The sequence below is a fragment of the Dipodomys spectabilis genome, unplaced genomic scaffold (genome assembly GCF_019054845.1).
Source record: "Dipodomys spectabilis isolate Male_0828 unplaced genomic scaffold, ASM1905484v1 ptg000141l, whole genome shotgun sequence".
In the NCBI taxonomy this organism is placed as follows: Eukaryota; Metazoa; Chordata; class Mammalia; order Rodentia; family Heteromyidae; genus Dipodomys; species Dipodomys spectabilis.
In genome coordinates this window covers 277,629-349,717 of record NW_024870818.1, presented here as the reverse complement: position 1 = coordinate 349,717, position 72,089 = coordinate 277,629, and the positions used below count along the sequence as shown (strand labels likewise).

Genomic DNA, 72,089 nt, shown 5'->3' with positions numbered 1-72,089 from the left:
CAGGCCCAGAGTTCAGGCCCCACGACCGGACCCAAAAAAAAAAAAAAAAGAATGAAAAAGCTGGAAGTGGCACTGTGGCTCAAGAGGTAGAGTGCTAGCCTTGAGCAAAAAAAAAAAAAAAAAAACTCAGAGGGACAGCGCCCAGGCCCTGAGTTTAAGCCCAGGACTGGCAAAAAATAAAATAAAATAAAATAAAAATAAAAAATAAATGCCCCAGTAGTACAATCACTAACTACAATTCATTTCCCTGTTTTCAGTAGTGCAACAGATTAGAACTCTTCTTTTCCCACTATAGCATTATAATGCTACAGTAAGACAAAAATCACTTGTTCATTTGAATGCAGCTCTGATTATATGCCAGTCTGGTTGCAAAAGCCCATTCATATGGGAGAAGAATAAAAGGCCACTAGTTCTTCGGAAGGAGCATGAAAGGTTCGGTGTTTACCAGATGAAATGAAGGGGAAGATAAGGGAATAATTTGCTCCTGGGAAAGGATGATGACTTCTGGAGTCTTTCATAAGAAAAGTCATTTGCAGGATTATTGGTGGAGAGTTAAGAAGTTAAAATGGAAAGCCTCTTAAAATGGCAATGTGGTCAGACTACCTAGAGAGTTCTTAACGTGTAAATTCTCAGAAAAGGGTGGTACTTAAAGAAGAGATAGACTGACTTCTTGAAGCAATGAAACAAGAAGTAGGTGACAAAGAGTTGTAATTGCCTGTGCCTTTGGAGGAAAAGCATGAAGAAAACCAGTCATCCTCCAGCTTCAGAATAGAGATACAAAATCAAGAAATTCCCAAAAAGGAAACAATCTTCTCTGTAGATTACTGAAAGGCTGAAACACACTAATAGTTAAAATGCTGATTAATACAAAGTTGCTCATTTTATCTAGTTTCAAATGATACTTTTGGCAAAATCAATACATGTAGTAATGTAAGCATTAGACATGGCAGAAGTAATGTCTGTGCTTGGATCCTCATAATAAAATGTAACCTTTCTGTGTTTAAACCACACAGAATGCAAAGTTCTCTGGAATATTTGGGTCACCCTAAAACTAACAGATTGAAATCCTAACTCCCAAAATACTTTATGAATAAATAGTACTATGAAGTGGGGCTTCTGGGACCCTCATAAGAGCGGGTCATGACTTCTCATGACTCATTAACAAAGGATGTGAAGGGAGTCCTCATGAATCATATTCGGCTTTGTAAGAAAGGACAGAAGACAGGCTACTTTCCCTCACTATTGTGTGAGGTTACAACAAGAAATCAGACGCCTGTAAATGATGAAGAGGGTCCTCATCAAGAATCCAACTACACCAAAATCTTTATTTCCAATTTCCTGTGTTGTTTAGGTGTGTGTTGCTTATGTTATTCATACTATAGTATTCTGCAGCCCAAATTGTCTAAGCCATTGAAATTATATTGTCAGTCCATAGAAGGGAAAGTTTTCTGTAACACACTTGCTGATGTCACGTGAAACAAAAACTCTGGTCCAAACCATAATAATAATAATAATAATAATAAAAGTTTGGGCCAGATGCTAGTTCATGCCTATAATCCTAGCAACTCAGGAGGCTGAGATCTGAGAACTGTGGTTTAAAGCCATCGCAGGCAGGACAGTCCATGAGGCTCTTATCTCTAATTAACCACAAAAAATTCTGGAAGTGAAGCTGTGACTCAAGTGGTAGAGGGCCAGCCTTGAGCAAAACTAGTTTAGGAACAGTGACCAGGCCCTGTGTTTGAACCCTAGGATCAGCACACACACACACACACACACACACACACACACACACACACACACACACACACACAAATCTATACAAGAGGTTTATTCATAATTACCCACACTGGAAAGAACCCAAATATTCCACATTCAGGGAATAAACTAACCATGGTCTGTCTATAAAATGGAACAGTTTCAAGGAAAAAATAAACTATTGAGACATGAAACAATGTGAGATGAATTCCATATGCATAAGCAAAAGAGGATAGATGAAAATCTACATAATGAATAACTCCATGTATATGGCATTCTGGAATTGTAGAATTAAAGTGCCAAACAGTGCCAAACAATGGTTTGTCATAGTTGCCCTAAGTCAGAAGTATGGGAAGGACTGACTACAACAAAGTAGTAAAAGGATATTGTGAGGGTGATAGAATTATTCTCGTCTATTCATTGGGTTGGTGAACTTCTTGAGTGTATTCGTCAGCAAGTTGTTTATCAAGCATTTTGTCATAGCAACAAAAAAGGGATTAACACAAAGAAACTCTAGTGGAGAGCCTGATCCTTGACTCCTCTAACTTCTGATGACTGTTGGCATCTCTTGGTTTATAAAAGCATTACCCTAATCACATTCTTTTCTTCTTTCTGGGTGAAATCTCCTTTGTCTCCCACTTATAATAGTGCCTGTGGTTGTATTTGGATCATTTGTGAATAATCCAAAATAATCATATTTTAATATCTTTTAATTTCATCTCACCTAAAATTATTTGCTTTATAAGCTAATATGCACTAACTCCAAGGGCTTTGATACAGATATTTGGGGAAAGGGAAGCCATCATTCAACCTACCATGTCAAATAGGATGTGTGGTCTGCACAGGAAACTCTAACTTACTGATATTGTTTAATTTTCTAAAGTCAGTGATTAACATATAGATGTTTGTATTTTGAGTATCAGAAAATTTAAAAAATAGAGTACTTATTGTAGAATGAGTAGCTTGCAGAAAGAGAAAAAAATACAAGGCAAATCTGGGCTGTGGTGTAAAGACCCAAATGCCTGGAATATTAGGTGTATTGAAGTGTATTGTGAAAAAAATGGGTTATAGCCAAATGATGAAGCACCTAAATCTCCTTATAGAGAGATTTGGCATTTTTTACAAGTTTTGGGGAGCCAGCAAATTTTTTTGTGTAGTGAGAATTTAACTAGTATATTTAATACTTGTTTAAGGATGCATAGATGAGGTAGTATTTATATTAGGTCATGAATAATATAAGCACCTTATGTTAGATCATTTGATCTTTGTAGTAACTCTAAGGAATAGGCTTTGTTATTATAACTATGTCACAAAGGAGGAAACTGAGTCACAAATGGTATTCCCATGGCCAGGTCTTTCCAGAGGTTTTATTTTAACCATTTGTTGTACTACAGGAGAAAAACCAGTGTGAAAATGGAAATCAAGAATTCAGGCAAGAAGTGGTGCTGTGGCTCAAGTGGTAGAACACTAGCCTTGAGCTGAAGAGCTCAGGTACAGCACCCAGGCCCAGAGTTCAAGCCCCACTACTGACAAAAAAAAAAAAAAAAAAGAATTCAGGCAAGAAAGTTAAAAGAGAAAAATAAATGATAATGATGAAGAACAGAAAGCTAGGAGGAATATTCTGGAGAGTACAGAAGTGGTAGACTAGAGACCAATATTCCAAAAGGAAACACAGATGCCTCCATGTGCTCCCTTCACAAACACAGTATAAAGTCTGATGTCACCACACAAAACAGATCCACTGATAGCTCAGCTTCTTTTAGATTCCCATCCTTTTGGGCAAAATATCCATCATTCAAATCACCTCACAGGCCAAAAGATAAATGTCAAAATTACACTCAAATAGTACAGCTCTGTTTCCCCCCCACAAACACATATTTTTTCTTTAAACAACACATCCATTTTATATAGTCTCTATGACACTTCTGAGAGTTAGAGACGTTTTTTTACTATTGCAATAAAGTAGGGTAATAAACATATATTTTTGAATTTTGCAGTATTATATATGATACCTGAGATTAGACTCGTGTCCCTTTTTTCATAAAAGTGGACCATTTTCTTTTGAGCCATTCCAAAGATACTGTTTTATATCACTATAGTTGCAGATGATTATTCTTTATTATTGCAGTCAAAAAGTGGGAAACCAGACATACAATTCTATACCCTTTCCACAATGCAAACGTGCAACAATAGCAGTCCAGTTCCCCAAAACACTGTGTTTCTGTTCCAACTGGCTGCTAATTACTAACTCACAGTGAGAGCGTCACCCTGCTCTCCTTTCAGCACGCTGTTGGCAATAATCTCTCAACACATAAGCACCGTTCCCTTTCATCACATTATTTAATCAATAAAGTAATGTCCTCGCACCAGCCAGGCGCAGAGCCATCTTGTCACAAGTGCTAAATAAATGAAACAAACACCAATCCTGCTCTACAACCTCTCCATTAATAAACATGAATGGGGATGTCTTTAATACAAAATCCATTCACTCCGACGATTAAAACTGCACAGACAAGCACATTCAAGAAAGTCAAAGAAGAATTTTTTATGGTGGAGAGATTAAACAGAATTCCACTAGGCCAGGGCCACCCTTGAGTGGGTGAGGGTATACCGGCCCTTCCACACTTCCTCAGTTCTCTGTTCCCAAAAGTAATATCGCTTCATCCACTTGCAGGCCCTGCAGGAAGCGACTGTACCATGACAGTGTCTGCCTCCTTGACGAAAAGAAGGGCTCTTTCTCCTGCTCAGTCTATGCAAGAATATCAGGTGAGCTTTAGGATGACCCATTTCTATCTCTCTTTGCCAAGAGCTCTGTGCTATGGTAGTATTGGAGCTTCCAGTTATAAAATTTGGGTTGCAGCTCATCTTCTCCCGCCTCATTGTTATAAAGCTAGAGAAGAAAAAGGCAAGTTTTGTGTTACACTCTCCCATAACTATAAATTACATGGGCTGGTCAAGGAAAGGAGTAATGCATTTACTGTGTATCTCTACAGTCTAACAGATTCTGGCACCTTCTAGGTTTCTGAGGGAAGTTAAGGGGATAGATTGCCTCTTCATCCAGCATCAAGACTCACCATCTTAAGAAGCTAACACTGATTAAGCAGTGACCATGCACTCTTCTGATAGGAAGTCATTTAATCCTCTCCTTCTACAGATAAAGTAACTAAGGCCTGAAGAAGTGAAAGTCAGTTACGCAGAATTTCCAGAGGGATGACAGCAAAGATATCCTCCTTTGTGTCTTTTAAGACTTTTGTTTCCAATTCAAGTCTTGGAAGTTTCAAGGTTTGTTTTTTGTTTTGTCGATTTTTTTTTTAATTTGGGGGAGATGGACTGAAGGAGAGGTATATGACTTTTTTTTTCTGGGCTGTGTTGGGTAAATCAATTCTCAGCAACAGCAGCTGCAGCAACATTGCTATCAGAATTTTAAGTGTAAACCAGGAAGTCCCAGACCCCTTGGCATTCCATGCCAGCAACCATGTATTTGCAATAAAAATCATTCAGTAAACATTCTACTTTCTCTGAAAAATAAAGAATCTCACCCCATTAATAATACTTCCATGGGTGGCTTCCTCTATCCAACTCCTCCTCCCTCAAAGCTCAACTCCGGGTGAGACATTCCCAAGTGCAGGAGAATTTCTCTTCCTGGGTCATACACAACACCATCGCATGAAGGGCTCCTGTATTAAAAAAATATGTATCAAGAATTATGAAAGGAAGCTATAGTGTATCACCCTTTGAAGTGCAATATTTTAAATCATAAAGTACTCAGCCATTTTCACTATTCCTTCTCCTTTACGTCTTGGTTATAGGCCACATTATCTTCCTTCTAAGACCCTTTACCTTCATCTCTCCTTTCCTCTGAATACTGACCAATGCCTAAAAGAGCTTTGTCACCTTCTGAGATATCTAATTCTTGTTACTTAGTGATGGGCACCAGTCTTCCCAATATCCAGATGCCTTTGGGGGCATGGTCACTTAAAACAAAAACAAAAATCCTCTTTTGATTTGGGGTAGCCATTTTAAAACATGGCCACCTTATAGGCATAATGTTTTATTTATACTGCACAATTTCTATATTGTTAGAAGATGAACAGAGCATTATCAATACAATGCAAACCCTCAGCACTGTAGATGATAACCGCTATACTACCGTGAAACAAGGTCTAACAATGGGCTTGGAGGAAGTAAATATTCTTTCCCTAAAGAAAACACAAATAGTTCTTTCTAAACTATTTGATAAGTTAGTGTCACCTGGGATGAACATCACTCTTAGTTCTAATCACCAAATATTTGCCAAGTTAATTAATAATTACTGTTCCTTCCCAAAGGAAACAAAAGAAGACAGAAAACCTCAGGTACAGTAAGATTACTTTATTTTCTCTTTAAGAGCAAAAACTTTAATAATTGCCCTGAGTCTGTTTTAGCAGAAATTAGGCACTTGGTTTTCATTAGCAAAGGCATTCAGAGATATTTCTCCTAATGAAAATCTAAAACCAGGCCTTTAAAAGGGCTTAGTGATAGTGATGATTCTTTAGTACTTCAGCCCTACGGGACATGTTGATCATTCATTTTATAGGTCAAGCACAAGTGCATTTATTAATGTATGCTCTGATCTAACCCACATTGCAGGATTCACTTCACAGTGGCTGATCAATGATACCAAAATTAATGGATTCATCAGCACTGCCTGTGGAGACACCCTCGTCATTTATATTGCATTTCGTCCAAATAGTAATTGGGCATGTAATCTGTGCAGTCTCTAAGTGGACTCCCGAAAAGGAGCCTACATCAGAAGGAAGTATGGAGATTTTTTTTATTATCTTGAAGACTTTGGTTCATCGGTTACTCCTGTACAGAATCTTGACAAGGATTTCTCCCATGCTCAAATCCCTTCTGTCCTTACAAACCTTTCAGTCAAAGGTTATCATCTGTATCATGCCTTTCTTTTCTTTGACCATAAAATTTTCTGTTACTACTCTATTGATCCAGTGCTCTGAAGTCTTCAACAGTCTGCTAGCTGCCAAATGTCACCACCTGCAGTAGAATGGGTAGCATCTGGTATCACTGACCAAGAGCTTCTACCTGAAACTATGCCAAGTGCTAGACCAAAGGCATTGCCATTCCCAGATATTCTTCTTATCTTTCTGATAAGAATTTATAAGTTTTTATTGGATTTATTTTTTTTTTGCAACTCTGGGATTTGAACTCAGAGCCTGGTGCTTGCTGGGCTAGCTTGCTCAGTTGTTACTGTATCACTTGAGACACTCCTCCAGCCTTGCTTTTTGGTAGTTATTTTGCAGATAGAGTCCTATGGAATTTTCTTCCTAGGCTGGCTGTGCACCACAATCTTTCAGATCTCAACCTCTTGACGATGAGCCCCCAGTGCCCAGCTTTTCTGTTGGGTCTCTTTCTCCTGGCTTGATAAATCTTCCTCTGAGATCTTCCCTCTCTTCTCAGCTTTTTTACCCTCAGTGTTGGCAATCTACTTCTTCTAGTAGCTTCTATAATCCTATCTATGAATATATTTCAAATGTAAACTCTACCAAAGATGAAAACAGAAAAGAATACCATAACATAGTATAAATTATTACTCCAAGTCCATTAACACCACCAAATACAAAACAACTAAATTCTCTACATGAAACAACTTTGTGAAGATAAAAATAGATTGATTATAATCTTTCAATTAGAATAAGCAAAAACAAACAAAATCACCCACAAGTACTTAAAAGAAGGACACCTAATACATAGACATGGGAAGATTGAAAATAGAGGAAATAAAAAAGGTATCTGCCTCCCCCCACACCAGAAAAAAACTTGTTTTCAAATAAAGCAGACAAAATGCAAGTTAGTGAAAAAGCTATTTTGAAATAAAGAAGCCCATTATCTTGCAAAGCATCCAAACTTACTATAAGACATAATTGCTGATTTGAATATATCTAGTAACATAAGCTCAAGAAAAATAAAAACAGAGCATGATGTGGTGGTACCTATCTGCTATCCTAATACTGTAGCAGCTGAGGCCAAAGTAACTGAGGCTAATCAAGGCCTCAACATGAGAGACAGTCTGAGAGAGAGAAAGAGTGTGTGTGTGTGAGAGAGAGAGAGAGACAGGAAGAGAGAGATAGACAGAACAAAAATCAATTGATTGGCAAAATAAATAATTGTATAATGCCGCAATCATAGTGAGAGATGTGAATGCGCTTTTAGTTAGTAAAGAGTCAAAGACAAAATACCTCACTATGTTGCATCAAATTTTGAAAATAAAATTGCACCTACCAATTAAAGAATATACATTTTTCTTCATAGGCCCATGGAAAGATTTGCAGAAGTTGATCATCTACCTACTAGAACATAAAGAAAATTTCAAGAAGATTGTAAATTCAAGACCAGTCTAGACTACATATGACTCTGGGACCAGCCTGTGCTACATAGAGAGAAGCTGCTTCAAAAGAAAGAGGAAAAACAACTGCCCCAAATTATGCAATCCTTAAGCCAGAAGTCAAAAATTATCAGAGAAATCCTGATTTTTAGACCAAAATTATCAGCCATGACCCATGGACGTTCCCAGGACCACCAGTTATCCATTCTTTACAAGATAACATTTAGCCAAAATTTATTTTAACACAATGTGGAATATTAAAAACAAAAGTACACATCTTCCCCTAAGATAATCATATTTAACATTACAGGTTGCATTTTTAAAAATCAAAGTTGGCATATTTCTGCTGGTATGATTTGATAGATTAAGTTAGACAAGGGCTTAGATCTTTAACTACACCAAACCTTGTTTGTGAGTTTTGGCACTCTGCATTTTAGGTGTGTTATGAAGATGACAATGTGCCAGTCATCCAAGCTGTCAAATGCTTGCTAAAAGCTGTTCAGAGCCAAACTCATTTGCACTCAGATGAACACCTCTAGAGAAGTAATCACTAAAATACCTACAGTTTCATGTGCCACTCATAGCTAGTAAAACAAATTTTACAAACACAAAATAATTATTTTCCAAACTGCTCAACTAATTCCATAAAATAATTCAAGATAAAGAACCATAGGAGTTATTCATGTTATAATTATAGTGCTACAAACATTACTATTAAAGCATTGGCTTTGGACATGTATTCAATTACATGGTTTCAAACTTACTTCTCAAACAACTTAATATGATTTTGAAACTCAGTATTTTAAAATATGTCCTCCTTTTGGCAGAAAAACAAACCACTATCACATACTTCTACTGAAAGTTTAATAAATGTTGAAATATATCAAAGATGTGTATCAAAATGGGGTGGGGTTTTTTTGAGTGAAGTTTTTGTTTTGTTTTGTTTTCAGGTCCTGGGGCTTGAACTCAGGGCCTGGGCATTGTCCCCAAGCTTTTATTATCAAGGTTGGCATTCCTCCACTTGAGCCAGACTTCTACTTCCAGCTTTTTGGTGGTTAATTGGGAATAAAAGTCTCTGGGACTTTCCTGCCCAGGCTGGCTTCAAGGCAATTCTCGGATCTCAACCTTCTGAGAAGCTAAGCTTACAGGCATGAGCCACTTGCACCTAGCTTCAAAATGACTGAGTACCTGAGCCTGGAGAGTATATTCTAACCAGAGAATAACCCAGTGATGATCATTTATGCAGTAATCCTCACTAGGGATTTGTGAGGCTATTTGTATTATATTTTGGTTATATTTTTATTTTTATGAGTGAATATATGCTATGGTGTTATTTTGAAATTTGAGGATCTGTGATGATCTTAGAGAGCATAAATAGCCTAAGCTAATTCAACATGGCAACATACATCTCACACACACACACACACACACGCACACACACACACACACCTTGGACAGAAATAAAGGACCTTACAGGATAAAAGTATCTTTTTCTTCAGTACTTGATATTGAAATTGGGTCTTTGCTCTTGCTAGATAAGCTTTCTACCACTTGACCCATATCCTCAGTCCTTTTGCTTTTGGTTTTTCAGATAGAGTCTCATATTATTGTATAGGATGGACACAGATCATAATTCTTCTACCTATACCTCTCAAGTATCTGGGATTACAGGCACTTACCAACTCATCAAGCCCTTTTAAATTTTTAATTAATTCATTAACCTTTGCCACTTTTTAATATATTCATCAGTGCATACAAAACTGTACAGAGGAAGTCAACAATCAAAAAATGGCAGCTAAAACAACATTTTATATTTAACATTCATTCAAAAAACACAATGTGCCACTCACTGGCTCTGAAAGCATCTGAATAAAAGTAATACATGCTTAGTCCATTTGTATTTTATTACCCAGAGAAAAACACCTGTCTCTTTCTCAGAGTATGTATGTTAGAATATGAGGAGTTCATTCTCATTGAGGACCTCATTGTGGTTTTAGTATTTCGAAAATTTTTGCCTGCCTATAAAAAAATCAATAAATAAATTGTAACCTAACATGGCCACATCGCCTGATAATTTAAAGGATCTCCAAAGTGTATATGCAAGATAAAGAGTGCATATGGACTTACAGAAAAAGGGACAACTGATCTAGGAGCCAATGCTGTTAGTAAAGGTGCATATGGACCAGCTAACAACTGGTAACCTTGATGTGGAGAACGTATGCCTCGGAGCACAGTTTTCTCGGTAAGGTTTTCACCTTATTGATTAGGCATGAGAAGGTAGAGATTGCTGCCACATTCCACTTCTTTAGCCTGAACATGGGCGCTAGGGAGTGCTTGTGGAAAAAGCAGCACATTGGGACAGATGTGGTTTTTTTTTTTTAATCTCAGTCATGGAGGTTAGGTTGAAGACCAAGGGGAAAATGCGTTTACTCTGGGATAGGGGTTTTATTGGCAGAGTGAACAGTGTTATAAGAAGCAGAATAGTAACAGGCGGATGGAAAACGAGAAGGCACAGAAGACACAGAGAAAAAGCAATAGAAAGAACAGATGACCTGACAGGCTGCATTTCAAGGACAGCTAAGTTTTTGAGAAGATAGAAGTTTGGTGCAATTGGCTGGTTTTGAGAGTCCACTTGGAATCTCATGGCAAAATGGGGCATCTCCTGCTTAGGCTCAGGTATCAGATATTCTCATAAGCCTGATCTGAGTCATGCTATTCCCAGCACAGACCTACTGTCTTGGCCTCATATAGGCCACATGACATTTTCCTACCACACAAACAAGGGAATAGACCTTTTAGGCACTCAACACACTCAACGCAAAGGAAAGGCCTCAGCCAGGGAACTGTTCCCAACATTTTATTTCTTTTGATCTTTCATTCAATTGTACACATACTTCATCTTTACAAAAGAATTTTTTATGCACGTCTTATAAGTTTGAAAGAAAAATTGTGTTTTATACCCAAGTGTAAGGTCCACCCTGGGAAGGCTGGGCAGACTCCTCCCTCCTCTTGGCTAAGTCTCCAGCCAGTAACTGTGTCATCTAGGTAACTGGCACCTCCCCCCTTCATCCCCACCCCCACCCCACCCTTATGCCTTCCATCCAACTGGGGGAGGGTCCCATGCCCTGCATTGGCATCCAGTGTGGCCACACCTCCTCCCCCTACACCTGGTTACTTAATTAAACCTACCCATTTAATTTAGCTTACACTAGGCAAGCCTTACTTTGAATGAATTGCAAAACTGTAAATATGACTATCAAGATGAAACTATACAAATCAATAATCAATCATAAGTCAATAGGAAAAATTTCAATTGTTCTACAGCTTCAAAGTTTTTCTTGAAACTTTTACTAACACTTACAGATGTATAGGAAAATAAAGAATAATAAAACATTTATGTAGGGTATTTTAAAGCACTTAAAATATTAGAAAGTTAGTGTTCTTTTTTAAATATTTATCAAAAGTTATTTGAATAGTGGTTGCATTTTTCTTCTTGTCATATAGAATTCATCAATGAAAAAATGTCTTTTCATGCCTTGGTGAATTCCTATATCACAAAATACCTCTGAAAGTTTCTGCAATGTGAAATTATTCATGAATGTAACTTACTCTGGGACATTTCTATCTTTGTAGCTACAACTCCTTTTTTCTATTTATGATGCTAAGTACCCCTGAATAAAGTCCTTCTAGCCTCTTAATATATAGTAGCATGAGTATTCAATGGATAGTGATTTCCTCTATAACCCTATCTACATTCATTTTGAGCTGCATCTCTAACCTTATCATTTTTCATTTCATTGCCTCACTTTCTTCTTTATGGATCAGTTCCTTCTTCCAATCATCTATTTCTGTGAAGTGTAATATGGACTTATCACTAAGAAACAAGGAAACAACACAATTGCACACTCTCCTGTCTGTGCATGAACAGAATAACAGATGTACAGACTAGTCTCTGATAGATTTGAAAGATGACACGTTATTGGTCACTGGTTATGAGGTACATATATTATACTTATGACAAAGAGGTAGAGGTAAAGTTTTTATTTTGTTTAGTTACTCAGTCAATATATTGGGTAACTGAAATTTGAATCATGTCATCAGTTAGCTGATACCAGCTAAATCATAGCAACTGAAATCTAGCTCTATCAGACCGCAATGAAAAGACTTTATTTGGAAAGCAGATATGATAGAACTTTTGGAGAAATGGGATGGAGGGAGTAAAAATGTCTTCTCTTTCAGAAAACATATCATATATGAAATTTTACACTTGTTATTGACATAGATTACTCAATACTGCCTGCCTCTCCTGGATAAATAACTTCCATGAAGGCAAACACCACCACACTTATCTTGATTTGCTATTGTACAATTGAAGCCTCACTTTTCTAAATAGTATTTCTTTATGTCTCACAGCAACCTTAGGAGATACATATTACTAAACTCATTTTGCAGACAAGAAATCCAAAGCTGAGAGAAGTCATTTATCCTTGCTTCAAACAATACATGACAGATCAAGATTCAAGTTCTTACGTTCTGATTTCAAACCAGAACTCTTTTGTTGAGCCATCAAATTTATCATAACAGAGTCTAGTCTATAAAGCATAGGCTATAAAGCCTTGCCCTATGCAGCCTAGCACAATGGTTTTATTAATGTGATAAAAATATAAATGAGCTGGGTGCCGGTGGCTCACGCTTGTAATCCTAGCTACTCAGAGGGCTGAGATCTGAGGATCAAAGTTCAAAGTCAGCCCGGGCAGGAAAGTCTGTGAGACTCTTATCTCCAATAAACCACTTGAAAACCAGAAGTGGCACTGTGGCTTAAGCAGTGGAGCACTAGCCCTGAGCTGAAGAGCTCAGGGACAACACCCAAGGTCACAACTGACAAATATATATATATATATATATATATATATATACATATATATATACATATATATATATGTGTATATATATATATATATATATATATAAAAGGAAGAATGAAACAAATTTGATATGTTTAAAACTATTGTCCACATAAATATCTTGTTTCCATTTAAGCTTTAGGACACTTTTTTTTCTGGCTACTACTTTATCCAATAAAATACTTTACCCCAGTTTCATGGAGATGGTTGGCCATGTCAATGACCAACTCCACCTCTAAACTGGCATTGATTGCTGACCTACCCCAAGCCTAGGTATTCCTGCAAATCTGTAGGTGAATGTTGACTCTCTTCTTATGAGATTTGCATGCCACTCATCACTCAGACCTTTGTGCACAGGTCTACCAGTCTTGGCACCACTGAAAGTGGTACACAATCTCGACAAGTTTGTTTATGAATTATTGAAGACTTTTGTTGCTATAGCAATAAGGTAAGAAATATCAAATTAATCTGTTCCAGTCTTCTATTTCAAGTAGGTACTAAACTCAAAAAAACAAAACAAAACCAAACAAAAAATGCAAAGCCTGATAACTACAATGATTAAAGCTAAAAACATACCCTACACTTGAGGGAAATTCCTAATATCTCCATGAAGAAGGACCAATTAAAAGGAAATTTTTAATGTTTTTTTTTATTGTGAAGATACTGTACAGAGGGGTTACAGTTACATGAGCAAGGTAATGAGTACATTTCTTATCAAGCATTGTGGCCTCCTCCTTTGTTTTTCCCCTACCATCCCTTCCCTCCCACCTCCTCAACTACATCCTCCTCTCTCTCTCCACCCTCCCCCCACCTCTGCCTAAATAGTAAAGTTCATTTTTCAACATACCATCTTGTACATCTCATTGTTGCAATGGGTCCACCTGTATCCCTATTTAAACAATTTGTTTTTTCCCTTTCCCTCCACAAATCATAGCAACATCAAATACAGTGAAAACAGGGGCTATACCGTGGGGGAGGGACATACAAAGCAACAAAAAATCACATGGTACCTTATAAATACATTAGAAACAATAGCAAGAAAGAAAAAAACACTTGTGTCCTTATCTTGGGGTTCATTTTGCTTAACATCATCTTATCTGGCCTTTTCTGCTTGTCTTATATTTATACATATACTAGTTATTGCAAATAAGGGAAACCATGGGACCTATGTTTCTTTGGGCCTGGCCTACTTCACTTAATATAATGCCCCTCAGTAGATGAATGGATCAAGAAAAAAAAAAAATATATATATATATATATAATGGAATTCTATGCCTCTATCAGAAAGAATGACATTGCCCCATTTGTTAGGAAATGGAAAGACTTGGAAATTTTAAATTTCTCAAGCTGTCATCTATGAACCAGATTCTTAAGGAAAGGCACCTGGAAGAAAAGACCACTACACATCACTGACCATACCCTACTTAACATATCTGGGTGCACTTATCAGAAATCCACCTCCAAAAGAATTATTTTCTAATCTATTACCACCTTTCTCATCCTTCCAAACTTACAAACCTTTTTTTTATACATAGTATCTAGTCAACACTTTCTTAGAAAGCTTTAGCACCAATAATCAAAAGGACAAGGGAAATTTCGGGCAAATGTGTTAATCCCAATTGAAATAATGAAGGCTGTTTTGACATTTAAAATAGTCTAGCCGAATACAAAGTCATTGATATGTTATTATCCTATTAATCAAAAAAGACACTTAGAAGACAACAGCCAACCATCTCAATTATTGGACATTTTCACCTTCTACTTTTCCACATTTTGATATGATGTATGTTTTTACAAGTGTATATTTTCTTGAAAACTAAAAATATGTTTAAACATTATAACTTGGTTGGTCATCTTCAAAGGATGTGCCACCAGACTCTAAATCATTATATATATATATATATATATATATATATATATATATACTATAGCCTAAAGTATCTTTACAAATATCTGTATAGTACTGTCCTCTAAAGCAACTAAAAAATGTGATTATTCTTACCATCGTGAGCTGAGCATAAAACTACAGTCATAACATCAATTATTTTATAGTCATTTTATAACAATCAAAATTAAAACTCTCAACAAGAGTAAACAAATTTATAATACTTTGGAATGAAAACAAAAGAAGACACTTTCTTCTAAGGAGGAGATTTCTCCTATTTATATTGTCTATAAGATATATTTTAAAATTAATTTTAGAGTTGTTCTAAATCTGTTTGGGGAATAGTAATCAAGAAGCCTGTCAAAAACAGAAGGTTCCTTTATATTTTCCAATAAGAAATATGTGCTCTCAATATTAGCTGATAAATACATGTATTATATAAACCTAAATGAGTATGATGATTGTTCACTTAGTAAGATTGAGAGGATTTACTATGCTCATATTACAGAACCCAGTGTATTCCTAGAGAATGAGCATGTATTTTGCTCAGAGTTCTTAAAAATCTTTGTGATTAAATAGACACATGACTCTACACTGTTTGTGGTTTTCTCAGGAGTGTGCCTATACTAGACTCATCCCTCACACACACTCTCTCTCTCTCTCTCTCTCTCTCTCTCTCTCTCTATATATATATATATATATATATATATGTATGTATGTATATATATAAAATCTCCAGCCAACCCCCAAACTTTTGTATCCTTTACCTTTCCCAAACTCATGTCATTCTTCAGGAGTTGGTTCTCTGGTATAGGATGAGGATATTCATTCTAACACCACTTAGAATTTTCCTTTAAAAGTAAAAGAGTTGTTTGTTCCTTCATTCAATTCAGCACTAAAAACAATCCTGCCTTCAAAATGTTTGTGTTGGTTATATGTACAAAGATGACAGATGAACAGCTTTATCTTCAAGGAAAAACTTTCTCCCTTCCACTGGAATGCAGTAAAGGGATTTTTGCTTTTAAAGATCTAAATTCTTAAGTATGGACAGAAGAAGAGAGAAAGCAATTTCAACACTATGGAAGAGGGAAAGCAGATGGAATTGTGGCAAACCATTCAGAGGAGTAGAAAGAGATGGGTCCTAAATTGGCAAAAGGGACGCTAGTGTATTTGTAAAACCTCCCACAGATTCAGTTGTCAGAAGTTCCAAGTATTTTCAGAAATGGGGGCCTAGTATAAGAAAGTAGTAAGAGCAGTGTCAGAAACAGGGACCAGATCTCCTCCTTTCTTTGTATCATCAGTCAGAACATTGGCAGTTTGTTCTCTGAAGATTTACATTAGTCTGATACTCTCTCAAACATACCAAGATTCCCAGACAGCTTGAAGAAACTTTATAACATGAATAACTGAGACCAGAAAAACAGGAAAAACACTTGGACCAGAAAGTAAAGGCCATAGGGGAAAAAACAATAATTCTAGAGAGACAAGAGCAATTAATAAGACAATATGAGAAAGAACATTGAAAGGATAAAGGAATAATTTTAAATAAAAGATTATGGTGAAATAAACTTTAGAAACTATTTAGAAAATCTTACAAAGGGGGAGAAAAATGAAAGAGAGAAAGAAAGGAGAGTGCTTTGTGTTTGAAGACTATTTTCATTAATAAGTGATGGTACATGTTTTAAAGTGTAAATTGCACTACAAGGCTTACAAAATAACAATTAACAATTGTTCCATGCACTTTTTCCTACCCCTTCTTAGTGATTTCATCAGCAATCATTTTGTTTATAAAAACTATTTTTTAGAACATTCCTAGATATAATAAAAACTGTGCATGACAAGCCTACAGCCAGCATTATACTTAATGGTGAAAAACTAAAGCCATTTCCTCTAAATTCAGGAACGAGACAAAGATGTCCACTGTCTCCACTCCTCTTCAATTTAGTATTAGAATGCCTAGCTACAGCAATAAGACAAGATGCAAACATAAAAGGGATCCAAATAGGGAAAGACGAAGTAAAATTCTCCCTCTTTGCAGATGACATGATCTTGTATTTAAGGAATCCCATGGACTCCACTGCCAAGTCACTCGAGCTGATCCAAAACTTTGGCAAAGTAGCAAGGTATAAAATTAACCATCAAAAATCAATGGCTTTCATCTATGCCAATAACGAGAAGTGCGTGGGCTGAAATCAGGAAAACAAGTCCTTTTGTAATAGCCCCACAAAAAATAAAATACCTAAAAGTTAACATAACTAAAGAAGTGAAGGACCTCTATGATGAAAACTTTAAAATTCTGTAAAAGGAAATTAAAGCAGAACTAAAGAAGTAGAAAAACCTCCCATACTCCTGGATTGAGAGGAATAACATCATGAAAATGGCAATACTGCCAAAGGCTATCTACAAATTCAATGCGATATCAATCAATATCCCAACCTCATTCTTCAAGGAAATAGAAGACACAATCCAAAAATTCATATGCAACAATAAAAGACCACAAATAGCAAAAACAATCCTTAGCAGAAAGAACAGTGCTGGAGGAATATCAATGCCAAATTTCAAACTCTACTACAAAGCCATAGTAATCAAAACAGCTTGGTACTGGCACAAGAACAGACCTGAGGACCAATGGAATAGAACTGAAGACCCAGAAATGGACCCACAGACCTATTGCCACCTAATCTTCAACAAGAGGGCTAAAAAATAGAATGGAAGAAAAACAGCCTCTTCAGTAAATGGTGCTGGCAAAATTGGCTAATCACCTGTAGAAAACTAAAGCTAGATCCTTATTTATCACCCTGCACCAAAATCAACTTCAAATGGATCAAAGACCTTAAAGTCAAAACAGATACCCTGAAAACATTACAGGAAGGAATAGGAGAAACTCTGGGGCTTCTTGGCACAGGCTAAAATTTTCTTAACAAAAACCCAGAAATACAACAAATCAAAGAAAGGTTGGACAAATGGGATTTCATGAAGTTGCAGAGCTTCTGCATGGCAAAGGACATAACTAGCAAGATCAATAGAAAGCCCATGGATTAGGAGACTATCTTCACTAGCCATATAACAGACAAAGGCCTTATATCTAAAATATACTTAGCACTCAAAAAATTAAACCCTCCAACAACAAATCCTCAAAGAAACAACCACCTGATTAATAAGTGGGCTAAATACTTAAAGAGAGACTTCTCTGAATGGCCAATAGACACATGAAGAAATGCTCAACTTCTCAAGCCATACAAGAAATGTAAATCAAAACAACATTGAGATTCCACCTCACCCTAATTAGAGTGGTTACAATCAAGAAATCTAATTACAAAAGACGCTGGAGGGGATGTGGCCAAAAGGGAACCCTACTGCATTGTTGGTGGGAGGGTAAACTTGTTCAACCACTTTGGAAAGCAGTCTGGAGGTTCCTCAAAAGACTCTACTTAGAGCTCCCCTATGACCTAGCAATCCCACTTTTGGGCACTTACCCAAATGACCGCAAACAAGGGTACTAAAGCTACCAACACAACTATGTTTATTGCACCATTATTCACCATAGCTAAGATATGGAACCAACCCAGATGCCCCTCAGTAGATGAATGGATCAAGAAAATGTGATGATATGTATGTGTGTGTGTGTGTGTATGTGTATGTATGTATGTATGTATGTATGTATGTATGTATTAGAATTCTATGCCTCCATCAGAAAGAATGACACCTCCCCATTTGTTAGGAAATGGAAAGACGTGGAAAAAATTATATTAAGTGAAGTAAGCCAGACCCAAAGAAACATAGGTCCCATGGTTTCCTTATTTTCAATAACTAGTATATGTCTAGAATAATCTTACCAGATAAGCAAAAAAGGTCAAAAGCTAAGTACATATGACCATATAAGATGATGCTAAGGGAAATGAACCCCAAGATAGGGACACAGAGGTTTTTTTCTTTGAGGCTGTTGTTTTCAATATACTATATGATTTTTTTTGTTTCTTTTGTATGCTTTTCCCCCATGCTATAACCACCCCCACCCCCTCTCCCCCCACCCCATTGTCACTGTATTTGATTCTGGTGCCCTGCATCTTGTATATACATTTATTTAATTTGGGGAAGGGAAACAAGGATACAGGTTGACCCACTGTAGCAATGAGATGTAGAAGACACTATGTTGAAAGCAAACTTTATAACTTGGGGCAAGAGGGGGAGGGAGGAGTTGGGGAGGTTGGGAGGGAAGGGATAGTAGGGGAAAAACAAAGGAGGGGGTAACAATGCTGGATAGGAAATGTACTCATTACCTTACTCATGTAACTGTAACCCTCTGTATAGTATGTTTACAATAAAAACTATTTTGTTAGACATTTAACTGACTATACATTTAAGCAAAGTTTATGTTATGTTTAGATACATCATTTGGAGTATTATTTGATTACTCCTCTTATGAAGTTGAGCACCTTACTTTTTTATGTTCCCGCTTTTCCTTCTCCATGATTCCAATATAGTAATCTTTATTTTTAGTTTCAATTAATACTCATATCTTTGTAAATATCACTCACAACTGAAATGTCCATTGTGCTATGATTATATTTTCTTTCTTATTTTTTCACCTAAGATAGTTATTGCCATCTTTTTTGTTGAGGTCAGTTTATACACTGTAATATACACTTGTTCTCATGAGTGTAAGATTTGTGAAATTTTGTGAATTGACAGAACCACACAGCTATCACCACAAAGCCAGTTTTTTGGAAATTTTCCATCCTCTCCCAGAGCTCCCTTGTGCCTGTGTGAAGTCAATCCTGCTTTCATGCCTAGCCCCAGGCAATCTCATCTGTTTTCTGTCTCTATAAATGTGCCTTTTCTGCAAAGTTCATATCAATGAAATCATGCAATATGTAGTCTTCTGTGTCTGGATTCTTTCACTTAGCATAATATTTTGAGATTCATCATGTCATAGTGTGTATCTGTAGTTTGTTCCTTTTTACTGATGAAAAATGCTCTATTTTATGAATATACAACACTTTGTTAATCCATTTGTTCATTGCTAGATGTTTGTTGTGATGTTTTCCACCTTCTATAAACATTACTGCTCTGAAGATAAGTGTGCAAGTGTTTATGTAGACATAAGTTTATATAGACATGAGTTTTCATTTCCTTTGTGAAGATATGTAACTGTGGATTATCTAAGTTGTGTCAGTCCATTTATGTTTAACTTTTCTAATAAGCTGCTACCTCATTTTCTAAAGTACTTGTCTCACTTTATAGTCACACAAACAAGCTGAGAGTTCCAGTTGCTCCACATTTTTGCCTACATTTGACATTGTCAGTTTGTCAATCTGAAACCATTTGTCATGGTTCATTTTTTGCCATGACAACAGAATGCTGCAGAATGAATAATGTAAAAGCAATAGAATTTTACTTTGCTCACAGTTGCATAAGTTAGAAAGTCTAAGAACTTCATGCCAGTCCCTAGTGAGGGTCTTCTGGCTTCATTGTAACATGGTCATAGAGCAAGGAGAAAGAAAAAAAAATGGATCCAAACTTCCCTTTGCTATAGCTAAACAATTCCTATGATAACTACCTCATAACCCAAGATAATGGCATTAATATATTCACAAGGACAAAGGCATAAGACAAATAGAGTCTTTAGTCCTTAATTTACTCTTTTGCTTTTGGCCAGGCACCAGTGGCTCATACCTGCAATCCTAGCTATTCAGAAGGCTGAAATCTGATGACTGTGATTCAAAGCCAGCCTAGAAAGTCTGTGAAACTCATATCTCCACTTAATCACCAAAAGAGTTGAAAGTAGGGGCTCAAGTGGTAGAGTACTAGCCTTAGGAAAAAAGCTTAGGGACAGTGTCATGGCCCAGATTTCAAGCCCTAGGACTAACAGAGAGAAAGAGAAAGAGAGAGAGAGAGAGAGAGAGAGAGAGAGAGAGAGAGAGAGAGAGAGAGAGAGGGAGGGAGGGAGGGAGGGAGGGAGGGAGGGAGGGAGGGAGAGAGGGAGAGAGAGGAAGCATTAAAGATTGAAGCCAGGGCCTAGCAAAGGCCAAGTACTTCCTCTATGAGTGTGTTCTACCTCTGGCCCATAAAATAAGACAAAGATGGGGCTGGGAAGGTGGCTCAGTGGTAGAGCGCTTGTCTTGCATGCATGAGGCCCTGGGTTCAATTTCCTCAGCACCACATATGCAGAAAAAAGAAAAAAGCCGGAAGTGGCGCTGTGGCTCAAGTGATAGAGAGCTAGCCTTGAGCTGAAGAGCTGAGGGACAGCGCCAAAAGTTCAGGCCCCATGACTGGACCCAAAAAGTGACCTTTTCAACAATTTCAACATGTCTGAGCTGAGGTTTTGCTTATCCAGGTTACTACAACCCCATTACTGGATTCTGGAATTCTCATAAAAGTGCACCATGTTTCTTATATCACTGTTAAAGTATTTCTCTGAGAGAAGAAAGCCTGAATTTTCCTCTTGAAGAAACTCAAATCTTCGTTTAAATGTTTCAAAGTAACAAAAAGTAAAAGAACATAGACTACTTTTAAGATATTGCATAAATAACCACTTTAGTAATGTAAGAAAAGCAGAAAATAGAAAGTAATGATCTTTGAGGTTTTTTTTGTTTTTTGGGTTTTTTTTTTCAGGTAAGGGGTAGGTTTATTCATCCTTCAGGCTGGCACCAGGCCATTTTGGTCCTCCACATGGTGGGGAAAGGCCAGGGAAAGAGAGAGCTGGGAAAGAGAGAGAAAGAGAGAGAGCTGGGGAAAAGAGCTAAGAGACAGCTAGAAAAGAGAGAAAATAGCTAGAAAAGAGAAGAGCTAGAAAAGAGCAGAGAGGGCATCTGGACCTGGGCTAGGCCTTATATAGGGTATGGGCAGAGAAAGGTGTGGCCACATCAAATTCAGATGTGACCAATCTTTGAGTTTTTTAAGACATGGACTAGAAAATAAAAAGAGAAATCAGATCAAGCCATGATAGTTATTTTGAGTACCCCTCAGACCAGAGGTTCCTGAAACTGGTGGAAATATTTGTTGTGTTACTATGATTACAAATCATCACTCTTGATTCCTCCTTTTTTTTTTTTAATGAGTTGTGGGGCTTGAACTCTGAGCATGGGCCCTGTTCCTGAGCTCTTCATCTCAAAGCTAGGGCTCTACCACTTGAGCCACAGCACCACTTCCGGTTTTCTGAGTGGCTTATTGGAGATCAGAGTCTCACGGACTTGTCTACACAGGCTGGCTTTGAACCCTGATCCTCAGATCTCAGCCCCCTGAGTAGCTAGGATTACAGTCATGAGCCACCAGTGGCCTGCCATGATTCCTCCTTCATAGAGAACTGGAAGGAGAGTAACTCTGGGATGGGTGTTATTGAGGCCAAATTGGGGAACTGGCTGTGTTTGCCTTGGTAGTGCCATCACTGAGTGAGTAGAACCGAGGATTTAGGGAGATTGCAGTGACAAGCATGGGAACTGAAAGGCATGGGTTAACTATACACTCTTTCTGAGTATGGGTGGGGCCATGAGCCTGTGGAGTCCTGTTACCCCATTTTCTACTATGCTCCAGCAAGACTCCTTCATCTTATTCATGGTTATATCCCTGGGCAGAGCCAGAGCCCGGCAGAAAACAGATAAGGCTATAATGCAATTACTGTCCTTTAATAAATCTAATAAAAAGAGATTGTGACAAATATAGAGGTGATATTCATGTGTGTATTCTACGCTCAATTCTATGCTAATAAATTTGACAATCTCAATGACAAGGAAGAAATTGAAAATCTATAAAGAAAATTTTAAGTTATCACAAAATAACTTTCCCCAAAAGACTACAGAATCAGATAATAGGTAACTAGATTCATATTATGGATAAAATATTTCAATCTTTGGAACCTCCATAACTTCCACACAGCACAAACTATTCTACAATATAACAAAAGAAGGAAATCTTCCATGTGTACTAAGTATTAGTCTAGGGAATAAGAATCTTAGAGTTTCCTAAATTTTATGTCCTTTTTCCAAACCCAGTTCTCTCATAGATAAAATGAGAATAAAGTACAAATTTAATCCAATTGTTATGAAATTTAAATGGGGTAATATGTGTAAATCTCATTCTAGTAGAGTTCCAGAGACCCACAATATATACACAGCAAGATTATTTTTTAAGCTAGAATAATAATGATATTTTCAAAGTTGTTAAATATGCCAGATGCCAGTGGCTGACACCTGTAATCCTGGCTACTCAGTGGGGTTAAATCTGAAGATTGTGATTTGAAGCTAGCCTGGGCAGAAAAGTTCACATACTTTTAATTCCAATAATCTGCAAAATGTCAGACTGGAGGCATTATTCACATAGTAGGGTGACAGCTGAGAAAGTGAGCTGAATATTAGTCCCTGTTTCAAAACTTCCTACCAGAAAAATAAACTGTTAAATGTAACTCTGAAATTGATTATGTATCATTTTAACAAAAATGACATAAAATCTAGAAAACATATGTGATCAAATTCAGTACTCTATCGAAAGGCATATATGCAATGACAATTTAGTATTAGCACCTCTGCCAGTACAATGAGTCCAGTCATATCAGTCACCAAATCAGAAAAATCATGCCATATTTAAAGTATCTTGCTCCTAATATTCACTTGTTAGTGGGCAGGGGAATAAGATATCCCCTTATATTGTCAGAGGAAAATACAGAACTGGAAAATAGTTAAAGCAAACAATAAAAAAATATGTTTTGTCAACATTTACAATATTATAAAAGGGACCTCAATATAAAACTCAGCACAATTCTACAAACAACATAGTTGAGTGAATTTATAATAGTGGATAGGAAATTTCTAAGAGAAATATAAATGGTGAGGAAGAAAAAGAAATTTTGGTGGTTTGTTTTTATGTCCCTGAGTTATTCTCAGGTCATATAAAAACATAACAGGAAGAAAAACAGGTTTCAAAATAGGAACACCAATGCATTTAACAGTCTAAAGTTTTAGAAGACAAACACATTCAAATTTAAAATGCAAGTGACACACTTAAACTTTCTGTTAAATACAACAAAAGATTGATATTTCCCTATACAAATACTAGTAATAAAAAAGTTTCAATAACAAATAAAAATGCTCATAACATAATAGGGTATCAGATAAAAACTAGTTCCACATTAAGATATACTATGTATATCTACACAAATGAGTATACATAAGATGTACTCTGTATATTAGTCTATGTATCTGCATGCCTAACACATGAATAATATATATAGGCATACCCATCAGCCATATACAAAGGTAAATATTTCAATATAACAGGAGTTATCTCTGAATTATGATATTTGACTAAATCTTTTTCATGACTTCCAACTTTTCTATAACGAATACAGATTATGCTTAAAATGATAAAAAAAATACAAACTATTATATGTCATATCAAAGGGAAAAGGCACTTTCCTCTCCTTTTTCACACTCAATATGTAACACTTCTATAATCAGATATATAGAGTTTTCTCTCTACACACCAAGCAAAGCAGACACCAACTAGGCATCCTATAATTCAACTTAGCTCTAACACTGTCCAACTGAACACAGCATCAGATCCCACCGTTTAAGGGATTAGACCCACAAGATTACTTCCAACTTCGAACCCCAGTGGCAAGCCTCAAGTTGTGATTTGGGCTTCAGGCCAACCAACTATAATCAGTGCCCATGCTTTTCTCCCTGGATCTGATAATTTGCTAGAATATCTTAATAGAACTCCCCTTATTTATACTTGCTAGTTTATTATAAAGAAGATTACAAAGGGTACAGATGAGTAGGAAGACGAGGAGATGGTAGGACAAATACAGAGGAGAGCTCAGGGTCTCCTTGCATTGTCTGGTGTTGCACTTGCTCATCTCCCAAGGGTCAGCCACCAGAGCACATAAAAGCTGATTATTCAAGAATGTTTGCTTTTCATGTTGTTTTGTTTTGGTTGTTATGTTGTTTTGTAGTGCTCAGGATGATGTACCCTTAGGTCACTTGTGCTTCCAACCAAAGTGGATTTTAACATTATTCTTCTACTCACAAAGAGAAGTGAATAACCTAAACATCTTCCACTTTGCTACAGTGGTTTCCAGGAGAATGTCTTGGAAATTAATTATTTTAGGTGCCTAAACCCTAACTAACCTATTAGAACACTACGGACCTTAACAGAAGCTGTCATGGTTTAGCGTAAATAGCAGCAAAAGGCAATGTCCATGAACCAGGTCCATGACAAGCTTTTGATAAATAATCATGAGAAATCAGAATAGGATTGTCTTATTACAACATATATATAGATATACATACATATATGTTGTATATGTATATCTATATATATGTTGTATATGTATATATATATTTGTATATAATATTTGTATGATTGTATAGAAATATATTTATATAATATTTATATGTGTATATATAAATATATATCCATATATTATATATATTTATATAAAGAAGCCAGAAGATAGAGGCTGCAACATACACACACACACACACACACACACACACAAAGAAGCCAGAAGATAAGAGGCTGCAGATTCAACTCAGCAGTACAGCACATGCCTAGCAAAAGCAAGGTGTAGGTTCAATCCCCAGCATTACCAAAGTCTATAAATAAATAAGCTAGATTCTGGTCAAATAGGGACAAGTAGAATAATAATTTTAATTTGCTGATTATTTATTCTGTGTCAGGCACTATGCTAAATTCTATGCATACATAATCTCTTTAACCCTTAAAATACACCAGGGTAATTAAGGAATATTATTCGCACTTATATTAAGATAAATGAGACACAAGAGCAATTAGGAAATTTGTCCTAGATCACACAAACAATTAATAAACTAGGATTTGAATTGCCTATGTACCTCTAAAGCCAATGCCTTGTTCTAGTACATTCTTCTCAAGTCTAGAGATTCAGAATCATTAAGACCTTATTGAGAAAACCTGGAAAATGCCTCATTCGTTCTTTATAGTTCCTCAATGGTCCATTAACTAAATGCTCGTGCTATCCACCTGTTTTCTAGCTGATGATTAGCAGCATCCCATTCAGAATTAGCATTCTAGTTTGAGTATTACTCATAGAATCTCTCTATATACAAGAATCTGTTCTGTGTGCAAGCAGAAACTGAGGAAAGCCATGTCTCTATCTTGACTCTAACAGAAGAAACACAGCAGCAATACAAAAACCATTTTTCTCATCCCCATTGAAACTGACCAAAAATTCCAGTGATGAGTGTGAGATCATGTCCTTTAAGCTTTCAATTATCTTCTCTGATTTCCAATGTCTAATCATTATCTTGAAAAAATAATTTCAGTGGACCTGATCTCCTGAAAGTTTGAGAGCATTTCAAAACAAATGTCTTCATGCCATCTTTGGAAATTACTAGATTTCACTCTTAAGAAACTCAGCAGAGGGGCATCCCTCAAAATGATAATTAAGGAGAAAAAAAAACTCTGCCCAATTTGTAGTGAACTTTATAAGATTCCTATCACTGTGACAAAATATGTGATATAATCAGCGCAACAGAAAAAATATTAGGTTTTTCTCACAGTATTAGAGTTGGCTGATTTCAACCAGTATTTTGTTGCATCTTAGACTATAGTAAGGCACATCAAGAAAGGAGTTTAGGGAAGAGGAAGACATTTCATCTTGGACAGTAAGTAAAACAGAAAGAAGCTGTGTTCCAAATATCGGTACTTCCCAGAAGACAGAACATCATGGTATGGAGCACTAGTAGAGCACATGTGCTTAGTTCATGGCAGCCAGAAAACAGAGTGCAACGGATATAGAGTCCCAATATTCTCCTTCAGGGAACTTTCAATGATCCTCCTAAATCTTCTACCACCTCTCAATTGCACCAAACTCAGAACAAAGCCTTAGAAAAAAGGGGCCGTTAGGGGAGATTACTAAAATTAATACAAAGTAGAGGACATAGAAGTAAAATAAAAGTTGGAAAATTTAAAAGTAACATGACATTTTAAAACAAAGAAAAAAGAATTTTAATTATTTGTAAATTAGCAATTAACTATTAGAGTATATGTAGATTCAGGAACTCTTCTTGCCAGACACCATAACTCATGACTATAACTGTAGATACTCAGTAGGCTGAGATCTGAGGATCACAGTTCAAAGCCAACCTGGGCAAGGAAATCCATGAGACTGTTATCTCCAATTAACCACCAGAAAACTGGAAGTGGCACTGTGGCTCAAAGTGGTAGAGCACTGGCCTTGAGCTGAAGAGCTCAGGGACAGTGCTCAGGCCCCGAGTAAGCCCCACAACTGACCAAAAAAAAAAAAAAAAAAAAAGAATCTCTTCTTGTGAATGACTTAAGTAAAACCTAAGCCTACTGAAGACAAAAATCTAATTGTAAATCATGAATATTATATAATTTCCTTTTCTGTAAGAAATAGGTCCTAAGAAAATTATTCATAAATAGAAAATTGCCACAAGTTTAAACTTTGGTCTGTGCAGTGTCAATTAATTCATATGTCAAACATAGGTCAATTATTTTATTACCAACAACAGAAAAAAAATCTATTGCGGGGCTGGGAAGGTAGCTTAGCGGTAGAGTGCATGCCTTGCAAGCATGAGGCCCTGGGTTCGATTCCTCAGCACCACATAAACAGAAAAAGCTGGAAGTGACACTGTGGCTCCAGTGGTAGAGCGCTAGCCTTGAGCTGAAGAGCTAAGGGACAGCACCCAGACCCAGAGTTCAGGCCCCGACAGGCAAAAAAAGAAAAAAAACTATTGGATACAAAAGAGAATTTTTTGGTCTTTCTAACAGGAATACTATTGTTTTTCTTCCTTTAAAATAAGCTTATTACAGATTTTCTTATATAGCTCACTTATACACAAAAAAACCAACACAAAATCCACAAAGGATCAGCTTAAATAGAAAACACATTTTTCTTCCTAACATTGCCTAAAGCAATAACACAGGTCAGAACATGACATGTGTGTGTATATATGTGTGTGTACTACACACATGAATGCACATGTGCACTCATGTATTTATGAACAACTCATGTTACCTCCTTTTTCTTGGAGGATTTTGCTTTTGTAGAAATTAAATACAATCCGAGAACTAATTCTGCTAGACATATGCACTAAACACAAGAAATGGTTGATATTAGCTTGAAATCTTACAAACACTTAGAAATTGCAGAGTAATAATGAGCCAGGTATTGTGTCATGTGCTTATAGTCCCAGTTCTAAAGTTGGGGTTGGGAAGAAGAGATTGAAGGATGAAAGTTTGAGGTCAGCCTAGGCAAAAGTGAGAGAGAGCTTATCTCAAAAACAAGCCAGGTTTCCCATGTAATTGTAACCCCTATGTATTTTCACAATATTAAAAAAAAAGCCAGGCATGGTGGTGCAAGACTGTAATTCTAATTATAAAAGAAACGAAAATAGGAGAATTGAAGCTCAAGAATGATCCAGGAAGAAGTATGAGACTCTATCTGAAAAGTAAACTAAACCCAAAATAACTTGGGTACCTTAAATAATGAGATGCTTACTTAGCACAAAGCTCATGATCGCCAATACAATACAATGGCTATCAGAAAAATAATTTTAAAAATGTAAAACTTACTGTGCAATATTACCTTAAATTTTCTTCTATTTATGTATTCACATTAGGCTAGAATAAATATCAATATTTCACTATAAATATGATCTAAATGAAAAATTGTTGAAATTAAGACCTAAGCCTTTTGCTAAGCAGAAGCTCCTCATTTACTTTTATCCCTTAGCATACTAGACACAAAGAAAAGGAAAGAAAATTGAAAAAAATATTTGAGCTGGGCACTAGTGGTTCATACCTGTAATCCTAGAGACTCAGGAGGCTAAGCACTGAAGATCATAGTTTGAAGTCAGCACAGGCAGGAAAGGCCATGAGAATCTCATCTCCAACAAACTACTCAGAAAAATCTGTGTCACTGTGGCTCAACCGATAAAGCCAGAGTGTTAGCCCTGAGCAAAAGAAACTCAAGGACTATGCCCAAGCCCTGAGTTCAAGGCCCAGGACAAGCACTAAGCAATAGGGAAAAAAAAAAATCTGAAGTTTATCTTTCTTACTAATCACTTCCTTCTAGAAAATGTAAATATATATTTTCCTAAATTTGATCTCAAAATATTTTTGTACCATAGGAAGCTGGAAATACAACTTTATTAAACAACTAATAGGAATTGATTGGTAATCTATGTAACAGATTAATACCAAGAACTCAGCATACAACACCAACCCTACTAACTACACACATGGAGGTCACAATGTTATCAGGGAAGCAAGGTCGGCATAGCTCCAGTAATTAGTGAACAATGTAAGACTAAATGTGCTGTTATATAAAACAAACTATAGGTAAGGTAGAAGTTCAGAAGAAAAGAGGCATTAATCATTGTGGGCCAAAATTACTAGAGGAACTGCAGAGGCTCACCTGTTAACTTTTGCACGGTCATAAATAGCCTTGGATCTTGTTATTATACCATTTGTGACTCAGTGGTTCTGGGACAAACCTGAGGCCATTCTAAGCAATTCTCACGTGATGCACAAGTTCTTTTGCTGCACACCACACTTTGAACAGTGAAGATAAGATCAAGGGAAGGGTTTAAACACAAAAAGTAGCAGGCAAAGAGACACGCCTATTGGTGCACTTAGAAGCCATGTGAACACTTAGAAAAAGTAGTTCCATGGTAAAATAAATACACCTACATTTTCCATGAGTTTCTTGCCAATGAGATGACAAGTCCCCAGATCCTGCTTTCTCTAACATTGTCACCTGGATTATTAATACTACACTAGACCAAAAGAGTCCTTTTATATCCATGTGAAATACACCAATCATTTTTTTCCAGTAGACTGCAAGATAGGAAAAGCTCTGTTGAAATGAAAATTTTCTTATGTTGGGAACTGAATTAAAATGAGTAATGTTCATTTTCTAATAAGGGCTTTGCAATCTAGTTGACTTCTTTTCTATTTATTATTTTACAAATTGCTCCAAAAATTATTTAAAACTTTAATGTTTTAAATTCTGGTATGTCATTCCTAAACAATCAAAGGACATTTTCAACTCTGGCCACAATATCCTGGTTAAATAACCACTCTCTAAAGAACTATTCACATCTGGGACATTTCAGGCATTCCTAGACAAGCATTTAGCTTGGCTAACCTAAGTACTATTAAGAATTGTAAAATTTTTTAAGATTTTACTTTTACTTCAAAATAAAGAAATTTATAATTGTCTGAGGCAGTGTTTGAAAGTGTTTTTAGTTAAACTTATGGTGACAGAGTGAAAGATTGGATCCTGCTGCTTGAAGAAGAGTCAAGGACAAACTTTAAAATCAATCCATCTTCCTGGTATTCATAAAAGAAAAAAACACACACAGATGATTGTGAAATTCTATTATGGCCAGGGGAAAGAAAGTTATTAACCCTGGATGAGATATTTTGGGGTGGCTCGTGGTTTTCGACTTTTTTTTCTCTTCCTACAAGGTTTCACATAGGCAGTAACGGAAACAGCTTTTTCAAATTGCCTTTATGAAACTCACAGTCATTATTTCCGGATAGACATAGGCAGATGGGATTTTTGGTTCCGGAAATGATCAATGAGGAGGTTGAGCTCACTGCTAAGCAGTGCCTGCAAAAAGTTCAATATTCAGAAATCAGTCCTGTTCTAAAACTGGTAACCTGCTCCACTCCAGTCTTCCTCGTGAACATCACAGGATAAACTACTGGGCTGAATTCTTGGCAGGTGCCCCTTTATGGTGGTGAGCTGCCTTTTCAAGCAACAAGATAATTTCTCGGCTCCAGTAACTTGCCCAGGCTTTATCTTTAACATTTACACCTTGGCTTCATTTCTTAAGTCTAAAATCTACACTATAGGACTCTCTTAAGACTAGATCTAAGCTCAACAACTGAACTGAAACAAGACTGATCCAGTTGGAGGCCAGCAAAAAGGGAAGTAAATAGGTTGGCCTAGAAGGTAGAGAATTGAAGAAACAAAATAAAGGTTGAATTGGAATCCAGAAATATAAGCTACAAAAAACTTCTTATTTCATATAAGAAATATAAATATAATACATAGGTCAGCTAGTAAATAGAAAAAAGATTTCATATGCCAGCAGTGCCTACTCTATAAATTGTGTAACATTCAAAAGTGTCACTAAAATATTTTCACTTGACTCCATCTTGGGATTCTATTACATTCTATTTTGACATTTATGAAGTATTATTCCTATAATTTGTCATTAATAAAACCTTCCTAAGTCGTTCATAATTAGGTGTGGTGTTCTAAGTTCACAACAACCATAGTGCCAAAGAGTGGCAAACAACATTTAAAAACAAAGTTTTATGTAGCTGACATTTCTCTACCTAAATTCATGACTCTAACAACAACAAAACACCCAAGTGCTAGTTGTTCATGTCTGTTATCCTAGCTACTCAGGAATCTGAGATCTGAGGATCATAGTTCAAAGCCAGTTTGTGCAGAAAAGTCTGTCAGATTCTTTTGTTGTTGTTGTTCTGGTCGGTTGTGGAGCTTGAACTCTGGACCTGGGCGCTGTCCTTGAGCTCTTCAGCTCAAGGCTAGCACTCTACCACTTGAGCCACAACATCATTTCTGGGTTTCTGGTGGTTAATTGGAGATAAGAGTCTCACCTACGTTCCTGCCAGGGCTGGCTTTGAACCTTGATCCTCAGATCTCAGCCTCCTGAGTAGCTAGGATTACAGGCGTGAGCCACAAACACCCAGCTATGTGAGACTCATCTTCAATTAACTACCAAGAAGCTGCAAGTGCAGATATGGCTCAAGTAGTAGAGTGGAAAAGCTAAGAGACAACCCAGGCTCCAAGTGTCCATACTGGCACAAAAAATTTTAAAAGAAGGAAAAGGAGAAGGAAGAAGGAAGGAGAAGAAAGAAGAAGGAAGGAGGAGGAGGAGAGTCACACCTCTACTTCTGGACTTTTTTTCTGATGAATTGGACATTTCAACATTTCTGTCTGTCTGGCATGGAACCATGATCCTCATTTCTGTCTGTCTGGCATGGAACCATGATCCTCAAATCTTAGCCCCCTGAGTAGCTATGATTACAGGTGTGAACTACTGGCACCCAACTTAGTTTTTAATTTTTTTAGTAAAAAGATTACAGACTTACTAATATTATCTAGCCCAAGGAAAGGAAGTATACTCAAAGCATAAATAATGAAGCAGAAAAGTCAAGGGCTGGCATTACAACAGAGCCATCTGCAGACACTGTAACTGAATGGTTGGTTGCTTGGGTTTCAAGGCACTCAGCATCAACACATGTTGATTCCAATGGTCTGCAATCTATTTGCCTAATTCTACTTCTTTCTGTTTGGGATTCAGCATGCTCATCATTGTTTCTAGCCCTTCCTGGTTCTGCACACACGGCAAATTCTTAGTTCCTATCTTCAAGGGAGAAGAGGATTTGGCTCCTAAAGTTAAATGCCCACTTCCAATCCAATCATTTCTTCCTGTGCAAGATCACCCATCTGTACTCCATTACTAGACAGCACAAAGCAGTTATTCTGTTGACATTTAGGATGGATACTAGTAAGACTTTTGGAAAAAAAAAATTCTCTCCCAGTCCTCTACCTTGTGGGAGTTGGAACTCTGTAAACAAAATGCAAATATGATCATATATTTTGTTGTGGTGTTTGCTTGACACAGCCATTCATCCAGTAGCCAGTACCATTGTAATATCAGGAGGCCATGGCTTGAAGAGAAGATCCTTAGTCACTCCCTATATTTAATTTTTGTAATTATCATCTCCAAGTTCATTATTTATGTAATATACTTGTCTTAGTTGGGCTCATGAAAAAGTTTTTAGCCATATTTATCTCATGCTATTGTAAAACACAACGGAGAGGGGAATGTTGACTCCGTATCCATTAATTTGTTGTGATATTTACATGCATAAGCCACAGCACCTACAAAGAATTGCTTTATTCCCCTCCCTAGGCCTACCTGGTATTGCCTCAACAAATCCCCCAACTCCACAATACCGGAATGTAAGGAATGTGTGACTTCAGTTGCAAATTCAGTAAAGATCCGCTATTGTGTAATGTCCCTTTCTCCTCACGTGACCTTGGGGCGGCGGGGGGTCGCGGGGGGGGGGACGGCCACCCCCGCCACTCCCACACATCTTTCTAACCCTAGTGACTCCAGACTCCCCCAGCTAGTGCAGTCAGGTGCCAGGGGCGGAAGGGAGCTCGCCCAGGCCCCGTCGGCCCCGCCTCTCCTCCGGAAGCAGCCAATCAGCAGCAGCCTCTTGCGCGCGCGTCCTAACCGGCCAAGATGGCGGCGTCCGTTGGCGCCTAGTCCCGTCTGTACTGTTGCTACTTCATTTCTGCTCTTGCAAAAATATGATCCGAACGGCCGGTGGAGGGTGGACATCGGAAGGATGAGTCGGCGGCGGAAATATGGGGACAGCCCCTCCCTCAAGAACGCGCCTCGCCCAACGGTGGCGGCCGAAGACGGCAGCTGGGTGGCCGAGCCCCGGCGGCGGCGCCTGCGATCGTCCCGGGGCTCGGGGCTCAGCCCGGCGGGAGCGGCGTCGCCCGGGTGTGCGGTGGCCGCCGCCGCCGCTCGCTGCGGCCCGGGCCCGGCCGAGGGTGAGGCGAGGGCCGCGGGTGCCCGGGCCCGGCGCGGCCGCCCCACAGCACGGCCGTGCCCCGCCGAGTCGGGGGGGGGGGGGCGGGAGGGCGGGGCCTGCGCGACCCCGGGGCCCAGCGTGACCCCCCACGGCCTCGGCGTGACCCCACGCCGCCCCCCCCATCGTGAGCACGGCGGGGCCAGGCTTCCGCTCGTGGCTCCCGGGGGGTGACTTGCGTGGGGGAGCGCGGGGGGTTCGGGGCGGCGGCCCCCCTCACCGGTGACCCCCCCCCCCCTCACCGGTGACCCCCCACACACACACCCGAAGGTGGCCCGGGGCTCCGCCGTTCCCGTTGGCTTCTCGTGCCCCGGCCTGCTGCGGAATGGGGCTGGGGTGAAGGTGAAGCTGGGACTTGTGTCCTCTCGGTGTGGTCCCGCCCCGTCCCGAGAAACCGGAAGTGCCCGGGCGTCCCGTTCTCAGAGTGGGGACACTTAGGGCCCTTTTCATCCTCCGGGGTGTGTGGTGGTCCACTTAAATGCAGTAAGAACAGAACTCGCGGGGGGGGGGGGGGGGGGGGGAGCCTTTGCCTAGCGTGTGGCTCTGGTGACATGCCTTTAATCTACACCCATAAAGGGAACTTGGGTTTGCTCACGTACGTGGGTGTGTATACACCCACACAGACACACCTGCATATCCATGTGTATCTATACATTTAACATGATTCTAGACAAAAACTAAAACAGGAAAAGGATCACGAGTTCCTTTTGGAAGCAGTGTAGGTTGGATAGGGTTCGTGAAAGGGGGCTAAAAGATCTTAAGATACATTTTATTTCTGAAATGTTATCCATAAGTGATAAGTGGTTAGGTTGTATCATACATTAATCGGGCTACCAAATTACATATGCTTTCTATTTACAGTGTTAAAGGTTAAGGCAGATTTTAAGGTAAAATAACTGTTGTTAATTTTCTTGAGGAGTAAACGTTGGCCTATAAGAGGTAATCTAGTTTAAGCTCTTAGGTGACTAACGTTAAAGTATTATATAGTCATGTTTTAAAATGCAGTAATTGTTATTTTAATCATTTTATATAGAAAGATATGAAACGCCAGGGAGAGTGCTGAAAGTGGATATATTACCTTGTACCTTCAATTCTCCAACGGATCCAGATGGACAGAACGATATCTTTTGGGATCAGAATTCTCCATTGACAAAACAGTTAGGTAATTTGTTATCCATAGTTTTATGTGCATACATTTTTGATACCTGATTAAGATTTAACTATAAGATTTCAGATGAGTAACTTCAGCAACTTTTATACAGGATACTTTTTGACTGTTATTTTATCTCTGATAATGCATGCGATGTCAGTGCGTAGTTATATGAGTGCCACTAATTAAAATCATTTTCTAAAAAGTGACATAATTTAAATTTGGGGGGGCTCTGGAATTTATAGAAATGTCTTTTGTTTCTTTAGGTAAAGGAAGAAGAAAACAGATTTACATCACAGATACTGATGAGATATCACATATTGTTAATCGTATTGCTCCTCAGGTAAATGTCACTAGTTTTATAGTTTATTTTAAAACAGTAAAAAAAAGTTGTGTGAACTACTTGTCTGTTTATTTATATAAAAAATATGTTTTGCTTTGAATAATTCTCTTTTTCCAATACAGGGCAACAAAGCTGACTTACCTTTTCTGTTTCTGAAGAGCATGTTTTGAGAAAAGGGACTTTATATAAAACTGGCACTTGCGTAATCCCTCAATACCCATGTGCAATTGGTTCTAGAACCCCCATGGATATTAAAACCTGAAGATACTGAAACACCCTATGTGAAACTATAGTTTTTGTAGTAACCTATGCATATCCTCCCATACTCTTTATTATTTTGCAGCTTTGGGAATCAAACCCAGGGTATCACACATGCTAAGTCAAGAGCTCTACCATTAAGCTATATATCCTAGCCCTGCCCATATGCTTCAAGACAGCTTTATATTGCTTATACATGGTGCAACGTAAATAGTTACTATGTTGTACTGTTTAGAGAATACTAACCAGGAAAGTTTGTACATGTTGTGTGCAGATTTGAACGATTCTGAGTATTTTCAGTCTGTGGTAGGTTGAATCCTTGGATATGGAACATGCAGATACAGAGTATCAGATTCATGTATTTTCCTACGTTTTAGATTTTTTTTTTTACAGTCGTGATTTTTGATAGAGCTTAAAGCTTATTTTTGTCTTTAATGTTATACATGTAAGCATTGTTAACATAGTATTTTTGTTATTAATAACAGTAACAATACTTTGGTCATGCTTTTGTTATTAGTGTGTACTTACTATGTATAGTACAACATTTCCTTATTGAAAATGCTCTTAATACTCTCTAACTTACAGAATCACCAAGAAATGCATTAAATTGGTAAAAGCCCTAAATATAGACATCGTCTTCAGAACTTCTTCTGTTGAGAGACTCTAGGCAAATCACTTAACTCTTAAACCTCAGTTCATTCAGCCATAAACTATTACCTTATTGTTTTCATTGTATTATTATATAGATTAAAAATATAATGTAAGATTAATTATGACAGTTTATTTGCTGTAATACAACCATCTTCAAAACATTTTTTTCATTTCATTTCTCATTTTTTATTTCATTTCTTGAATTTAAGATAGCAGTATAAGTTTGTCATTTAATACAAAGGAATCTAGTAACTAATATTTATCATACAAAACCTGTTATTCTTACAAAGCATGAAATTGTGCTAAGCTTTTCTTTCTTTTTTTTTTTTTTCCTTATTTAGAAATACATTACATCTGAAATACATCTAAAAATACAGTACATCTGATTTTTGCTTAAGTATCTTCTCTGAAGAAATTGTGGCGATTTCCTTTACATGTTCTTAGGATAGTTACTATCTGGTGACCATAAACAGGATGGCACTGGTTATGAGACATTACAATATCCAGTAGAGAAGACAGGAATGAAATGTTTCTTAGCTATAAAATATACAAGAATTACAACTTGCACAGCCAAAACAACTCTCTTGCTGCTAGCTTTACATCCCATTCTTGACATGTCATAAACATTCATTTTATGTACATTTCATTAGTTAAGTAGCATTTGTGATATACTACTTACTCCGTAAGTTAACAGTAGATCTTCATTAATTGTGGGTTTCATATGAAAGAAGCATAATAAAATGTGTTTGGGCAGGCCAACCTAAATAGTGATAAAAAAAAAAAAGAAAAGGTAGATAGTTAAGTAAATTGTTAGATCCTTTACCTACAAAGAATAGCTCACATGAAAAAATGGCAACAGTACCCAAGTCAATGACTTCTGTACAATTTTAAAAGGAAAATAAATGAAATTAGTTGTTTGTAAATAGTACCTTCAGCTGAGCATTTTTGCATCATGTAAATCTTTGACAGTATATGTATTTGTTATTTGGTGGTACTGAGTTTGAACTCAGCCTCATACTTGCTAGCCATGCCTCTCTATTAGCCACTCTGTTACTCTGTTTCTACTTGCATTAGCTACTTTTTTTTTCCTTTTTTTTTTGTCGGTTGTGGGGCTCGAACTCTGGGCCTAGGCACTTTCCCTGGGCTCTTCAGCTCAAGGCGAGGCTAGCGCTCTACCTCTTGAGCCACAGCACCACTTCTGGTTTTCTAGTGGTTTATTGGAGATCAGAGTCTCAAGGACTTTTCTGCCCAGACTGGCTTTGAACAGCCATCCTCAGATCTCAGCCTCCTGAGTAGCTACTGGCACCTGGCTATATTGGCTACCTTTCATATAGAGTCTTGGTTTTTCTTGAATTTTTGTCTGTTTTTAATGCTCTTGCTGGCCAAGACCATGATCTTCCCATTTGTGCTTCCTGGCATAACAAGGTCTCACCACCACACTTACCAATAATACTTTTCCTGTATCTGGAATGACAGGCCTAGGCCTTTGTGCTTAGACATTGCTTGAAATAGAGTCCTTTTTATTTATTTATTTATTTATTTTGCCTGAGGTAGCTTTGAACATTAATTCTCTAGATCTTTGCCTCTTAAGTAGCTAGAATTACAGGCATGAGCCTGTAGTGCCCAGGCCTACAAGCTTTTTGGAAAGTTTGTCATGTTCTCACAACGACAAATATTTGTGTTGTTTATTTTTAGGTAAGTGCTATCTTTAAATCCTTATTCAGTTCCCCCTTCAAAGATGGGATTTAAAAAAAAATCTGTACATCTATTTTAGATAGTCAATACCACTGCAGTAACAATTTTATGGATTGTTACTTTTTTTAGATGATATATATCTCTTTTCTCCCCACATAGTATACACTTTAGATGAACTGAAATAATATGTTTAGATAGTTTAAACAGCACCTAGATAGTAGTTTGAAATCAGTCTGTTACGTAGTTACTGATAAATTAAAACACAAGCCATATACAAAAATACATAGGACTCTTGTGTCATAATTTAATTTTCTGAAATTGAATGGATTTAAAATTACTTAAAAGTGAAAAGACTCCATTCAATAGTTAATGTTTTTTTTAATTCCAGATTGTTGTTGAAACACAAAATACTGAGTCCAAAATAGAAATTACTGATTTTATTGAATATATTGAGAAACCAAAGTCAAGTATTTTCAAGTGAAAATTAAGGAAACAGCTTCTTGATTCATAGAGGATTTTGAAGTATCCAATTAATAGGGTTCTTTTCACCATCTAGTAGATAAATACAAAAGGGCATTTTCTTTGTGTCCAGCATAGTATTAGAGGTGTTCTTAAACTTTATTGTGACAATTGAAGAAAGTAATTTTTCTTTAGTAAATTCCTCAATACACAAATAGTATTAAATACACATTTCATGAGTAATTTATTTTTATTTTTTTCTTGCAGTCCTGAAATTGAACTGTGGGTCTAGGCTCTATCCCTTAGCTTCTTTTTGCTCAAGGCTTGTGCTTTACTACTTAACCCACAGAGCCACTTGTTTATTTCTGAGTAGTTTATTGGATGTAAGAGTCTCATGGACTTTCCTGCCCTAGCTGGCTACTAACTGTAATCCTCATATCTCAGCCTCCTGAGTAGCTAGGATTTTAAGTGTGAACCACTGGCACTGGGGTGAATAATTTAGTTTTAAAACCTTCATTTTGAATATTTTGTATTGCCTGAAACTTAAATGGCTCGTATAACCACTTATCAGTGTTTTTTAGTCTCTCATTGGTTTTGAGTATATTGACTAGCATCATCAGAATTTATTGCTTTAGAAAAATAATTCACAGTAGGTTTAATTTTCTTATTTTGCTTTCGAATCCTGGTGCTTTTTTCTTCTCTCTTCGAAAGGATGAAAAACCAATAACAGACTCCATGCTGGGTGTGTGGATTGGTGAAACTGCTATTCCTTGTACTCCTTGTGTAGCAAAAGAAAAATCAAGAGGAAAAATCAGCTGCACAAAGTGAGTTTAGACCTTTCACCTTTTGTGAGTTTCACTAAAGCCAATAATTTAATAACAATGTTTTGATTTTGTGAATACATCAAAATAGTAAAATTTTCTTGGCTTTGCCATGTGAACTTTTGGAGTTAGAATAATGGTGTTAAAATTTTGGGAGTTCTAACAGGACCAAAATATATTAAATAACAACTGAATATTTATAATTAGTCCTAGAGCATTTCTTAGTTACAATTTTTACATATTGTTTAATAGGTTAAGAACAAAAAATCGAGAAAAAGAACTTATGAAATTAGCCAAACAATTTGACAAAAATATGGAAGAGCTAGATGTGATTCAAGAGCAAAGCAAAAAGAATCATGATTTTATACAGACAGCTTCTGAAATGGAGACTTTATATAAACGTGAAGATCATATGAAGTCATTATGTGGTACAATTCCCAAAGCAGATAATGCTATAATAAAGAAAGCAGTAAATGAAAACATCAGGATACCTGTGGAAAATGATCAAAACAGCAGTCAGAAGCCATTTGACCACAATGCTGAAGCAGCCTTAAATGCCATTTTTGATGGTTCTACTCAGAAATGTAGTGGGCAGTTGAGCCAAGGTATGTCAGAGGCTCTTGTGAACAATAATATTACTTGTGGAAAGCAATGTGCTTCGAGAGAGGAAAAAATTACTAATGAAACGTTGGTCAAAGAAAAACTGCTAAATAAAATCCCAGTATCACTTATTTCTAAGGTAGATATTCCCAAAATGACAAAATCATATGTGACTCCCTCTTCTGAGGATCCAAAAGTTTCTAATGAATACACTGGTGTGTATACTGCTAGTGATTTTGAGGATGATTGGGAAAATTTACTGGGTAATGAACCTTTTGTTATGCAGAATGTTGAGATGCTTGAACTCTTCCCTTCTAAAACTTCCCAGGTTACCGATTCTAAGGGAACTTGTACCTTTAGTAGTAAAAATGATAAAACTATGGCAAGAAGGAATATAAATCTGGATGTCAGATTAAAAGATTCAAAATTATTACAAAACCTTCCTTCAAAGACACATAACAGAGAACTAATAGAGTCTGGCAAAAATAGATTTTTACTAAATCCAAACAATCAAGACAAAATTCAAGATTGTGCAGTTGCATCTACTCTGAGCCAAGTAAAAGAACACGGAGCCACTAACTACTCTTCTAATGGACATGCTTCTGAAAAGAAGTCTGCTTTGAACACAAGATACCCTAGTGAACAGAAAAACATTTTTAATCATTCATTTAAAGAACCTATTGATTCTTTTGGCCTTGCAGCTTTGAATAATGAAACTAATATTAGTCACCCAAATCAGACTAATACATCATCAAAGCTGAGTTCTTTCTTTGATGATTGGAATGACCCATCTCTTACCAATGAACTTATTAAAGCATGTCATCAGTTAGAAACTACCTGGGAAGCAGATGATGTGGATGATGATTTGTTATATCAAGCATGTGATGATATTGAAAGATTAAGTCAGCAACAAGAGATAATAAAGGACAACAAGATGTCAGAAAGTATTAAAATCAATAATAGTTCCAGACATGGTACCAGAAACATGTCTGTTACATCTAAACCAGGCAATCATTTGGTGCAGTCAAAACATTTGGGCAGCATGTCAGTGCAAACCTCTTCAGTGAACAATTTGCAAATAAATAAATCAATGAAAATGGAGAAAAGGGAAATTTGTGTAAATTCTCCATATTTATTGAATGCTACAAATCTGACTAGGTGCTCTGAGAACTTAAAAAACAATTATGAGATCAATAATCTGTGTGGCTCTTGGAGTAATACTGGTATTCCAATACAAGTGAATAATTCCAAATCAGGTCATACCAATAGTTCAACTTGGAATGTGAGTTCAGATCATACAGGAACAGAAATTTCTACTAATAAAAAATGGAATACTAAGCAGCTATCTCATTGGACCATAACAGATGAAGCTTATAATGGCATTAACAAACCTGCAAGATCATCAAAGTTTACATTTACAAAGAAGAAAAACTCTCAGATTCCTTCCCAATTTAATCAAAATTGTATAGCACAAAGTATGTCTGCTACCAAAACTACACAGAGTTTGGAGAAAAGGAAAACTGTCAACTCATTACTTGGAGAACCTGATTGGCAGCAGACGTTGGAACTTTCTGGAACTTTGAAACATTCTCCCAAAGGTATGTATGAGTTAATTTTCTTTAGGATGTATCATCTCAGAGATGATTGTGTATTTCAACGTAAAAACTATTCTGTGTTGTTTACCTAGAATTCTTAAAGTGATTCTTGCTAAATAATTTGCCATAGTATGCAGTTAATGTCTTATGTTTTTCAAAAAATTACATTAAATTGCTTTCCAGCCTTTGCAATGAAGTGTTCTTTAAGTGTTCGTTGAATGATTTATGAGTTATTTCCTGGAAAATTATATTTTAGATGTGTGTATTGAAGTGTTTGATTTTAATATTGTATGTGTTTATTATCATTTTTAAAACTAATTTTTCTTAACTTCAAAAGGCTATATGAAGATACAGTTGAATATGTTCATCTCAGTGTTGATCAGTCACCTTTCCATTATTCTCCATCCTGTTTCCCCTAAGGAGATTCATTTCATATTTCCTATTTTATCACACACACATACACATACACACACATATTGAGTATTCTTTCTATATTTGTCCCCTGTTCCCTTTTTCACTCATCTAACCTCTGTTACTAGCCCTATTTCAGCTTCTTGATAATTTATTTTGTTAAAATATCTGTGATTTAAAAACTTCAGGAATCTCCAACCTACTTTCAGTGGATAGTCAAACGTAATTTTTAACAAAATGGAATTTCACTTTCATGCTAGTGTTAGGGCTTGAACTCAGGGCCTTGAGTTCTTGCTTAGCTTTTTTGCTCAAGGGCACTTTACCACTTAAGTCATACCTTCACTTCCAACTTTTTGCTGATTAATCTGCGATAAGTATCTCAACTTGGTCTGATGAGACTGGCTTTGAACCTTAGATCTCAGCTTCTCTAGTAGCTAGAATTATAGGTATGAGCTACAAATTCCCAATAAAATTGACTTTTATCATATAAAAAATGTTTATCAAATAGTAACCAATCTATCAGGTTAGGGGATGTGGGTTGACCCTGAAGCGTTTTATCTGTATGTATATATTTTATCTATATGGATGTATTTGGATTCTGTGATTCAGTACACAAACCAATATGGCAAATCTGGGTAAGAAAAAAGCAAAAGTTATATCACATGTTAAAAATGAGTATATTGACAACAAAATTAATACATGCTTTTATTTTGTTTAATTTTTAGAGGAAGAGGAGAAAAATAGAAAGTATTCTCCTGAAGAAATTCAGAAGAAAAGACAGGAAGCACTGGGTCGGAGAATGGCCAAGTCACAGGCATCATCTGTAAACTGAGCTCCCACTTAATTTCTTTAATGAAATATTGATTGGAAGACTTTTGTTGATGACTATCTATGATAGGAAATACTTTATTTTTTTCTGGATTTCTCTATGAGAAATGTAATGCTGACTTTATAAAGTTTGGACTTTACATTATTATTTAATAAATCAGTATTTACAATGAAAATGAAAGCTAAATTCCTTGGATATATACGTGAAAGCAATTATATGTAAGTTTTGGAAATTCGGACAAATTAACAATTATGTACTGAGATTATACAGAAGAGAGTTTTTAAAATATGATTTGCAAAGTATCATCAAAAAATAGGTAATATGCTTAATTTTCTGCTTTAATGTTTTTCCCCTATATAAAATCTCAACCAAATTAGGAAAGACTATTTTTATAGTTTTATTTTCAGTAACTTGCTATTATATTTGTACATTATTGAATTTTAAATTAATATTTTCCATTTTTCTAGGAAATTCTTGGTAAGAACTTAAGTTTATTAGTATGCAAATTTATATTTTCAATTCTTAGTCAGAAGAAGATTAATTTCTAAAATGTAATACTGTTTTTGAAAACTGGGTTTAGAGAAAATACTGATGTAAAATATCTAGTTTAGAAAAGGAAGATAAAATATAAGATATCTAGTTGAGAAGTAGTGGATTAGCTATATAGTAGAATCATTAACATTTAGAATTAGCAGAAACTTCAGATACTATCTGAACCAATTTCTGAATTGTGTGGGTGAGAACACATTTTGATTTTTTTTTAAGTAATAGCAGTTAAAGCTGTACTGTATTAGAATAATGTTTCTGAACACCTAGATAATTAAACCATTTGCTTCCACGTATTAATGCATAAAATATTTTGATGGAATATTAATTATTTTATAGAAGAATTATAAAACCACATTAATAGCTATTGAACATTTGCTCACTATTTCTTGCTTTATTTAAAGGATTAGTATTTCCAGGATTCAGCATGGGAGTCTCTTTAGTTTTTCTGTAACTGCAATTTTCCTTTTAATTAATTCTCTTCAAACCTTTTTCTTTCTTGCCTATTTAAAATTTGAGGAGCCCATAATAGAAGTCTTAACTAGAGGGCATTAATAAGTATGCTGTATTCTTTCTAAATGGCTTAGAGAACTATATGAAACACTATGGAATGGTGGTTCCCACTATTCAGATTATCTTAGACTATGATAATGAGATAGTCTTTGCCTGTTAGGCATGTGTATTTTCATATACACAGTAGAAGAACAGATTTAGGTAACATTCTTTTTCTAAGAATGAATAATACAAAACTGAAATAATGCAGATAAGTTTTTATTTGGAAGAAAAATTGAAGTGCCTATAACCTGTGTCTCCTAAAAGTAATCCTTGCTGCTTGATATGTTAATTTATTCAGAATGGGATCATGATTATCATTTTTCCCAGGATCGTCATTATCACTTGTGGGATTCAAACACAAAGAAACACCAAATTTGTCCTTTCCTCAGAACTCATAAATGATTTTATGTAGCTGTTAATTTCATTGTGTATCTATTTTTTTTCTTGTTGGATCTAGGGCTTGAACTTGGCCTCAGCCTTGTCCCTGAGCTCCTTTTGCTCAAGGCTATAGCACTGTACGATATGAGTTAACACTTGCAGCTTTTTCTGAAATTAATTGGAGATAAGAGTCTCATAAACCTTCCTCCCCCTGCTGGCTTTAAACCATGAGCCACCAGTGCCCAGCTCATTGTGGGCTTTTTTAAAGTTCATTGCCAAATAAGGGAAAAATTATAATTAGTGGACTTATGTAATATTGTTAAATATTTAATTTACAAGGCATAGTTTTAAGCACTCTAAACATATTGATATAGTTAATGCATTTACTTCTCAAAACAATAAAGCAGGGGTGGGAAACCTTTTTTTTTCTTTTCTTTTTCTTTTTTTGCCAAAGCCATTTGGATACTTACAACATTTATCCAAAATTATCATTACAGGCAGGCTGGCTACAGCAAGCAGCCAATGTAAACCTTACATAAGTGTCCCATAGCATAATGCATGCTTTTTACAGCCCACAAGCCTGTGGGCTGGATGTTTCCCACCTCTGAATGAAATAATACTTTTAACCCTATCAAATAGCTTTCTCTGAATCACACAATTGCAATTTTTTAAAATAAGTTTATTAATTCAGGAGTTTTTTGTTGTTTTTTTTTTTTTAAAGTGGAACACAAATCCAAGTATGAATACCTAAAGTGACTTGGATCTAAGATTTCATAATAGTTTAAAAAGAAAAAAAAATCTTATTGATTTGCAGTTAGCTATGTTCTCTTATAGCAAGATAGGTGTCTGTCAGAAGAAAGAAGAGAGTGAGTCCCATGGTAGGGCTTGTAAGAGTGGTCCTGGGTTTTGGAATGCACTCTGTGGAGCTTTGAGAGGCTGGCCAGAGGTTCATGGATCAGCTAGATTCAACATGGCAGCTGTGACTCCAAAGCGGTGGGCAGTGATTGTGGTGTGCATCATCAGCTGGACCTGCTGTCTGTGGTTGGTTGGTGTAGTGGCCATAGGTGAGGGCAGCCTTTATACCCTGGCAGTCTGTTGGCACCATAGGGTTTTGCTTTGTACTCTGATACTAATGCCTTTAATAACTAGTGAGTGAAGTGGTTCAAAGGGTCTAAGGAGTTAAAGGGCCAAGGATTGCCTTGTTGGGGTGTACTCAAGTATGAAGGGAAAAAATACATTATGATCCATTGAATATACTGTCATCTATGCACATAACTCAAAAGAATCTATAGGAATTAACTATTGTATAGGGAAGGATTCTTTGTGCAAAAAATCTCACGAGTCTTAATTTTATATAGCCGTATGAGAACTCGATAAGTATGTGGTTGTTGATTTTAAGTTTCAGTTGACTGAATAATGTACTTAACTGCTGATATATTAGTTCTGGATTTGATGAGTATTTTTTTTTTCGTCGGTTGTGGGGCTTGAACTCTGGGCCTGGTGCTGTTCCTCAGCTCTTCAGCTCAAAGCTAGGGCTCTACCACTTGAGCCACAGCACCATTTCCAGTTTTCTGAGGGGTTTATTGGAGTCTCACAGACTTTTGTGCCCAGGATGGCTTTGAACTATAAACCTCAGATCTCAGCCTCCTGAGTAGCTAGGATTACAGATGTGAGCCACTGGTGTCTGGCTGAGTTTGACGAGTATTTCCAGAAAAGACTGTCATTTGAGTTAGCAAGATCAGTCCCTGTCTAATTGGATTGTATCATCCAATGAACTGATGGCCTTAACAATACTAAAAATAGAGAAAAGGCAAATTCTTTCTTCTGTTAGAATGCCTTTCTCCCATCCTTAACCATCTACGATTCCAGATTCTCCGGACTTTGGGATCCAGGACTTGCATAAGCAGTGTTCCCATCCATTTTTTCAATCCACATTTCTCATTTTCAATTCACATTCCTTTTTTTTTTTTTGGAAGTAGGCATTAAACTCAGAGCCTTGGTTTTGCTAGGAAGGTTCTCAACCACTTGAGCCTCATCCCTAGTCCTGTTTAGTTATAATGCCTCAGAGCAGGGAAAGAGTAAAAGCTAAAGTAAAAGAGCTGAAGCCTTAGAATAAGAGCAACCAAGGATACAGTCTGATTCTAAGACTAAAGGCCAGAAGCCCTCCCACCCCCTAAAAATTCACTGATCTGAGTCCACATTCTGGAGTCTGATCTATGGAGTATAGCAACAACCAAAAGATGTCCCCTACTCTTAAAGAGCTTGAACAAGCTGGTAGGTTTCTCACTTTCTGTTTCATCAGATCCCCAGTCTAATGGCTGATGCTGCTTATATTACAGAGCAGGTCTTTCATGCTGACTAGTATGACAGTAGTCTGTTAAAATACCTTCAGACACACCCAGAAGTGTGCTTTGCCAATACCAATTTTCTAGATATTTTTTTCTGTGCAGTTAAGTTACAACCAAGATTGATCAGCATGTGCATTTTATAACAATTACAGTGTGAAGTCCAAATTTTAGATCTTGTGCAGTCCACCTGTTAACATGTGAACTACTAATGCAAATCACAAGGAATGACAAATGGTGTCATTTCTTTGAAAATTCATCAGTGATTGATTACTGTCTACCTATAATTACTTTTATACCCTGAAAGCAAACCTTTCATTTCTCCTAGTGAGAAATCTATATGGCAGGTAATATACATGGGCAATTGAAATGAAATTAAACAATAAACAAAAGTACAATGAAATTCCAACATAATTTCTAACATTAGAGAACAAAATCAAAGCCAATATAAATGGGAGTGATTAGAAGAAAATGTTGAGAATGTTGTCACCTTTTGAAATTCAGCGGTCAAGTCTTATTAAGGAAAATTTATCAACCTGAGAGGGGGAACGTGTTTGGAATTAAGAGAATGAAGTAACACTAGCTGAAGAGAACCAAAACCTTCACATTAGAGGATTTCTTGTCTATTTAATATCATTAAAAGCATAAAAGTTTAGGGCTTATGGATAAGGCCCAGTGGTAAAACACTTGCCTGAGGCCCTGGGTTTAATCCCTATTGCAAAAATGGGGGAGAAGATCAAAACTTAAATGTTTAAACTAGATCCAAACTAGGGGTTGCTTACGATGACATAGAAAAGGTCCTCACCACATTGTAATTTACATGAAGAAAAAGGCAAGTATCAAACGACAAATTTTTTTCACATAATAGTCAACATTTCTCCTAATATTTTGTTATACTAAATTACTAGTTTTTAAACATTCTCACTGACCCCGAGAGCTTTAGTTTTTTAAAGGTCATAGAACAAGCATAAATTTTACTCTAGATACTAAGGATGCTTTATATGGCTTCTGCTTTCACCATTTTTATGATTCTGCATTTCTCTACCTATGTATATACTGTGGTAAACTTACACTGTGCATAAAGAGGTATGACAAATAGACTGATAAATTGAAGACCTATGAGCCTTAAAACCAACTACCTCGTAACCCAGAAAATAAGATAGGATAATAAAAAGTAATTCTAGAAAAGGCAGGAACTGAGGGAGACAAAGGACAACTAATGTATATAGAAAACCAATAGCAATATAATAAACTTTACCATACAAGCATAGGACATAAGTGTAAACATCCCCATTATAATTCAGAAATGATTTAGGTTGTAATCAAAAGACTCAACTTCAGTCAAACATGGCAAGTATCACAGACTACTTGTACACAAAGGAAGATAGTTATGAGGGCAGTAGGTAGTATAATCTATGGTACTATCATCCTATGTTCAGTGTATTGCTTACCAAAAGGTCATATCAGTGATTATGTGCTACCTACAGGAAATGCAGAAAAGAAGGACATAAAGATAATACGATTTTATTCTGATAGAACTATTGCCTGGCTATATCAATAAGTTTTTATCAAAGATTAATTTTAGAGATAAGATTCATAATGATGAAGTCAACAAAGAATACAAAATAACAAGCAAGGCATGGTGGCAGGCATCATGATCAGGAGAATTGCATTTTGAGACTATCCCAGTCAAAATGGCAGCTAAAGGAATTTTTTTAAAAAAAAGAGCTAGAGACATTCACAAGTGGCAGAGCACTTGCCTAGCATGAACAGCAAGGTTATGGGCTCAATTCTGAGTACAAAAAAATACATGGCTTAAATGATTGTATACCTAATGACAGCTTCAAAACATAAGTACTGCAAAGCGAAATGATGTCAATTATGATCTGATTTTGAATTCCTCCTTATTACCTGGTAGTGAAGGGGAAAAAGAAGATCAACAAGGGTTAAATAGACCTTAGTATCACTATTACCTCATTTGACATGGATAATAACTACACAACCAACAACAGAAAGCACATTTTTATGCATACAGGCAACGTATACAAAATAGACCATAATTTCAGGGCAGGGTACCCCTCAAATGGTAGAGACCTTTGCTAGGCAAGTATGGAACAGTAAGTTCAAACTCCAAAAATAGAAGCCATATATTAGATCATGAAACAAATTCAATTAAGTCTCAAGTCACACAAAGTACATTATATACTCTAAAAGTATGTTCTTTACTACAAACTATATAGAATGACAAGGAAAAATTACAAGCAATGCAGCTAATTCTGCAAAATAGATGGAAGTGGAAAATTCCTTGAAAGTCACAAATTACCAACTTCAAGAAGAAAAAAATCCCAATTGCCAAATATAAATTACTGATGTAATTAAACACCTTCCCACAAAAACAACAACAACAACAAAAACCCTCTAATTTCTCTGAGGGTATTTTACTAAACATTTTGGGCAGAAAGAATCTCTTCAAGAGAGTTAAAGATTGACCTTTTTCATCTCATCCTATCAGGTAGCATTAGCCTGATACCAAAATCTTTAAAACATAAAACTAGTCATGTGCTGGTTGCTCACTCAGGAAGCTCAGATCTGAAAAGCTAGCCCTAGAAGACACATTTATCCCTAATTAACCAACAAAAAGTTGCAAGTGGAGGCATGAGTCAAGAAGTAAAAAAAAAAAAAGAGTAATGGATCTATCCCTAGTATAGGGAAAAAAAGAAAACTGCAGATCAGTATTCCTTATAAGTTCAGTTGCAAGATGTGCTAACAAAGTCCAAAATTTTGGCAAATTATACCCAACATTATGTTAAAGAGTAATTATCATGACCAAATAGCGGAAATAAACAACAATACAATTGTCAAATATGATTAACCTCAAGAATGCAGAGGTTTAACTTGAAACAATGAATTTCACTGCATTAACAAAACTATGATTACTTAATAAAATAGGAGGGAACTTTTAAAAGTGATAAAGGGAACTTAAGAACAAAGTACAGGTAAACATGATACATACCCTCCTAAGATCAAGTTCAAGTCAGAAATGTCTACTCAAAAGCCAGGCATTGGAAATAATAAAGCTAGAGAGACAGCATCTGATTTCAAAACTTGTTATAAAACCACAGAAATTAGAAATTAAGACTAGTGTCATAAAAATAGACCAATAGATCAATAAGATTCTGCACTTTATATGGGAGTAAAAGGTATCATAAGCCTAAATATATACAAAACCAAGAAACTGTTGTGACCTTGAGTTCACCAAAGACTTTTCCCCCCTAAAGCTATGATCCTGAAAGCATTCTCAATGAAAGAACTAATTGGTGAATGAGAGTTTATCAATATCGAGATGCCTGTGCTTTAAAAGAGGTAAATGAGGGTTTGTCAAAATTAGGATGACTCAGGCTGGGAAGGTGGCTCAGAGCGCTTGCCTTGCACACATGAGGCACTGGGTTTGATTCCTCAGCACCACATAAGCAAAAAGAAAAAAGCCGGAAATGGTGCTGTGGCTCAAGTGGTAGAGCACTAGACTTGAACTGAAGGGCTGAGGGACAGCACCCAGGCCCAGAGTTAAGGCCCCACGACCGGACTCCCCCCCCCCCCCCAAAAAAAAAAAATTAGGATGACTCTTCTTTAACAAAAACCACTGGGATTTTCAACAAGGGTAAATATTTCAATGGAAGGGAAAATATTTTTTAACAATTGTACTGGGACAAAATAGTCACGTGTAAAATAAGTTAAACTCATACATATAAATTAAATTTGATCATATAACTTCACAAAGTATAAATCTACCAGAAGAAAACATTGGAGTAAATCTTCATAAGTTTTACTTAGAAAAAAATTGTCTTCAAAATTGTCTTTTGTCACTTGTAAAAGTACAAGTGACAAAAGAAAAGAATTTCATCAAAATCAAAAACTTTATGCCTCAAAAATGCCATACAAAAAGTGAACAAACAACCCTTAGAGTGGGAAATAAATCTTTTCAAGTTTCATACTAATTAAGAACTTGTATCCAGAATGGATATAGTACCCTCAGAACTGAACCATAAAACAGAAAGCTGTCCAGTTTTTTTTTAATGGACAAAGATTATTAACAGACACTTCATCTAGTAGGTATTTCAAAGATTGCTTAGTATTTACTTATTGGGGAAATACTAAAACTACAATGAGGTATCATTACAGCAGGCACGTGGGAAGTGTAGATATGAGCATGGTCCTAGGCAAAAAACATGAGACCCAATCAGAAAAATAACCTATAGCAAAAGGGTTTGTGGGTCCTCAAGTAGTAGAGCAGCAAGTGCAAGGCCCTGAGCTCTAAAACTCTCTTATCCAGGAGCAGTATTTAAATATACAGTACATACATCCTTAATAATGTAAAAGAATACTATACACCAAGTAATATCAACAACGGCTACAATAAGAAAATAAATATTTTCTAAAACTTAGTCTTTATGTGTTTCTTTTAATCTTTATTGTATTTCACGAATTATGTGACCTTGAGAAGCAATTTATATTAAGCATGCTCTCTAACACTGATTACACCCAGCCCTCATGTTATGTAGTCAATAATATATCTCAATATAATGTAATTTGTGATACCTCAAAGCATCATGCTTTAGGTTTCTGACATAGCAGGGAATGATAGGTACAATTCACCATACCCAACTTCTAGTGAGATATCACAGACTTTTTCCCCCAGTCTGGCTTACAACTTTGATCCTCTCCATATCAGACTCTTGCTTAGCTAGGATGATATGTGTATGCCACTGTGCCTTCTTACTGGTTGATAAAGTGTCTCACAAAGTTTTCTACTTGAGCTTGCCTTGAACTATGATTATCCCTAATAGCTAGGATTACAAGCATGGACTCCCTGCTTGCTTTTTTTCATGGCTAAAATTGATTTTATTGGTGATTTTGCCACTTTATAAAAGACTTTCTCCTTTTACTGTACTTTTGAATAATTTAAATATTGTGAGATTGTTCCTTATAAAATTCATTTTTAAAACTCATAATGATGCTTTTGAGGTAATATTTAATAATTTTGTTTTTTTCTTATAGTAATTGATCTGTCCAAATTTTCAATTTCTTCTTGGGTCATTTTAGACAAATTCATAAAAAAAATTATCCTAAGCAAACTATTAGCCACATATGGTAATATAAAATAAAATTTAAATATAATTAAAATTAGAAATTATAAAATAAGGAAATGAAAATACATAATTATGTTTCTTTTATTAAGTTTTTTATTGTGAAAATACTGTTCAGAGGGGTTACAGTTACATGAGTACATTTCTTATCAAGCATTATTGCCTCCTCCTTTGTTTTTCCCCTACCATCCCTTCCCTCCCACCTCCACAACTACACTCCCCCCACCCCCCATAATTATAAATTTCTTAATATGCATAAATGATACACATTTTTCTAGGGAAAGGAGATAATAAAGAATATATTTCTTAAAAACAGCTAGAGAGCAAGGTGTGTCTCTTGAAGGCAGCTGATAGAAGGATCTTGCTTTTTGATCTAACTAGACAATATATATTGTTTAATTGGAGAGCTAAGTCCATTAATATTGAGGGTTAGGATTGAGAGGTGTTTAGTAGTTCCTGTCATGTTATCCACCTTCTTAAGTGCTGTGCCTACTGGATTCTTCCTATGATTATCTGATTCTCAGTTTGGGGGCCATTTCTTGGCCTTTATTGTGCTCTTGTTGGTTTTTCTATGTGTAGGACATCTTTAAGTATCTTTTGTATTGCTGGTTTGGTGGAGATATACTGTTTCAATTTTTCTTTGCTGTGGAAGGTTTTTATTTGTACTCCATTATGAAGGAGAGTTTGGCTGTGTACACTATTCTTGGTTGATATTAGTTTGTCTTTAGGGAGTGGCAAAAATCATTCTGGGCTCTTCTTGCTTTCATGGTCTCTGCTGAATAATCTATAGTTATGTGGATTTCTTTTCCTTTATAGGTGATTGTTCTTTTCTCCCTGACAGCTTTAAGGATCTTTCCCTTGGTCTCTATTGATCCTGTGCAGATTACAATGTGACTACAATGTGATGGTGGGATGTCCTATTCTGGTCTGGTCTATTTGGGGTTCTAAAAACTTCTTGTATCTGAATGGGGTTCTAAAGGCTTCTTGTATCTGAATGGGCCTATCTTTTTGGATATTTGGGAATTTCTCTGCTACTATTCAGCTAAATTGCCTAGTTCTTTAGCTTCCGTCTCTAGGCCTTAAATTAGACCTTCTGATAGTGTCTTCTATCTGTTGAATGGATCTATCATATTTCTTGAATTTGTTTTGAATACTTGTATATTCTTTCTCTATAATGTCTAGGCTATCTTCAGTTCCAGAAATTCAATTTTCTGCATGGTCTAGCCTACTGTCAAGACTTTCTACTTTTTTTTTTATTTCCTTTCCTTCTAATTGATCAGATTTGATGGCTTTAATTTCTTTGTTGAAGCTTTGTTTTAGATCTTGTATGGACTTCTTTACCTCCTTGATTTAGTTTTCAATGTTCACACTCAAATCCCTTAGTTGAGTGTCTATAGTTTCTTTCTTTCTTTCTTTCTTTCTTTCTTTTTTTTTTATTTTTGGTCTTGGGGCTTGAACTCTATGCCTAGGCACTGTCCCTCAGCTCTAAAGCTGCTAGCATACATATTTTAAGTTTAGTTCAAAAGTTTCTTCATACCTAACTTGACTGACTGAGCCAACCACAAGTGGCCAACTAATCAAGCTTTGTCCAAAGACAACTAAAGTTCTAATCAATCTAATGGTTTCTGAACCTCACTTTCATTTGCTGATGTCATTTCCTTCTCTCTGGTTATAAATAACCTCATCACTTACTTGGTGAACAGATCATTCTGAACTATTTTTGGTGTGTGCCAGTTTTACACTTTCAAAAAATTCCAGTTGAGTTGTGTAAAACTAACTTAGTTACACTTTTGTCTTTTAGCTTTATCATAAATATACTTATCATATGTTATAAATATATAATAAGTAATAGTATAAATAAATATAATACATATACTAATTTTTGTAGTTTTATGCTTGGCAAAAGATTTTCATATGTCTCCTTCAATGAGATTGTTAATTTTTCTGTTAGGAAGTTTGATTCTAATGACTATCAAGATACTAATGACTAAAGAGAACATTGTATAGTTTCCTAATCTTCTATGTCTGAATTACTTCAAGCACATACAACTTGTTGTAAACAATGATAAAGTTACTGTATTTCTTTTGTACCTATGCATTTTCTCTTCTCTATCATTTCATTAGAGTTGATTATATTATCTCTCATGTTGTTAACTTCTCCGTGTAATTATATCTCTACTAATGATTTGTTAGCTTTGAGTAATATTCTTTGATCTTCACTTACACTTCACTTATACACTTTTCATCTTTTATTGCTCTATCCTTTCCATTTTTGTTGCATTATTTATATACTGAAAAGCATATAACATTTATACTTTTCTATAATTCTAATCCTATAGATTTATTTTTATTTTTAATGTTAGTTGTCATTGATCTCATCTTAAATTTTTTATCCAAGTAGATTACTCAAGAAGGTCCTATGAAAATAATATTTTCTCACAATTGAAGACATAATTATTCCTCTTTAGTTTTTAGTTTAGTTTCCAGTATTGTTTGTATCTAAAATAATGAAATAAGTGAGCTTAGGAGATAAGGTAGCTGGGCTTAATTGGAAAAAATGATATGTCAACATTTAGAGGAAAAGTCTGTCTGTAAGGTATTGTTAATTTTCATGTATTTTTACATAAATACTCCTAGCTCTCTACTGCCTGACTCTAACCATTGCCTGTTCATCAGAAAATGAACAATTTTAGATTTCTTGCTTTCTGACCCTGCTTGAAAGGTTGGATTTTTGTTTTGTTTTGCTTTTTTCAGGTCCTGGAGCTTGAACTCAGGGCCTGGTCACTGTCCCTAAGCCCTCTTTGTTCAGTCTAGCATTCCACCACTTGAGCTACCATGTCACTTCTGGCTTTTTATGAGTATTTTATTGGAGATAAGAGTCTCATGGACTTTCCTGCCCCAGCTGGCTTTGAACTATGATCCTCAGATTTCAGCTTCCTGAGTAGCTAGGATCACAGGTTTGATCCACCAGTGCCTGGCAAGATTTTTCTTTGGACTACAATGGCACCTTAAGCTGAGATTTTGTTTTGTTTTGTTTTTTTTGCTTTTTGTCGGTCATGGTGCTTGACCTCTGGGCTTGAGCACTATCCCTCAGCTCTTCAGCTCAACGTGAGTGCTCTACCACTTGAGCCACAACACCACTTCTGGTTTTCTAGTGGTTTATTGGAGATAAGAGTCTCATGGACTTTCCTGCCCGGGCTGACTCTGAACTGCGATCCTCAGATCTCAGCCTCCTGAGTAGCTAGGATTACAAGCGCGAGCCACCAGTGCTTGGCTAGCTGAGATGTTTGAATACTGTATAAGCAAATGCTTTTTCTCTTATTTATAAAATTCAGTTGTAAATAGAAGAATTGATTTAAATTGGTGGTTTCAGAAAAAGTATATGAACTCATTGCTTGTAAATAGTAAAGTTTCTGTTCATGCCTATAATCCTAGCTATTGAGGAGGCTGAGAGCTGATGATCAGGGTTCAAAGCCTGGACAGTATAGTTCATGGGACTCTTATCTCCAAATAGCCAGCAATAAGCCAGAAGTGGACCTATGGCTCAAGTGGTAGAAAGTGCTAGCCTTGACTGAAAAAAACCCAGGGACAGGGGCTGGGAAGGTGGCTCAGTGGTAGAGCGCTTGCCTTGCATGCATGAGGCCCTGGATTCAATTCCTCAGCACCACATAAGCAAAAAGAAAAAAGCCAGAAGTGGCACTGTGGCTCAAGTGGTCAAGCGCTAGCCTTGAGCTGAAGAGCTGAGGGACAGCACTCAGGCCCCACAACTGGACCCTCCCAAAAAACCCAGGGACACCACCAACACCCAGGCCTTGAACTTTTACATTCAGTGAAGTAAGCCAGACTCAAAGAAACAAAGGTTGCATGTTTTCCCTCATTTGCAGTAGATAGAATGTACCTAGAAATCTAGAAGTAAACACATTGGTTGAAAATGAATATAAAAGTATAAAAATATATAAAATATAAAAATATGAAAAAAGTATAATAGACTTTATAGAGAGCTCAAAGAGTATAATCTTTTAGAAAGACTAGGTTAAAGCCCAACAAAATCAACACCAGAAAATAGATACGTCCAAAGGGTAGATGAATGAAGGGATGAAGGGGGAGAATATAGTCATGAATTCATTGTAGATACTACAAAATTAAGAAAAGTAGGGGAAGAGGTGGTTCAAAGAGGAGTGAGAATGTTGAAGGGGCAGACACTGATCAAGATTCATTCTATTCATAAACTGCTTTGTTATATGACACCTCTTTGTATAACTACTTAAAAATTTTTCTAAATATGTAAAGTAAAAAAAACAAACCCAGAAACATTTAGATAGATTTTTCAGAAAGTAGCTTATTGCTAATATGGGATGAGCAGGTACCTAGATATTAAGCTTATTATTTTATAAAACTGTTGGGAAAACACACACACACACTCACACACACACACACACACACACACACATTTATGTCAGCTCTAACATATTCCCTTTAGATTCTTGTTACCTCTCAGTTTTAAGATCTACTGGCTCTAAGAATTATCAATTGAGTTTTGTATATATACATATATTAAAAGTTTATTTTTAACTAAAAAAGCAAATGTTTTATTTAATAAAATTTGAGGATAATGAACAATAACAAGAAAAAAACTTTTGATTCAAAGCAGGTTCCTCTTAATCCTATAATGAAGATAAGAAGTATTTGAAGCCATTGGCTACCTATTTGAATCACTTAGGAAGCATTTAAGTGAATACAAATAGCTTTCAGGGGTCTCACCTGGACATCTATATTTTCTAACAGCTTCACAAGTAATTTAAATGTGCGTCTACTCTTCTGAGCCACTGAACAAGGCAACTCTTAAGTAAATTTATCTGAACTCTTACTGAAATAAGCTTAATATTTTTAAAAATGAGGTAAGTATTATAAAATAATTTTATTTCCTAATTGAAATGAGTCCTAGCTACTGTGTTTTCATTGCACTTTGAATGATTATTTATAGTGAAATGGAGTATTTCAAAAGTGGCATCATTAAGAGCTACCCATGCTAAAGCACTTGTTCTAAAAATGACTGAGAAGGAAATTTCATAGCAGTAATGGTTAAAGTGACTGGGGAGGACCCGGGATTTGGACTGAGCTTTTAATTGTGGTAGCTATGACAGTCAACCTCCAAGCCCACACCAATAAGTCCTTCTCCTCGTATTCATATTGCTGTGGTTGGCATCTTGTTCCCTTACGATCTCCAGCCCTCATTAATAACTCTGGAGAGGACCAGTTGTGAGATTACTCAGGCAGTTTATCTAGAGGATAAACTGGGATGAGGAATAGACACCTTGGCCAACAGCCAATAGCAATGTTAATAAGCTAGAAAATCAATTCTTCAACATCAGTTATATCTTGAGATGTTGGTATTAGCTGATGCTTGAACTGCCACTCCATCAGAGATCTTGGGCCAGAACAATTCAAGCCAAGACTGGAAGATAAAGCATTAAGAAGAAAATAGTAAGAGAATGAAGAGGAGGCTGAAAGGTTGTGTGAGGATATTCTGGTTGGAAATACAGGTATGTTGTTCAAGAAGCATCCGTGATAGTGTATGTGTGATGTTGGGGAGGGATACCAATTACTGAAGATTTTGAAAAAGGTACCATGAGGTAAAAAGTTCTAAGAAGCTACTGGGCATTTATTTTATTTCTGAAAAGTTTAGAGACTAATTTTTCCAAAACAACCTAATTCAGATGAAAGTGGGGAAATATTTTTGTGAAAAATGTTTAAGTGGGCTGACCACCTTGGAGTAAAGGGTTTATGAGGTGAGTTGTATCAATCACTAGTGACACTGAAATCAATAGCAAATTTATATATCATATACCACTAATACCTTGTTTTTTAGAACCATCTGCATAAATATTCGAGAGTCAGAAAAATTTATCTCTTTACTAAGGCTCAATTCCTAATACCAGTTCATTTTGGTTTTAAATATATTTACAAAAATTACATAAACGAACATTAATTGGGTGACTTAAACATCTTTTTACACAGCCCCATTTATTTCCTACAAAGCATATAAATACTAACTTGAAAGCCCAAGGACTTAGTACAGTTTTTAATTTTTTTTTCATGATGTTGTAAATAAGAGCAAGAAAGAATTTTATGAATGAAAATTCACCTGGGTTTAAGTCCAGGCTATAGCCTTCTTTAAAGTGTTGGAATGTTTTCCTAAGGAATTTTGCCTTAGGCAGGGCTCTGCTTTTAGAATAAATCAGATCAAGCTCAGGTCTATCTTTGTTTTGCTTTTGATTCACTGCTTATTTTGCAAGTAACATTCAAAATCAACAGTTGGGTGTAGGATGAACTCTAAGAAAATTGTGCATACACTTCAGAGTCTGCATGAATTGCCTGGGGGAAATCATTAATTTGCTGAAAAGAAGATAAAGTGTTTTTTTCCTTGTTAAAGAAATTGTTTTCTGGCCGGGCTCTGGTGGCTCAAGCCTGTAATCCTAGCTACTCAGGAGGCTGAGATCTGAGGATCATGGTTCAAAGCCAGCCCGGGCAGGAGAGACCGTGAGACTCCTATCTCCAATAAACCACCAGAAAACCGGAAGTGGCGCTGTAGCTCAAGTGGTAGAGCGCTCGCCTTGAGCTGAAAAGCTGAAGGACAGCGCCCAGGCCCAGAGTTCAAGCCCCACGACCGACAAAAAAAAAAAGAAATTGTTTTCAGCTAACAAAGTGACCATTTTCTAGAGAAATTTTAGAAAATTAAAATTTTTAAATTTATTCTTTTAAAAAAGTTCACTGTAATACCACCTTGCAGAACATACCACAATCACATTATTTATTTATTTATTATTTATTTATTCATTCAGTTGTGGGGCTTGAACTCAGGGCCTTAGTGCTGTGCTGAGCTCTTTTTTGCTCAAGGCACCTTCTTCATAGCTAAAGTTACAGACTGAACTATTGTTGACTTAGGTCTCAGGAGCTTTTTGTCTGAGTTGGCCTCAAACCTTGATCCTCCTGATTTCTGTCTCCACAATATCTGATATTACAGGCACAAGCCACTGTACCCTGCTGTCATTCAAACATTTAATATTTCAGTACTTTAGCATCCTGGCTTTAGAAGATGGTATATAAATGTCATGGAAGAAATGATAGTATAGCTTAATGGTATAGTACTTGTCTAATATACACTAAGCCTCTGGGCTTAATCTCTTGCACCTCAAAGAAAAAAATCAAAAGACCAATCCCTCCTTCCCAATTTTGTGACTTAATAGTGTAATGAATTTCTTGAACAAAATTTCAGAAGTGCAAAAAGTAAGATGGATAGGGTTGTTGGAAGTCATGAATGGGCAATTTAATACTCTAGCTCAGAAGTGATGTATATCACTCTTTATACAGCACATTTTCCAAATGTGACCATTAGAAGGTCAGAAATTATAGTCCTTCAATGTGCTCCCATAGAGAATGAATTTTACCCCCACAATGGACATACACAAGAATATCTACTGCAAGTATTAGGAGACAAAGAACAAATGAGATGTTTGTATGATAATGTGATTGAATTTTAAAGGCATAGTGTTCAAACTTGCCTTACTTATGTAACTGTAACCCCCTCTGTACAGCATCTTTACAATAAAGTAAATTTTTTTTTTTTGGGTCCAGTCTTGGGGCCTGAACTCTGGGCCTGGGTGCTGTCCCTCAGCTCTTCAGCTCAAGGCTAGTGCTCTACCACTTGAGCCACAGCGCCACTTCCGGCTTTTATTCTTTTTGCTTATGTGGTGCTGAGGAATCGAACCCAGGGCCTTAGGCATGCAAGGCAAGCGCTCTACCACTGAGCCAACTTCCCAGCCCCACAATAAAGTAAATTTTAAAAAAGAAACACAATGTGATTTACATATAATTATTTAAAGATAATGTTTAAAAAAGCTATTTCTCTAAAATACCTATTTTATACCATACAGATTCCCAGTCTTCTGCCTTCTGAACCCAGTGTTCTGTCCTTACATGTCTTGAAGGGTAGCCTCTGTTTGCAGCTGAGTATCAGCCACTTTCTAGAAAGTTCTGCAGTCTTCCTTCACTCATCCTTTCTGTGTTTCTGTTGATCTAAGCTGCAGTGTTTAACTAACGATTGTAGTGTTGCTACAACATTCTCAAAAACCTTGTGGGTCTCCCGATACACACACACACACACACACACACACACACACACACACTCATAAAATATATATATAATAGATCTATGATATCTGTCCCTTGATATATCATATCTATCTGTATTATCTGTCATATCTATATATCATGGATATATCATAGATATATAACTGATTATATATCATAGATATATCTATGATATAACATATATGTGATTATGTTTCACTATATACATATTTTTACTACATACATACACACACAAATATATATATGCAGTAATACAAGCACCAAGAAAAAAAATGTATATTCTGTATGGAAATATACTCAGCTAAGTATTTAAGGTCATTGTTTCATGTAAAGCACAATTCAGATAGATTTTCTTCCACTGTGTAACACTGATCTCCTTTCTCCAAGTTTTCAAAATCATATTTCTTTTTCGAAGCCCAAAGTACTTTTAGCTTTTATATTTTACCTGTTTATGATAATAAATATTCTTCAAATTAAGATTATTACATAAGCCTTATCTTTCATGCTCCTTCCTTCTTATTTAGCCCTCACTAGGAGCATTGTAAGCATCAGTTTTTCTGGCAGCAATCTATTAAAGGAAACCCAAGTTTTTCCTGTCACACACCTCAGAAACTTGTTCTAGCTGCTCCTCTTTATCCATTCCACAATCATGTCCACATGTTTATGTGTTTGTTACAATAGCCCATTTTCATTGCCAGAATCTGCATTAGTATCTTGTGCTTGTTGTAACAATCAGAAATTTGCTGGCTTAAAACAATAAAAATGCATTTTCTCCAGTTCTGAGGAGCAGAGATCCAAAAGCAGTTTCCCTGGGTAGAAATCGAGGTATTCACAGGACTGCATTCCTTTGGAGTGTATAGAGAAAAAGCATTCTTTACTTCACAGGCTTTTGGTGTCTGTTGGTATTTGTTCCTTTGGGGCCACAACACTCTTCTGTCTTCCAAGTGACATTGCCTGAATTTGCTTTTGGGGAGACATTATTCAGTCTACCACACATATCTTCACACAATCTTTCACATGTTAATATGGAAAATTAGATTATTTAATTTCCTAGTGTTGAGCCATTTTTACATTCAGGAAAAAAAAATACAGTGACCACTTTGTCCTTTCGATGTCTTTACAGTACTCCATTTCTTTGCACTACTCTATTTAACCAAAATTTAGTGGTAAAAATTTAAATTACTTCTGATCTTTATATTTTATTGTCATAACATTTCCTCACATATGCACACAATCTTTAGGTACTTGTTCAATTATTTCATTGAATGTATTCCTAAGAGAAGAAATGCTGAGGCAAAATATACACACTCAAAAACTTTTATGTGCCAAAATACATGCTAGAAATTTTGCATTAATTTAACATCATATCTATCATCTATGACTTTTACCATTTCCTCCCCTTCACACCTTACTCAATTCAGAGTACTAACAATTTTTTTTCTCACGCAACAGATTATATTTTTGGTTGCATTAGTTTGATTATTAATTATTAGTTTTATTATTAGCTGTTTTATTTTTATCACTACATCTCTTATAATTATTGATATTTTCTTTATGATTTCCATAACTTCTCCATATTAAACAGTAATATTTTATATTGATAATAACCTTTTTATAGAGGTTTAAATCATATTTTAGCATTTGGTCATTTTTGCTTCCCTTTAACTCTTTTATGAATGGGGAAAGGAAGCATTTTATGGAAGTTTAAGTATTTAGAAAATAAAATGCCTCTTGATAAAATTAAAACATTCCTAATTCCAAGAATATTGGCATTACTGTACAATGTGACCTTACTTACAATCACAGAATGGTGAGGCTTAAGAGAGTTCAAGTTTCATTTCATTATTTTCTAGGTACATTCTGGGCTGTCTCAAGGGTTCTCTCAAATACCACCCAGATCTGCCTCTCAAATGCCAGTAATAGAACCAAGCATTTTATGTGGCCCGCATAGAAATTTCCCAAAGAGCTATTCTGGTAACCTCTTAAATCCATTGGTCCCATGAGTGTTGACTTTAGCTATTGTTCATGTTTGTTCTGGGTTTATAAAGCTTGAGAATTTTTTTCTCCCTCACTAAATGCTGAACTCACTGTGATCCAAATGCAAATGACTTTGATGAACCAGTAAGCAGAATCCTTCACAGGGGTTGCATCTCAAAGGTTGTTTTGGGTCTAATGAATCTGATCCTCATGAAGTGTGTTTAACTGCTCAGATGGAATGTCTGAATAGCACTTAAGACATGCTGCTTGACTTTATCATTTCATTTAACATTTTAATTTCAAGAATAAACAAAGGAAAAAAAAAAAAACAAACCCTTGCTTTAGATGAAAACTCCATTGGGGACAAAGTCAGTGTAGAGCCAGAATTCACATTAGTATCAGACATTGTGGAGGTACATTTTTTTTTTTTATTCCCTCCTCAGCTAAAGAATTCATTCCAGGGCAGAAGTCCCTATCAAGTACAATGTACAGAGACATGGCTTGATGTTTACTTTCATGTTTTTATTTTTCTCTGGATTTCTTCTTACCCAGTCCCTGTTTGGACCGTTGACATTCATTTTAATCACTTCTCAGCACTGTTTCTTTCCAATATTAATTAATATCAGGATGAATGAGAAATCTCAATTACATTCCACTCATGCTCAGCTCCCTTGGGGACTTTTACACTTCCATTTTTAGTGGTTAGAAATGCAGATCCCTTCAGGGTCTCCACCCACTCTCAAAGCAGCTGTCAGTCCACTCGTCCCAATGCAGTTATCTTAGGCATACCTCTTTTATCGAGCTTTCCTTCTACAATTAATCTTTTTGGAATCACTGAATAATTTTTCCTGTCTTCTGCCTTAACGTTCTAATTTTTCTCTAACATCCTTATTTTTAATAAGTTGGCCAAGTTAAAGCACAGTATGGCTTTGGCCCTCAGTGTTACTGACAGTTTCCTGACTCTGGGGGAGCATCGGTGGAAGCAGTCTTCACTTGTTTGCTTGCTTAAATCCTCATAGGCTAGATTATTTCACTGTTTGTTTAACTGTATCCCACTGAGAGTCTGACTGCCTGTTAAGCATTTTTATCTTTGGAGTGCTGTTCACCAAATACATCTTTCTCTTCATCTAAGTGACATAAGTCAAATACTTACCTTATTTCCTTGATTTTACTATACACTAGCCCACAATACATTTTTTGTTTATATTTCTGCAATTAGAACATAATCCTATTTTTAGGAAAATTTTTTTAATGTGGATCATTCTTTTAATATCTTAAGTGTTAATTTCTCCATGAACTAGGATAACCCTTTTGTGTCTTGTTCACTGATCCTTTTGTCCTGATCCTGTTCATATGTTACCTCTCCAGTATACATCACCATAGTCCTTGTATTAGGAAACTGTCAAGTGCTCCCTTCTATTTTACACATTTCACGTAGTGGTTTTCCTCAACAAAAGTCTGTTACTACACTGATTCTTTGTCTTACATGCAATGACTTGCTAGAATTCTAGATCTTATACAATGAATCAAAGCTATATTGCATTTAGTTATATAGTTGAGACACTAATGAATTACTAAACCTCCTTATTTGATAGCCATTTGGTATTAAGGTTATTTTGAAGAAAAATTATTTTTGACTTTTATGGGGTTTAGGTCTTAACTTTTTTAGTTTTAGTGTTGTTAATTCTCTTTTCTATTTCTTCCCACTGGATCATTATTAAATTCTTTTTTTTTTTTTTTGTCAGTCATGGGGCTTGAACTCTGGGCCTGAGTGCTGTCCTTCAGCTCTTCAGCTCAAGGTTAGCACTCTACCACTTGAGCTACTTCCGGTTTTCTGGTGGTTTATTGGAGATAAGAGTTTCACGGACTTTCCTGCCAAGGTTGGCTTTGAAACATGATCCTCAGATCTCAGCCTCCTGAGTAGCTAGGATTACAGGCATGAGCTGGTACCCAGCCTTAAATTCTTATTCTTATGTTACTAAAAATTAACCTTAGAGGTCCCCTCTTCTTTTGTATATATCTATCATCTTCCCTCTTATAATCTCTTATGGTTTGGGTTTTAAATCTCCCCCAAAGGCCCTTTTGGGAGATGGTAAAACGTTTAGGAGGTGGGTCTAGTGAAAGGAAGTCAAGTCATGGGAATGAATTCTAGAGGGGAGGTTAGAACCCTGTACTCTTCTCCCTCCTCTCCCATTTCTTTCTTTTTCTTCATCTCTATGGGAATCATGTGATCTAAGCCAGCTTTATTTTATTGTGCTATATGACAAGTTTTGTTAATGGCAAAAGTGGCTGAGACTATTTTCTGTCTTGGCTTTTGCCTATGAATTGCTATAGAATTTTACCCTCAGAGAGAGAGGATAAAATGCCAACTTTGAACATTAAGTTTCTATATTTGTTCAATTTTTATAACTCTAAAATTTCTTTGTAAGCTCAAATATGACATTTTAAACCATCAAAATGTGTATTAGATGCAAATATATTTTAACATATCAAATGAAAGTTTGATAGGTAGACAGAAAATCCACCTTGAAAAATGTAACCATACATAAATATCTGAGGACATTTGTTTGAAAGCTAAGTAATTACTAACATAGTCATTTCTTTTTTATTGTGAAGGTGATATACTAGCCTAGTCATTTCTATAGACATATACTATATATATGATTATAAATGATATAAAATTGATGTATATCACTGACAGCACATATGTATAGATTTGGTCATATGTTCATAAACATACATGATCCATTTAATAGTGTGTAATAGAAGCTAGATTTAAATTCTAGTTTGGGCACTACCTTACTTTGTAAAACAAAGTCATATTAAAATATTCCAGTTCTCAATTTTCACATCTCTAAAATGTGTCTGAATCATATTCTGGGTCATATACAGTAAAGGTATAAGACTCAAACAAATCTTTCCTTACCAAAAACTTCTCAAGAATATTGATCTCTGATGAGAATTACACAAATACTCCTCTCTAGTTATGGAAAAGAAATCTTCAAATAATATATTTTCTCAACACTGTAGCATGTAATTTTTCATGTACATTCAACATATTGCACAAAAGTATTTGAACTTTCTCTTTAAAAAATAAAATTTGTTTTAAATATATTTTGCATCCATATATGGCATATGCATGTATATTTTCATCATATACACTTATTATATATGATGGCATAGAGTTTTATATACTGTAAATATATAGCAGAAATTTACAGCAGATGTGAACTTACTTTCAATGATTTTATTTTCAATGATGGAGTCCAGAAAACCCAGAAGAAGAAAGCAAAACTTATTTAAAAAATGTTTCATCTGTTTCCCAGCTGCCTAGGTTTAGCATATCAAACATATGATCTGTTGAAATAATGGCTTACATTGTAGCTAAACATAATGGATGAAGTAAGAAAAATCCAATGTAAATATGTATGGCTAAAGTTAAATTGGATGATCAAATAACTGCACAGACTCAACATGGGCTTACAAAATTAATTAAAGTTGAAGCTGGCCTATAAGACTTTGCTACATTATAGTTTCTGAATGCTAAAGCCAGCTACCCATGTCCCAGGAGAAGGTCCTGGTGTCACTGAAACACTGAGAACTAGTCCTGAATGAGATGAGTTGTCTACATACTTTTTTTTTTTGTCTATCATGGGGCTTGAACTCTGGGCCTGAGCGCTGTCCTTCAGCTCTTCAGCTCAAGGCGAGCACTCTACCACTTGAGCCACAGTGCCACTTCCAGTTTTCTGAGTGGTTTATTGGAGATAAGAGTCACACGGACTTTACTGCCTGGGCTGGCTTTGAACCACCATCCTCAGATCTCAGCTTCCTGAGTAGCTAGGATTACAGGCGTGAGCCACCGACGCCCAGCTAATGTGCACATTCTTAAACACAAAAAAGCTTTCAGAGCTGGGAAGGTGGCTCAGTGGTAGAATGCTTACATCATATGAATGAGGCCCTGAGTTCAATTCCTCAGTACCACATAAGCAGAAAAAGCCATAAGTGGCACAGTAGCTCAAGTGCTTGAGCGTTTGTCTTGAGCTGAAGATCTGAGGGACAGCGCCCAGGCCCAGAGTTCAAGCCCCACAACCGACCAAAAAAAAAAAAAAAGCTTTCAGTGCAGTTTCGCCTGAGAGCCTTTTCAGGAATTCACCCCAGACTCAACCAGGTAAAGCTCATGTGGACTGGAGAGTCCAGCCTCAGGTTTATAATATATTTTTTTCTTTTCTTCTAGGCTAAATAGATTTCTAGTCTGTTAGCTTCTCTCATGTAGAATAAATAGACAGGAGTAAGCAGCATCTAATGAAGTATGACTAATTTATGATAGTTCTTCAAGAACTATCATAAATTGTGGGATCTCTTTTCTTGCTACTCCCACACTCACATCTCTGGGCCTATCTCCTCCCAAACTCACCTCAACCCAAAACTCTAGAGTGTAATTCCCTTCTATTTAAGTCTGCAACAAATTTGACAATTAGTTGTTCTACCCTGAAGCATGGCAGGAGTACTTTAAACTGAGGGATATTGAGTAATCCAAAGAAGCAAATCTCTCTGATTTTTGTCCTGTTCAATCTGTCCTGTGAAGTGGGGCATAGAACTAGAATTACCTTCATTTCGTTCCTCTTTAAACAGACTAGAAAAACTAGGAAGGTCACTCACTTCCTCTCTCTCTCCCTCCCAGGAGAAACCTTGTGCCTAAAGAGATGGAATATTACACAGGAGGTCCAAGAAGAATTTGAACACACAGGCCTGATTTCATTCTTCCAACTTACTACTGTTAGATCAATCCTTTTGTCCTACATATTTCTGTATGTCTTTCCACAAACATGTAGTTTTCCTTGGTCTTTATTTTTATTTCAACAGACTCCTGAGTCATGTAAAACTTATGCTTATAATAAGGATCACTGTATCTGTCTTTAATGCCTGCTTAATTAAGAAGTTTGAAGCAGGAAGATCACAAGTTCAAGGCCAGCCTAGGCTAATAATGAGACACTGTCTAAAAAAGAAAAATAAACATTGTATTAAGTAAGTTTGTGAGCTTTTTTGTTATTTTGATTTTTGTTATGGGATGTCAGCCCTGAACTTTGTGAAGGGTAGGGAATGAAATATTACCTACTGTTGGTAATCAATAAAAAGATATAACATGACTTCTTAAGCTAGGTAATAAATGGCAATATGTCTTCAGCCTTGCTCACTAGGACACCAGCCTTTACAGCCATGAGCTAAGAAATTCAAACATCCCGAGGTTGACACACTGAAGAATACTAACTCACAAAGAGAAGGAACATGCTTGTGTTCCAGCCAGCAGGCCCAGCTCTGCTCCTAACTGACATCCAGCATCTCTGGGAGATATGAGTACATATGTCTCCAAATAATTCCAGCCACTAGCTTTTGTATCTTCCTCTCTAAGGTACTAGACTTCAGGGAAGCAGGCATTTCTATAGTTTATATACCATCTGTATGCCTACAGTGCTTGAATTTGTTAGTTTAGTCAAGTCCTATCTTCTGAGCTTCAGATTCAAATGTCCACTTCATGCTTCAAACATATCAGAGTATCTAAAGAGAATTACAGACAGAAAGCTTCTTGCCACCCACCCTCTGCCAATATTTTCCACCTTAGGAAATAATGACAGTCTTTTTAGTTACACAATATAGTAATCTAACATCAGTTACATTCCAAGTTCCACTTACTAATATTTTTCATTTTATCCCTAAAACACGTCTCAAAGCACAAGCCTCTATCTCCCTTCTCTCCATGTCTCCCATCCCTTGTCAAAGCATTATTGAGTTGCATATTCATGTTTATGGCAAATAGCAGCTACACAATATAAGATAGTAGATGTGAGGCAAGGCATGGAAATGGAGGGCTATTATCTTAGCTACTTAGGAAGCAGAAAGGCAAGAGGATCTCAGTTCCAAGTCAACCCAGGCAAACAAAAGGAAGTCCCAATCTCAACAAAAAGATGGGCAAGTTGGACACAGTTGGACCTATAATTTCAACTATGTGAGAAGTAGAGGTAGGGTTAATTATGATCTAAGACCAGACCAGGTAAAGTTATCACAGACCCTACTTGAAAATAAACTAAAAACAGCAGAACTGGGGGCATGCCTAGGAAGCAGAAGGCCTTGGATTCAATCTCCATTTGCGTACACACGCACGTGCACACACACACACACACACACACACACAAACACACACACAATAATAGAAAAATAATAATGAAAGTTGATCTAGACATTTCACAAACCTGAAATTAAATTGAACTTATATGAGATTAATTAATTTTTAATTTTTAACATATTTTTATTATTATAAAGGTGATATCACAGAGGGGTTACAGCTATATAAGTCAAGTAATGAGTGCATTTCTTTCTTTTTTGTGTGGTTGTGGGGCTTCTACTCAGGGCCTGGGTGCTATCCTTGAACCTTTTTGTGCTCAAGGCTAGTGCTCTACTACTTGAGTCACAGTGTTACTTCTGGCTTTTGAGTAGTTAATTGGAGATAACAGCCTCATGGGGACTTTTCTGCCTGGGCTGGTTTCAAACTCTAATCCTCAAATCTCAGTCTCCTGAGTAGTTATGATTACAGGCATGAGCCACTAGTGCCTAGCAAGTGTATTTCTTTTTGAATAGTGCCACCTCTTCCCTCATTTCCCCCCAATATTTCTCTCCCAATCCCCTTCCTTGTATACTTCATTTTCCACATAGGGTCTAGTATCACTGCTGTATTTGTTCACCCTTTGTCCCACCATTTCTGTGATTCTCCTTTCTCTCCCCAAATCAGATAAACAGACTAAACAGACACAAGGTACAAAAATCAAAAACAGCAACAATAGGGGGAAAACAGAAATAAAAAACCCACAAAAAGTAAAATAAAAAAATCTTGTTTTTATTTATTGTAGTTCATTTTGCTATGCTTGCACATGGCTATTGAGCCCTTGTGATCCTCTCCTAAGAATATCCTCCTTTGGTCTCACTACGTGAATGTTTAAAGGCCTGTTTAATTTCCTTAATCACGTACAAGTGTAATTTCTGTCTTTTACCATCCAGTGGTTTACTTACAGGCACAGTCTAGTTATGACAAATGAGGGAAACTATGCAACCTATGTTTCTTTGGGTCTGACTTACTTCACTTAATATTTCCAAGTCTTTCCGCTTCCTTATGAATGGTACAATATTATTCCGTCTGATCTAAGACAGAATATGTATATATATATAATATATATACATATATATGTGTGTGTATATATATATATATATATATCACATTTTCTTTCCCATTTGTCTTTTGAGAGACAACTGGGTTGATTCCATATCTTGGCTATGGCAAGCAATACTGCAATGAACATGGTTGTACTGGTAGCTTTAGTGTGGCCTTGTTTATGTTATACTGGATAAATGTCCAAGAGTGGAATTGCTGGGTCATAAGGAAGTTCTAATCTTTTGGGGGATTCCGGTCATGGGGACTGAACTCTGGGCCTGGGCACTGTCCCTCAGCTCTTCAGCTCAAGGCTAGCACTCTACCACTTGAGCCACAGTGCCACATCTGGCTTTTTTCTTTTTGCTTATGTGGTGCTGAGGAATCGAACCCAGGGCCTCATGCATGCAAGGCAAGTGCTCTACCACTGAGCCACCTTCCCAGCCCCTAATTTCTTTTGAGGAACCTCCATACTGCTTTCCAGAGTGGTTGAACAAGTTTACATTGCCACCAACAGTGTAGTAGCATGCCCTTTTGGCCACATTCCTGCCTGCATCTGTTTTCTTGATAGTGGCCATTTTACCTGAGGTGTGGTAGAATCTCAGTGTTGTTTTGATTTGAATTTATTTTATGGCCAGAGATGTTGACCATTTCTTCATGTGTCTATTGGCCATTCTTGCTTCTTCTTCTGAGAATCTCTTTTTAATTTACAGTAAAGCAAACATCCCAAAAGACTGAATATACATATATGCATATGATGACACATCTGATTTTTTCAAACATCAATTATTTATTTTGCAGACATATATTTTGTCTATGATATTCAATAGATCCCTGTGTATAGTAAATCTCAAAACTTTCAAGAGCAAATTTTCAATTGAGTCAGAACCTCATAGTGCTTTTGGACAATTGCTTTCATTTCTATGATTTTTATGTCTAAGGTGAAGTTGACAACTCTGGGCCACTCCTACTCTCAGTGACTTTGTTACATTATCAGATTCCTGATTTTTATAGCATGAATAGAGACTTTTTATGAACACAAATAACTTATTTTAATAACAACTCATTGTGCTAAACATTGACATATAAATGTATAAATAGCATGATATCATCTGACCTCTTTTAAGAAAAGAAAGAATGAAAAGGTAACAACCCATTTTTAGAGTCCAATTAAATCAATTAGGATGTTAAATCCATGAATGAAATAATGTTTAATAAAAATGCTTTAAAGAGAAAATTGTTTCCTTTTCAATTGAATGAATACAAAAAATGACACAAGGTTTCTGGATTACTGCTAGGGGGCTCTAAGACACTGGATGTGGGCACTAGTAATAGTTCAACAGTAATAGGAATATTAATAGGATGTGTCATTCTGATTATATAAAATATGCATCAAAGTATTTTACCTAATTCTTCTGGATGGATTGGAGAGTAGTAGAGAATAATCTGATGGTTGCTTTTCTTCCTTTAAGAGCCCTGTTTCAGTATGCTTACTTGCAGACTATTTGAGGACATAGTCAAAATAAAAATCAATGCATTTATAACTTAATTAGCTGTTCCACATTGATTCATATTCCAGATACTCAGTTCACATGGCATTAGTGTTTTCACTAACCACCTGTAAATATATCTTGGATGGTGTGTTGGGTTAATACTCTAATCTTTCTCCCTGAGGAAACTAAACTAGCAGTTGCTATAAGTCATCACTGAAGGATTATGTTTTCCAGGTTTCTTCTAATCAATACATGCTAATAAGATTGCAGATTTATATGATACTTTATCTTACCAAAGTCCTAGGCTCTGTACGCATTATATCACTTTTAGTTCTGTTTAATGAATGAGTTTACTGTAAGGAAAGGTTGAGTTTGAACACTGAGACTCACTGCTCCAGGAGGTTAAAGAGGGGTCAGGAGTTGATTAGAACAACTTTGTAAGAGCAGAATCCATTTAAGTGTGTGGACTCATTACTTGGTCCCATCATGCCCTGCATGAGAAGCAGTGTGTGACCTTTTAGCTTTGGCTACCACATATTTACACAGAAGTTGTCATATGAGAAGGAAAGAAAAAGTCAGGCCATATGTTATTTCAGTATCCTCCTGACTTAAGAAAATGATGGAATCCATACTATCTATTTAGGAACATTCATTCTTCTCATTCAACAAGTGTGTTAGTGAATTTTGCTCTCAAAACAGGCAAACAGGGGCTGGGAAGGTAGCTCAGTGGTAGAGTGCTTGCCTTGCATGCATGAGGCCCCGGGTTCGATTCCTCAACACCACATAAGCAAAAAGAAAAAAGCCGAAAGTGGCGCTGTGGCTCAAGTGGTAGAGCGCTAACACTGAGGTGAAGAGCTGAGGGACAGCGCCCAGGCCCAGAGTTCGGGCCCCACAACTGGACCCCAAAAACAACAACAACAACAAAACAGGCAAACATATCCCTTAACCTAAAGAGAAATGGCCATGGTGCATCAACTCTCCAGTACCAATGAGCTATTGGTGACTTTCAGACTTGAAGCTCTGGTTTACTGCACTTGTATAAAATGCTGTTGATTTACTCATTCCATAGAGGTAGAGAAAGAAAGGGAGAGAGAACTAGGGGAGATAGGTTTAATTAATCTTAAATATCTCTGCAATTTAAAAATTGTAGACCTGGAACAGTTCCTGTACTAACATGATTAGCAAATATTGACTTTTGAATACAATAATAATGTGTCATCTGAAACCCTTGATAAGTAACATAAATACTTCCTTAGCTTGCATCTTATTAAATTAGATGAGGTAGGGCTGGGACACATTTACACAAAGGAACTAAAATGAAAAAAAAGCAGACCTAAGGGTTTTAACATTGATTTTTAAAATTTTATTTTATTGTAAAGGTGATGCACAGATGTGTTACAGTTACATAAATAAGGTAATGAGTACATTTCTTGTCAAACATTGTTACCCACTCCTTTAACATAGGTTTTTAAGAGAGGTAAAAGTCAAAAAGAAAACATGTATGTTTCAGTTCCACAGCCTAGATGTATAAGCTGTATATTTTCTCTAGATGGATTTCTGAAAACTGTGTAATAATTTTCCTGGAGCAACTGTAGTAAACATTCACAATTTGTGACTTTATGACAGCTGTACTCAATCATCAGATTATGTATGATGACCATATAATTTTAGTTTTATGGAAGGTTAACTTACATAGATTATGAGCTTTTGATGTTAAAATATGGAAGAAGGATCCATGCCACACTCATGTGCTTCTGAATATGGTCAGGATAAATCTACCCAAGTTTGTTCATAAGGTTTAACTTAACCATGTGTACAAGTCAACTACAGAAAAATAAAAAGAGCTAAGAGATATGATACTAGTCAGCTGCACCCTGACAAATCTTACTGTATAGATTAGTTTTCAAAGGCTG

At 36.3% G+C, this 72,089-nt stretch overlaps 1 protein-coding gene across 4 annotated transcripts; it reads left to right on the top strand.

Moving 5' to 3' along the window:
• Nucleotides 1–33,186: 33,186 nt before the first annotated feature.
• Nucleotides 33,187–43,905, top strand: Etaa1 (ETAA1 activator of ATR kinase). 4 transcript variants are annotated; one of them, XM_042691228.1, is made up of 6 exons: nt 33,187–33,539; nt 34,611–34,739; nt 34,994–35,070; nt 38,845–38,957; nt 39,207–41,152; nt 42,286–43,905. In XM_042691228.1, exons 1-6 carry the CDS (start codon nt 33,329–33,331, stop codon nt 42,390–42,392), a joined length of 2,583 nt encoding a protein of 860 aa, XP_042547162.1. In that variant the 5' UTR covers nt 33,187–33,328; the 3' UTR covers nt 42,393–43,905. The 4 variants fall into 4 exon arrangements, with proteins under 4 accessions (XP_042547162.1, XP_042547164.1, XP_042547165.1 ...); XM_042691230.1 differs by lacking the exon at nt 33,187–33,539 and adding an exon at nt 33,828–34,060; XM_042691231.1 differs by lacking the exon at nt 33,187–33,539 and adding an exon at nt 33,956–34,035.
• Nucleotides 43,906–72,089: the final 28,184 nt, after the last annotated feature.

Excerpts from the sequence above, each read along its gene's own strand:
- Etaa1 (XM_042691228.1), top strand. The coding sequence starts at position 33,329 with ATGAGTCGGCGGCGGAAATATGGGGACAGCCCCTCCCTCAAGAACGCG. Across the intron at positions 35,071-38,844 it reads TTAATCGTATTGCTCCTCAG|GATGAAAAACCAATAACAGA; the intron begins GTAAATGTCACT and ends TCTCTTCGAAAG. Across the intron at positions 38,958-39,206 it reads GGAAAAATCAGCTGCACAAA|GTTAAGAACAAAAAATCGAG; the intron begins GTGAGTTTAGAC and ends ATTGTTTAATAG.